The sequence below is a fragment of the Anopheles funestus genome, chromosome 2RL, assembly GCF_943734845.2.
Source record: "Anopheles funestus chromosome 2RL, idAnoFuneDA-416_04, whole genome shotgun sequence".
NCBI classification, from domain to species: domain Eukaryota; kingdom Metazoa; phylum Arthropoda; class Insecta; order Diptera; family Culicidae; genus Anopheles; species Anopheles funestus.
The window spans coordinates 92286595-92353816 of record NC_064598.1 but is presented as its reverse complement, the minus strand read 5'-3'; the positions used below and the strand labels follow the sequence as shown (position 1 = coordinate 92353816).

At 43.0% G+C, this 67222-nt stretch overlaps 11 protein-coding genes across 18 annotated transcripts in view; 7 read left to right on the top strand and 4 right to left on the bottom strand.

Moving 5' to 3' along the window:
• The window catches only part of LOC125766283 (protein drumstick), a 16543-nt gene extending 4175 nt beyond the window's left edge, over positions 1-12368 (bottom strand). The window contains exons 1-3 of one of the 2 annotated variants that reach the window (XM_049432083.1): positions 11505-12368; positions 2998-3490; positions 1065-1085 (exon numbers count right to left, since the gene is read on the bottom strand). In XM_049432083.1, coding sequence (XP_049288040.1) covers positions 1065-1085; positions 2998-3218 — 242 coding nt within the window. In that variant the 5' untranslated portion in view covers positions 3219-3490; positions 11505-12368. Of the gene's footprint in view, positions 1086-2997; positions 3491-11504 lie in introns of both variants that reach the window. The other variant, XM_049432084.1, reaches the window with a different exon arrangement.
• A 19555-nt stretch (positions 12369-31923) lies between these two features.
• On the top strand, positions 31924-36340 carry LOC125766240 (dihydrolipoyllysine-residue acetyltransferase component of pyruvate dehydrogenase complex, mitochondrial). Of its 3 annotated transcripts, none has more exons than XM_049432025.1 (7): positions 31924-31992; positions 32360-32543; positions 33034-33221; positions 33454-33849; positions 33969-34653; positions 34731-34887; positions 34959-36340. In XM_049432025.1, the coding sequence occupies exons 2-6, from the start codon at positions 32413-32415 to the stop codon at positions 34858-34860; spliced, it is 1530 nt and encodes a 509-aa protein (XP_049287982.1). In that variant the 5' UTR covers positions 31924-31992; positions 32360-32412; the 3' UTR covers positions 34861-34887; positions 34959-36340. The 3 variants fall into 3 exon arrangements, with proteins under 3 accessions (XP_049287982.1, XP_049287983.1, XP_049287981.1); XM_049432026.1 differs by lacking the exon at positions 31924-31992 and adding an exon at positions 32002-32260 and having other exon boundaries at positions 34017-34653; XM_049432024.1 differs by lacking the exon at positions 31924-31992 and adding an exon at positions 32002-32260.
• Positions 36341-36510: 170 nt separating this feature from the next.
• Positions 36511-37465, bottom strand: LOC125766276 (uncharacterized). Its single transcript, XM_049432075.1, has 3 exons — positions 37291-37465; positions 36886-37224; positions 36511-36820 (listed from the first exon to the last, which is right to left on the bottom strand). The coding sequence occupies exons 1-3, from the start codon at positions 37360-37362 to the stop codon at positions 36650-36652; spliced, it is 582 nt and encodes a 193-aa protein (XP_049288032.1). The 5' UTR covers positions 37363-37465; the 3' UTR covers positions 36511-36649.
• A 406-nt stretch (positions 37466-37871) lies between these two features.
• Positions 37872-39644, top strand: LOC125766269 (fatty acid hydroxylase domain-containing protein 2-like). Of its 2 annotated transcripts, none has more exons than XM_049432067.1 (3): positions 37872-38586; positions 38648-39278; positions 39347-39644. In XM_049432067.1, the coding sequence occupies exons 2-3, from the start codon at positions 38734-38736 to the stop codon at positions 39486-39488; spliced, it is 687 nt and encodes a 228-aa protein (XP_049288024.1). In that variant the 5' UTR covers positions 37872-38586; positions 38648-38733; the 3' UTR covers positions 39489-39644. The 2 variants fall into 2 exon arrangements, with proteins under 2 accessions (XP_049288024.1, XP_049288023.1); XM_049432066.1 differs by having other exon boundaries at positions 37932-38572; positions 39347-39624.
• Positions 39645-40007: 363 nt separating this feature from the next.
• On the top strand, positions 40008-42707 carry LOC125766247 (FAS-associated factor 2). The gene is made up of 2 exons (XM_049432034.1): positions 40008-41908; positions 41980-42707. Exons 1-2 carry the CDS (start codon positions 40760-40762, stop codon positions 42148-42150), a joined length of 1320 nt encoding a protein of 439 aa, XP_049287991.1. The 5' UTR covers positions 40008-40759; the 3' UTR covers positions 42151-42707.
• An 11-nt stretch (positions 42708-42718) lies between these two features.
• On the bottom strand, positions 42719-43556 carry LOC125766281 (protein C10). Its single transcript, XM_049432081.1, has one exon. It carries the CDS (start codon positions 43408-43410, stop codon positions 43060-43062), a length of 351 nt encoding a protein of 116 aa, XP_049288038.1. The 5' UTR covers positions 43411-43556; the 3' UTR covers positions 42719-43059.
• A 143-nt stretch (positions 43557-43699) lies between these two features.
• Positions 43700-45112, top strand: LOC125766264 (MTRF1L release factor glutamine methyltransferase). Its single transcript, XM_049432061.1, has 2 exons — positions 43700-44444; positions 44513-45112. Exons 1-2 carry the CDS (start codon positions 43887-43889, stop codon positions 44972-44974), a joined length of 1020 nt encoding a protein of 339 aa, XP_049288018.1. The 5' UTR covers positions 43700-43886; the 3' UTR covers positions 44975-45112.
• LOC125766226 (histone-lysine N-methyltransferase eggless) lies at positions 45096-50119 on the bottom strand. Of its 2 annotated transcripts, XM_049431986.1 has the most exons (10): positions 49818-50113; positions 49427-49693; positions 49116-49361; positions 48700-49046; positions 48484-48619; positions 48262-48408; positions 47894-48186; positions 45817-47812; positions 45502-45659; positions 45096-45422 (listed from the first exon to the last, which is right to left on the bottom strand). In XM_049431986.1, the coding sequence occupies exons 1-10, from the start codon at positions 49930-49932 to the stop codon at positions 45216-45218; spliced, it is 3912 nt and encodes a 1303-aa protein (XP_049287943.1). In that variant the 5' UTR covers positions 49933-50113; the 3' UTR covers positions 45096-45215. The 2 variants fall into 2 exon arrangements, with proteins under 2 accessions (XP_049287943.1, XP_049287944.1); XM_049431987.1 differs by lacking the exon at positions 49116-49361 and having other exon boundaries at positions 49818-50119.
• A 1079-nt stretch (positions 50120-51198) lies between these two features.
• LOC125766261 (glucose-6-phosphatase 3) lies at positions 51199-53333 on the top strand. 2 transcript variants are annotated; one of them, XM_049432058.1, is made up of 6 exons: positions 51199-51571; positions 51645-51809; positions 51889-52074; positions 52150-52444; positions 52523-52638; positions 52723-53333. In XM_049432058.1, exons 1-6 carry the CDS (start codon positions 51564-51566, stop codon positions 52952-52954), a joined length of 1002 nt encoding a protein of 333 aa, XP_049288015.1. In that variant the 5' UTR covers positions 51199-51563; the 3' UTR covers positions 52955-53333. The 2 variants fall into 2 exon arrangements, with proteins under 2 accessions (XP_049288015.1, XP_049288014.1); XM_049432057.1 differs by having other exon boundaries at positions 51200-51567.
• A 1234-nt stretch (positions 53334-54567) lies between these two features.
• LOC125766272 (uncharacterized) lies at positions 54568-60475 on the top strand. Of its 2 annotated transcripts, XM_049432071.1 has the most exons (5): positions 54568-55036; positions 55138-55476; positions 58767-59251; positions 59328-59476; positions 59566-60475. In XM_049432071.1, the coding sequence occupies exons 3-5, from the start codon at positions 58790-58792 to the stop codon at positions 59792-59794; spliced, it is 840 nt and encodes a 279-aa protein (XP_049288028.1). In that variant the 5' UTR covers positions 54568-55036; positions 55138-55476; positions 58767-58789; the 3' UTR covers positions 59795-60475. The 2 variants fall into 2 exon arrangements, with proteins under 2 accessions (XP_049288028.1, XP_049288027.1); XM_049432070.1 differs by having other exon boundaries at positions 54568-55476.
• A 5445-nt stretch (positions 60476-65920) lies between these two features.
• LOC125766279 (cuticle protein 1) overlaps positions 65921-67222 on the top strand; it is a 1372-nt gene continuing 70 nt past the window's right edge. Inside the window, exons 1-3 of the mRNA XM_049432079.1 lie at positions 65921-66083; positions 66309-66628; positions 66701-67222. The exon at positions 66701-67222 is cut by the window's right edge and continues 70 nt beyond it. Of these exons, the coding sequence (XP_049288036.1) occupies positions 66069-66083; positions 66309-66628; positions 66701-66863 (498 nt within the window). The 5' untranslated portion in view covers positions 65921-66068 and the 3' untranslated portion in view covers positions 66864-67222. The remainder of the gene's footprint in view (positions 66084-66308; positions 66629-66700) is intronic.

Genomic DNA, 67222 nt, shown 5'->3' with positions numbered 1-67222 from the left:
TTACGTTAAAATTGGATCGTATTCGCTTTCTGTGTCTTCTGATTTCTGTTCACATTGTGTGTTTGTGTTTTGTTTTTCTTTTGCTATCGCTCGTTTCTTCTTTTCACATTGCTTCACATTTAATACCGGCTGATCGGTTTTTTCTTCTTCTTCAATATTTTTGTTTTCCTTCTCATTGACCAGTCACTATTGTTCCTTTGCTGCTACGCTTATTAGTTTGTTGTTTGTTGCTGCAACTGCAATATGCCACACATTTCGTGTAAAGTGTACACAAACTTCGGTCCCAAATTCTCACATGACTATGCCTCGACTATGATTACGCTCCTGGCGTGCTGGCGTTGTGATTGTTTTGCTTTTTTTTGTGTTTAAATAAGTGCGAATAATATTGCAAACAAAACCATTTACATGTTGATGCACACTTTCGCTTGCGCACAGAAGCCGGGGAAAAGCAAACATATGATCATATCTCGAAGCGACGAACACACTCGCACATACAAAAACACGCGCGCGTGATCGAATCATAACACGATCAATCGCTTTTCACTCGTAAATGTTGGGAGATTCAAGGAAAATGATGTTTCCGTTTGATTTGGCGTGCTCTTTTGTGCTCCTTGCCGTACACCGGGTGTTCTGCTTCTTCCGATACAGATTTGTCTGATTGTAATGACACAGTGGGTTGGGCTTCTCAAGCACCAAGTGCTTTTGCGCTGTGTTTTCGCAATGTGTTTTCCGCGCCGCATTTTCACTAAGATGCTGTTAAGTTGTTTGGTTTTTTGCTCTGGTGTTGCATAATGTATGTATACTCCTAGTCCGCCATCACGCTTTATGTGTGTGTTTGTTTTTTTTTTTGTTTGTTTTCTGCTTATTTTGTTGTTCTATCTATACGATATTTATATATTCTCCATCACCCATTTTGTTTTGTTTTACTTTTAGAAGTTTAATGTTGGTTGATTGGTTGCGTTTTACTTGAGTTTTTTTTATATATGTGTATTGTCGTGTAATAAGTATGTGTTTTGCAAGTAAATGAGTGTACATCGAGGAAGTGTTTGTCAAATAGTGCTTACCGCCAAATACATTGACTGCATCTGTGAGAAATAAAAAAATAGAAACAAGAAAAAGAAAAAGAAAAGAAGAAAGAAGAGAAAAAGATATTTTATTACTAAAAGTGTTTACTAATGGAATTAAATCAAATTAAATATATATGCCTACATGTTAAACATTCAGGCATAAAACGGTTCCCAGCATGCGCTCACCCAGTGATGAACAACAATAGAGAAATCACACCAATTATTTTATCTGCCACGAGCGAAATCTGATCGTGTTACAGCACCACCTAAACGTACCTCTGTACGACATGAGATACAACGTCAAAGCAACACAGCGGACAGTGCCACGCCGGTGTGATCAAGCGTTACAAGCGATCAAGAAGCGTGAGAAAAGATCCAACATCTTGGAATGCCCCCAGGTACCCTCAGCGCCTTTCGAATTCTTCCGGACTAAAAGAAAAGGCAAACAAACCAAACTGAAGCTCTTCTAGACTGAGTGAAGTCCTTCGCTAGTGCTTAATTCTTCAAATTAAGTTAAAATTCCACAACCAACAATACATCAGCGAGTAACTTTCCTTTCAACAAAAGAAGCACCCAGGAACAACGGAACTGCGAAATAGAATTGTTTTATGTAAATCAGTCAGCATGTGTTGTGCTTCTAACCTTGTACGGCTGACGAACCTGACATACGATATGTTTGGTCGTAACTTATCAACGGTGCGTTTTATAGCTCTATTTCGTTTGCCGCAGCCCCGTCACGATACCTGTCACCTGGAACCGTTTCCTAGAGCCATCTAGGTTTGGGACATTAGAAGCTAAACGAACGGGGGGAAAAAAACTTCCTTCCAAGCTACAGATAGAACTCTTCCTAATGCCCAACACAACCACTAAGACGATGCTCATGTTTCACCTCGCCTTCGTGGTGTGACGTGATGAATGAATAATAAATGAATGAACCTTTCCGGTCCGAACGTTTGAATGAGCCGTTCGAACAATCGTTCCCGGTACGAGATTATTAACTGTCCGATTGCTTAATCGTATCCAGTCGTCACTTTCTTTCCCCATCTGTCTGGTCTGTAGCTGAATGAAGAGGTCAGAGCAAGCAGTCACCCTGGTTAAATATTAACCTCAAACAAATGGATCCGACAAGTGCCGACAACGCCGAAGGTAATGGTGTAAGGTCATAAAGCTTGGGCACTGATAAGCGGACCGCACTCGTAGATAACCTCGTCCCGAAACGTTTGAAGTTTACCGCGTGCTTAGTTTTGTGTTTTTTTTTCCGCTTCGCCCCGAATATGGCCACACACAGTAAGACACACCCGGAAAAGAGCGTGGTGTCGCTAAATGCGGTCTTTTCGAAAAAAAATCCCCTCCGCCGACAGTGCTCTGCAGTCAACGTAAGCTGCACCGATAACGAATCCGCCAAAGGCGAATGTTCTGCAAACCGTCCTGCAGTGGACGTTTCATCACATCCACGCGCTATTGATGCGATCCTCAACGGTCGGTCGAGAAATGGTTGCGGCTTCGAAAAAAAAAATGATCATGCCCAGAGGATGTGTATGTTTTCCAAATAATCCGTACAACAGTGTCAATATTGACACACCATAAACACACGGCACACAAAAACGGCCCTATTGGGGCGTCGAAGTCGATGAGAACCAGCCCGTAGAGCGTCCGGAATTGAGAAGCGCAAACAGAAACGCTAACAGCTCGGAACGGCATTTGCGATCACAAACGCACACAGTTTTTCGTATTGCTCTTTACCGAATCTTTCCTTCGGTCGCGTGGAACTATGCGTTTGTTTGTTTGAAAAACTTTTTCGGGCAAACATATCAACAAACCGAACATCGATCGGCGATCTTTCATTCAGTTTGATCGATAAGATATTGCTTTTCCGAGATATTCAATAGTTGACTACACTTTTGTCAACTCCCAAACGAAAGGAACTTACCTGTGCGAGCGTAGATTATCCTGCCGCTTGAAGTATTTGCCGCAAACCTCGCAGGAGAACGTCACCTCCGGGCTTTTGTGCGTGCGCTCGTGGATCATCAGGTTGTACGGTTTGGTGAAGCGCCGCTGGCAGTACTTGCAGACGAATTCGCACTTTGGTCGCATCTTGCGACGGAAGTCGGCCCTACGGTCGTCGTTGTCAATACGCATTACCGCAAACATGGTGGCGTTTGATGCTGCGCGTCAAATCTAAATGAATTCTTTACCGGTGCTCGGTGCTCCGGTGCTCCGGTACCCGTGTCCGGTGATGTGTGCTGAGATGCTGCGAATCGTTTTCCCCGTGCTGGGTTGTGTTCACTCTCTCTCTCTCTCTCTCTCTCGCTCCCTCTGCTCTCGCTGCTGACAATTTGTCTGGTACGATGAGATCCACTCCTATCGCTACGTGCCAGTACGGGTGTAAACCGGGCCACAAACTCGGTACGGATGATTAATACCTGAGGGGTGGTAAAGGGAACCGATGAGAATTGAAGCGTTGGAAGCGTTAAAATGAGATAAACTACCGGCGAACGTAAATAGTGGATGGTTGCCCCATTACACGCAGTGGGCAGTCTGCAAAATTAGTATGGGGTTTTTATCTAAATTGCACCACAATTGCCCGGTTAGTGGCCACAATGTGCAGAAATGGGTGCGTAAATATTTGTACTCTTGTTCAGTTTGCCCATGGGTATTGTGTGCTGCCGGTGATGATTGTGTAAACGATCTTCTCACTACACTAGGGTACCGCATTCCAGCACAATTCCAACTCGGAAGCTGGTTGTGTGTGTAGAATACACCAAATGTCTGGTATCGACCGGGTGTCCACAAAACACTCGAGATGAAATATGAACTACCCCGTCAGCAACTTCATTTTTCTTATGAGAGAGTTTGTGGCGCAGATATTTCACCCTTCATTTGCTACGAAGATCATCAATACTTGCTTTGTTAGTCATCGGGAAAAATTGTTTATTTTTTGGAAGATCAAATCTTCCATCCACAATCGATACAATGTTTAGATTTCAATTCTTGGGAATCTTGAAAATAGAAAGAGTTTGATTGTGTTTTATAGAATCAACATCTACCAGTTTGCTCATAAATTACACTTGAATAATTCGTCGTTTTGCTCTTTGAGTGTTCCAATTTTTGTGCACAGAAACCCAACCATTCATCAGCAAAAACCAAAACACTTCCCAGTTTAATCTCCTCAACTAAGCTTCCTACTAGCAGCAGCATTTAGCCCGATCGTGACGCGCTACTCCATTTAATGGACGATATAAAATTCTCCATCTCGACATTGACTCGAGCGAGCACCGTGTGTGTGTGTGCGCGTGTATTTCACTGCCACCGTGGACGACCTACAGCAGCACCAAGCGCCGTACAGCAGCTCATCATTCGTAGCCGCTAACCTTCACACGAACCGTGGCTTTTGGGGCAATAAAACACTTTCAAGCTACAAGCACAAGGAAACGATAAATGCTACTTCACCGCATTTAAACACCGTCCGATGGACACTTATGCAGTTTGGTTGTTTTTATTTTTTATATGCCCAATGCCCGGTATGAATGGGTTTGGGTTCTGTTGCTTTTTTTTTTTTGTTTAGGAGATAGCTATATTGAATAAAGAAACACTTAAACTTCTTTTATGCTGGCTTCTCGAATTTGTCCTTGCCCGTGATCTTTGCCACTGATAAGTGCCCATTTAGCAGCAAACAAACTAACAAAAAAGAAGCTGCTGCCGATCGTGGCAATTACCGCATCACACTACGATCATCACAAAGGCTAAACACAACCCAGCACGGAAGCACTGAAGCGGTTTGGTTTTAGTACGACGATTGCGCTACGAAGTAATGGGACATCTTACTGGCAGTCTGATTGCCAGACGTGTCGCCGGCATTTTTTTAATCGATATTGGCACCGTTTATGATCCATCCACCGTCACTTCGATGCTGCTGATGGTCGCATTTGGTTGGGCAGCATCAAATTAGTGATCGTAAACATTCCGATCGTGCGGATCCCATTCAAACGCCATCGCTTCCCAACCGAAACTACCGCGAGTGTTGATGACCTGACATACGGCCGGAAACTCGTTTCGCTAGCCACCGGTTTTCCTACGCGTACCATCACTAACTACCCGAAACGAGTTAGTAGCTTTCGATTGCCGTGGGTTTTGATAGATCGCGATCACAGGCTAAGGATGTGTCCACCTCCTCAAAATCACCTTTTGCGGTGTGACATCTCCGGTGGGTATAAAAAAAAACCCACCGTTTCGATGGAAGCTGGTCGGAAGCTGTACGGCAAACATTATTTAAATTTGTTTGATAAAAACAGTCCCTCGAATGGGGTTCAATTTTAAAGCTAACAGCGACAGTAAAAAGTGTTTATCTCAAGTTGATCTTTACCATTGTTGAATATAGCAGTCTGGTTATAAATAAATCACTCTTTGAAGTATGAAAATATATTAGATCCTCGCTGTATTGTATTTTTAGTTGCTTCCGTTTCAAACTTACACACCCGACAGAAGACAAAATGCAACTTTACCATGCTGAGAGCATTCGCTCCGGTACTAATTGATTCATCGTGTGGCAGATAAATAATCCTTCTTCCCAGTGGGAGCTTGTCAAAAGTACACCAAGACAAAAAATGCACACTTTTTACTCGATCCGATAGAAACCCCATTGCCATGGAGCATGCAGCGTCGGTATGCTGTGTGTTTGCACTACACCAACAACCGCTTGTCAATGATGTTGGGGCTTGCTTTTGCTCGTTAGCTACCTGTTGGCTACCGTAATGGAGGCGCGTGATACTCCAAATGTGGTCGAGATGCGCTTCCGCGCCATCGTAAATCGGTAGCTCAAACTGCAGATTGCCGATGCAGTTGTGATCGGGCGTAAGGCACGATTCGATTCGATGCAGCGCAGTTATTTGGGCTGATGTATTAATTGAAATTTATTGCCCAAGAAACCGTGGGTGGGAAATTAAGTTGCTTATAATTTATGTCAGATTTCCTTCCGCCCCTGGAGATGTATCGTTGGGAGAGTGGAGCTTTAATGCGAACGCTGCTAAATGGCGTTCGCCATGTTATGTAGTTCATTAGTACGTGCTACCAGTGCTGTTAGGGGGCTTTTTTTCTTGTCCGAAACAGTTCCTTATTTCATGAGAAATCAAGCAAAAACAAATTCTCCCACAAGTCCAGAGTCCGTGGAAAATTGATATTTGCTCAGTTTTTTGTATGATTAACCACAAACGATTCAATAGAAATCAATAATGGTAACATTTCTTTTGAAATTGCCATGAGAAACCCCTTTTTTCGCAATAAAGTACCAAACGAACCATGGCTCTCACATTTGTCAACGCAACTCCCATATAACACGACTGCTGACGTACAAATCTGGCCAACAAAAAAACCGCTTACTTAACGCTTACCGATGATTCATAGTGCCAATGGAGCAGTAGACAAAGAAACTCGTCAAGCTCAAAGACGTCCTGCACCGGTCTGACCTTCCATGACGTAAGGGTGCACGCTGTAGTTGGAGTTGTTTTTTTTCCTTCCCTTATTTATTTATCTGTTCCTTCACCACGCTTAGCAGTAGTACACCCATGGCCGTTGTACCCGGGCTGTGTCATTTTTCAAACCACACTAAACAGGCGCAAAAGGTCTCGGACATCGGACGAGCAGTTCAATCAGCGCTATGATTCAGTGCAGCGTACGGTTGTGTCCTACTAGTTCACAATTTCCTGAGGTTACCGGGCCCAACTCTACTGTCCGTACCGAAACCGAAAACCACGTCCAACAGTACGCGCGGGAAGTAATTTGCCATCGGCCGTGCTTAATAGCCGACCCATTAGTGTGTCGCGCACCGGCAACCATTAAGCCGCGAATTGGTAGCATTTGTTCGTTTCGGACCACGTTGAAATGTAAAATATGTATAAAAAAAAACAAATTGTGGATATACCTGACGCGGAGGTCACTTCTCGCGCTTGTTTTGCAGAGATTCATTGCATTACTTCATCTGTCGGTTCACCAACACCACCGCCACCATGAGTCATTGGTTGCGTAGCGGCTGCTGGGCAGATGTTCGACATGAGTGGTAATAATGCTTCTCGTGTGCGAAAAAAAAGAATGCCAGATTGCGCCGTATGTAGTCTGTGTGCCTTCTTCTCTAGGGCTTATTTCTCCAGACCACCCCGAACAACAATGGGGTCGGTAAGGTCTCAGGGTCTTTGGTGGTACATTGTTTCGGTTTTTCTGCACGATGGGTCAATCTAGGTCTCGACCGGATCTCCTGGTGTGAACAGTTTGGTTGTCTTTTCCAGCACCCAGGACATCTCGAGTTGTGACGATCATGTGGTTTTTTGGGTCAAAATACACAAACAAAACACAAACCCTGGAAGTGATTCCTTTCCGATCGCATCACATAAACAATGTTAGATTTTTTGCCAGGGTTTTATTGCCAAAAACATATGTATATACGTGTGACTTTTTCTTGGTTACGTATGTCACAGTACGCCTAACAATGGGCAAATTCTCGAAATTTTAGAAACAACTAAATTGAGTACAATTCCTACATTGGAAAACATTGTCTATCGCTTCCCAAAGCGACCCCACACACAGACACATACCGGATGAAGTGTCCGGGATAGAGGGCAATTTCTTGGGCAACAACGCAACCGACCACAGGGGAACTTTTAACGGCTTCTCAGCACCGGATTAACTTATTGCAAACGATGGCGATAACAAGGAAGTGTTGCATTACGGAATTATCCACTTCACACGCCATCTATGTCGATGAGGAACAGCAACAAAACAGACACACTCACTATCGCCTACGACGCATCCGTTACCGTCGCGCGCCCTGTGTATAAAGTTCGCGCTGTGACTTAAGACTTTCTGTAAAGCGTCGTGTAAAATTTGCACCGATCTGGGCAAGGCGGGGAAGCGAAAGACAGCGCGGGTAACTTGCATCTTCCCACCGTACCGTCGTCATCATCATAATAAAGTGCATTCGTCTCGTGCGAGTGGTGAGGCGCATACACACGGTCGACGCCTGCGCCTGCAACTAGTGCCTGTGGATGTTGCTGGTGCTCCTGTTGTTTGCCATTACCGAAAGGTACCAGCGCGGTGCCGGAGTGCAACATTCTCCACATTCCAACCGAGGCTGTGCATCGAAAATGCATCGAAACAGTGTTGGACATGGAAATTTGCTGTTAATTTTTAAGCGTAACGTCTGCGCCGACGGATAGAATGTCGTGTCATGCGTTAAAGACATATGCCCCGTGTAGGATGGTTTGAAGAGAGGCCAGGCCGGTGGGTTGGGACGTGTGTATCGGGACGAACCACCGCATCGGGTGGTCTTTCTTTATTTTTTTTCTTCTTGTTGTTTTACTCACGAGATGGCCGGCTCGACGACTACAAGGGACATTGTGATTAATGAGCGGAAAACGAGGCCGGGTTTTCTCTGCTTTTCTTCTCACCTGTGTGGGCCATTTTTCTCTAGCTCATTTCAGCCGGAACGCCGAAGAGGTCGTGGTTGTCGTACGACATTGCGCACTTGTAACGAGGTTGACTGCAAATACGTTACATTGATTCATACGGCAAAGTGGCCGAACTTTGGAATTTGAACTATTTTTTGACCCAAAAAAATCCTTTCTACCAATTTGTTGTCTAGACCGGATGAACAAAACGCACACCTTGATTTGTTTCAGATGCGATCGACCGTGATGATTTATGGAATATTTCGCAGACACTTCATTCACAAGCTAGCACACAAGGTACTTCGCTCGATCGATTACGATAATTCTGAAAGACTCAATTCAGAAGCAGTCAGTGAAGGGAAATGCTTCAAAAGACGCATCTCGAAGTGATGAGCATGACAAAAAAGGATATGAAAAATGACTGCACCCACTTTGCAATGATAGGGCATCTTTCGTCAAGCATCTTGATGTATTATTACGAAAGAGAGTAAACAAAAAACACGGCATTCCATTCCCGTCGAAACATCCTTTCTGCCCATCAAGCATCCTTTTTGTCGCACTCTTCATTCATAAGTGCATCCTTTCGACAGGACAGGACAATCAATGCCGCATTTCTATGGAATCACTACAGCGCCGTTAAAGTGCGATCGTTTCGGACAAGATATTCAATCGATCGAGTGGACTTGAAACCACGAACCGAAAACATCAGCACACAAGCACAGTGTTGGAATTTTTGTATAAGCTATAGGGAGAAAACAAGTCTAGAAAGCACACAAATTCGGGATGGATTGCCGCAAACGCTTCCAATCGATTCGATCTCGGATCAAACCATAATGTTGGGCACACTTGGACCATTTAAGGCATAAGTTCGTGGCGAGTGAAGAAAATATCTACACCGATCGACAAAGGCTGAACATGATAAATGAATCTGGTGACTCAACAAATTATCACAAGTGGCAGGTTGGCGATGGAAAAGGACTTAGAAAAGGATGCTCTTGCAAAGAAGAACTAGAAAAATATGTCTATATTGCCGCAAAATGTGTTGTGGCGTACGATCATTGCTTTTTTTAACCTTTTGAATGAAACCAACATTCGCCACACGAGGTTCAATCTAGTTTGCTTTGTAAATGTGTCAACTAAAAGGTACCGAAAAAAAACCTTCCCACGCGTACCGTGTTCTAGTTTCGGGTCAGTAATAGAAACACATACACGGTGGACGTAAACCGCGCGCATGCGCCCCTAACTAAGGACGCGGGCAATAAATCTTACCGGTGTGGCTATTGGTGAGACCGCGTCACAGCATCATCAGCAGCCTCATCGGTACCAATTTTGGGTTGGCACAGCGACCCGGTACCGTCTATAAATTAGCTTCAGATTTTGGAGCATCGACAACTGTGATGATAAAAAAAAATCATTTCCAAACGAAACACGAATGAAAGATGACTAAAGTCACTCATACAGTTGTGGGGCGATCGGGAGATGGGTGATTTTTCCGACATCCGGGCAAGCGAGTCTGGAACGCACGCACGCCAATTCGTCACCAGTAACGGTGAAAACGGTTCAAACTGGTTCGACCGGATCCCGCGATTCATCAAAGCGGAAGTAATGGTGGTCGTTGTAGCCGACCGTCGGCCAACACGCTTGTCACGTTTGATCTGTGCCGTCTCAGCTGCGAAACTGTCTGACCTCACCAGCGGTAGAAACTCGGCACAAAACAAACGGTTCGCTCGTTCGATTTTCTTATCTGCGCGACGATCGCGTAACTACCGCGATTCGCCATACGAAAGTACTTTCGGGTTCATCAAAAGAGTCCACTGGTGGAGACCCCCTCCGGGTTTGGTGATCACAAGAACAAGATTTAGCGGTGGTCTTTATCGATGGTTACCTTGCTTTTGCAAAACAACCACCAGACAACTGTCCGCCTAATTGAGGGAACATGTCGCGAAACATTGGTTTTTAGGTTACGGCATTTGTAACGCGGGCGTCGATGACTCTGGTGTGACAATCAACGATCTCGAGAGCAAATGTTAGAAAAAATGTAGACGGCTTCCACTGTTTGATAGCGCGTGTTGTGTTGACAATGCCATTTGACGCACGGCAGTCGCCCCCACCTCCAATAAATGACTTCATTACCAGTCAATTATCTACTCTGGCGGAGAATAGCTCACTTGTGTTGGTGAAGCTATTAGAGGTTTTAAAAATCAAATAAAAACAGATAAATAATGTGCACATACCACGGCAAACAAAAGAACAATTACTAACGACCCCGAGCGGCTAATAATACAAACGCCATGATGATCGCCATCGTGCTTTGCTTCCGTGTGCGTTTCGTTCGCTCTTTCTCTTTTCTCCACCGGCTACTGTTTCGCGCCACCGGTGTTACGCGCGGTACGCGGTTTCGAAAAAGGTGAAAAAGTGTTTGGAAAAGTGAGGACAGAGAGAATGCGCTAAGAAGACAACAACAAGCTGCAGCATCCAAATGCCCCGGACAAGCAGCTACTGGTTTTCTCGCTCACGTACCTGCAGAAATGAAACGGACCGCCGTGCGCCATCTCTTTCCCACCGCGCTGCAATTCGGTAGCCATTGCGTAAAACCGGTAGCCAGCCATTTGCCGTTGCGCGATTCGTTCACCCGTTCTGTTTCGAAGGGGGATTAAAGTTGTTTTTCTCACTCTCACCCCAATCACCCCCTATCGAAACGGTAGCAAATGGAGGGTGTTTGCGTTTTTTCTTCTTTTGCTTTGAACCTCACCCTCACCCAATCGATGATCAGTTCAAACGATCGAGCAACTTGTGCAAACAGTGCGTTATCCTTGTAACGATATGAAATGATTTTTAATGTGTTTTAATGTGGATTTATGAACAAGATAAACGTGAACGCATAAGCCGTCGGCAATTTAGCGCTTCTTCTTGCATGCGATTAACTTCGCTTTTCCATAATAAACAAGTAAAAAAAACTAACAATACAGTTTAATATAACAAATAATGTAACATAACTTACCTTAAAAATTATTTTTTTGAAGGCAGAACAAAATTCCTGCTACACTATCAATCAGTTGCGTTTGCTAGCGATTTTCCAACTGAATCAACACGTCTTAAAATCGTTCATTCAAGCGCACACAAACGTCAAATCCTTCTGACATTCAGGTCAGCTTTTTGTGTAACTTTTGCAACACGTTTGTAGTCACAATGCAACCAAACTGCACACTTGATTCTACGCACCAATAACATCCCCTTTAGCAACCAAAAGCGTGGAGCACTCGCTACGGAATCTTTTCCACGTTTTTCGGTCAAAAGCAACCGTTTCACTTTCACTATGGGACTGGTACGGTGGTTTCGGTTCGCACAAAAGCAAATCACAAACACGGCTGACGAACTGAACTAGCGCGACGATTTTAGTCGGTAGGCTCGGGCGTTGCGTTTTGTCTGGTAAACCGTGAACACTGCACAGTAAAAATTTCTCTCTAAAACCTTTGCGGCTCGTTGACGGGAGAGTAGCTCGGCGAAGCGTTCTCGTTCGATCGAGTTCGAATGATCGTTTAACGCGCCCGTGTCGGCGCTGGTATATCGATAGGTCTCGGGACGGGCTGCTTCTGCTGCCGCTGTTGCCGTTGCTGCTGGTGGTGCCGCTATTGCTGCTGTTACTGTTGCTGCTGGTGATGCTGCTGCTGTTGCTGCTGCTGCTGCTGCTGCCGCTTACTGCAACTTCCGTACGTGAGCGGACGGATGGGATTGGTTACTGGAATTGGACGTTGCTAGTAACAGAAGTCAAAACGACTTCTTTCCAAGGCAAAAGTAGCGCCTTCTTCTCGGGGCGCTGGCGAAGAAATATACACACACCGCAACACCGGGGGCTGTTTCGAGCTGTGTGCGAGCGAAACGAACCGAGCCCGACCAGCTCGTACATAAAGCAATAGTTGTTGATCTTCACGCTGAAACGAGAAACACGCAGAAAAACGATCGACGCAGTAGGCGCTGCTGGAGGAACAAGATAGACCGAGCAGGAACGGAAGAGCGAGACAGCGAGAGAGAGAGAGAGAGAGAAAGAGAGCGTAACAGAGCGAGAGGGAGAGCAAGAGAGACAGCAGTGAAGGGAACAGAGCGAAACGGTCGAGATCAACCGCTGTGAGCAAGAGGGCTCCCTTTTTTGTGTATCCCGATTGATGTATATCGGCATCGAGTTGAGTATATTTACAGGCCGGGCAGGGTTCGCTGTACGTCCAGCAGGTCAGAGCGGGAGAGCATTAGGCAGAGCTCTCTGTAACGCACGTTACCGACCGCATCGCACGCCAGCCAATGGTCCTGAAAGCGGTATGAAGAAGGTAGTGGCCGTTACGAACGTGCTAGCCAGCGCGAGAAAGAGAAGCCCACTGCGGGTGGTGTTGGTGAAGGATGCAGGGGAGGGAGCGGCCCACAGATAAGGAGCGGCTGGAAGAGACCGCTGGTGGTGAGTATGAGGTGTGAGAAAGGGGCTACTCGACGATGCTGCCGCGTAGGACGGAAGAAGATTGAAAACCGAAATAAATGGTCTCGGGCAGGGTTCGGGTGTGCGTGCGCTTGAAAGCTTAAGCCCCGGGTGTGAAGGGGACAGCATGCGCTCGAAGATACGTTTAGAAACTAGTAGCCGTTTCATTGATGCTGCCAGCTTCTTCTCACGCCTGTTCCTTCCCGGTTCACGTTTAAGCCAAGCGCAGGAGCCGTTCCAGGCACCTCCACTCATCATCATCACTTCCCGTGGTTTTGGAAAGAAGGGGCATTTAGGGTGTGGGGTGCTGGAGTGGTAGGGCGTTGAAACCGAAGCAGGACAGCAGATATATAAAATGTTTATGTAAAGTAAGTAAGCTCCCCGGTCGGAGCGAGTTTCGAGCAGTTTTACATAGCCAGACGGCTTCGGCTTGCGGGAACCGTAGCGGGATCTGGAGGGCTTTAATGTCTAAGATTAACGCTACTGCGCGCAGCACAATTAATCCATTCGATTTCTTCGTTGAATTCGATTTAGAAAAGAAGCAGACACGCAACTTGTCGAAAGAGAACGACTTCAACCGGAGTAAAGCGGTGATGTATTCGTCAAACAAACAACAACGACAACAACAACAACAAAACATGCAAAAATGGCGAATGATAGAAAAAAGGGGCGTGGTTTCAGCTAGCGAGCGCGTTTGGTTTGGGGAAATAAAAAAAAAGGTAGAAAAAATGTTAAACAATTGTTTACACTTCAATCATTGACCACTAGGTGGATTTTGATGCAGGGTTCGTCACACCACACAGAGTGGCGACAATATGCACTTTGCGCAATATGCACTTAAAGAAATATATTTCAAGAGGAGAAATAAGAGTTTCAGAGAATGTCTTCTGGTAGACTATTTTCTACGGTTGATAAACTAATTTATGGGTTTTCTGTGCAAAAGAAAAACCTACCACTAAGTGCTAACTTTTGAGGGAATTTTGTGTTTCAAACTACTTATGTACACTTTGATTGGCAGCATTATTTTAAAATCATCAAATAAACATAAACACGCACCCTGCGTACCTTTCGGCAGTTTGTAGCATCGTCCCGTTTTCTCTCTTTCGGTTAGTAATAGTGGCCTTTTAATATCTTTCACCCTTTTTTCGCCGACAAAACCGTACGGTTTGAAGCTGTGGCAAGTCAGTCGACTTGCGCACTTAACGTCAAACGATTCCGTCAAGAAGGTTGGTAAACTGGCCGGCAACACAATATAATTCTTTCTCGCTCGCTTCATCTTCGGCTAGCGGCAGCTAAATAATTCTCTTCAGGCAGGCAAGCAGCAGCAACAGGCAACAAAAACGGCTATTTGCCGAGCTGCCTGTCTTTACACCGTATCGCCCAATAGAATGCCGCTGCATAGCCGTTGGAAGCATGCAAACGCGGTTTGCGATTATGTATTTATGTATATTCGCCCTCCGATACATAATGTGTGTGCGTGGCGTGCTTCGGGTAAATAAAGCCCACGCTGTGTTGCACAGGGGGGCTCGAAGTAAATGCTTACTGGTTTTGAGCAATATGGAGAAGATTCTTTACAGCGTATTTTCTCTCTCTCTCTCTCTCCTTCGCTTGTAAGACTTCCACGCTCCACAAGATTAGCGAAGCAGACCACCGAGCATAACTTGTCCGCTACCGTGTGACGCGCGCCCTCGCTTCGTGTGCTGGTGTGCGTTGAAGTCTTTTTCGTGTTTTTTTTTCTCTCACGATCCCGATACCCGTTTGCCGGGGATCAAACGAAACAGCAGAACACGATAAATCTGCTGCTCCCGGCACCCTTCCGCGACCTCCTTTGCCACCCGTTTACCCAAAAAGGGGGTCTGTATTTCCAACAAAAACAGTAGCACCAGTCGCGGACAGTACAGGGTGGTGGTGAGGCATATCGCAGAAACGGCTTTTTATCTCTTCCCTCTATTACGCCCGATGCTGGTTGGTTGACGTTGGTCGGACTTTTATCGTTCACCGGTTCGATTGGTCCGTTCGGCATGTTGGATGGGGTTGCTTTGCGCAAGGGCTGACTCGTGAACAGGGGTGATGCAGTGAGCCACCCTCTCTATCTCACCGTCCGTTGTCCGTTGTCCGTGGTTTGGCCAACCTGGAACTGAGCAATAGGGAACAACAACTTTTATCCTGCTATTCGTGTTTCGTGGAGTCGGAGCTACCGCACGATTAGGTTGTGATGAATTAATTCGCTCACAGCGAGCTTCAGGTTTATGTTTAGCTTCCATGTCTTTTGAGTGAGTTAAGTCGGGGAAATAGCTCTGTTTTAGAGCACAATCAAGATCTACTTAGGCAGATTGACAAAAAATGGTTTAATGTCTACGTTAGAGTTAAAAATTAATTCCTTACAAAAGAGTTGGTTGAATTTTTAATCAATAGTTAGTTTCAAAAATTCACCAGTAAACCTAAATAATTAAGTGGCGTAAACTAAACTAACTTTATCTAACCAACTAACTTTTAAGCATAAACGACATTATTGGCATGACTTGGAAAATAACCGTACTAGAACTCCTCAGCATTATTACAACGTACAGAGAAATTCCAAATTAGAAAATTTCACAATATGTCAAAATTAGGAGCAATTACATGTATACTTTAAAGTTTTTTTTCCGTTTTTGCTTGAATAAACTCACTGAGCTGTCAAATAAAAAAAAAGTCAATGTATATCAGATACCAGATGTATATCAACCTGTATATTAAACTACTAACAATAATCATGAAGCATTGCGAATCTGTAATCGACGACGACTCTGGGAAACTATTGAAGCTTCATGAGAATGAGAATAATTCAATTTACTTCATATCCCACAGTGTTTCGACCTTTCGATCACGCTCGATCCTTAGCTGATTCTTTCTCTACCTCAAATTCCCCCTTGGTTGCTTGTTATCTCGTGTTCTAACCATCGTCTTCAAACTCTCTACCACTTGCACCTATGTGTGGCAATCACATGTTGATTGAATAAGCTCCTCGTGCCACCGTTAACGCCACCCGCCATTTGTGCATCGTTCGCCCTGTTGCACCAACCATTGCGTGACACTAAGTACCGAATGATGAAATTATTATTATCATTCTCCTCCCAGGGTTCGTGTTACCGCCCGACACGGCTGCAGACCCGGTAAAATCGATTAAGCCACCGCATTCGAGCTTCTTTTAATGGTGCTCCCATCGCATACGCGGCTACCATCGTGCTGGCAATCATCGTGCTCATTCCGCTCCTGGTGGGAAATAGAAGTCAATCCGTTTGGTACGCCAGCCAACCAGCCGGCAGGCCTCGGGATCATCAGCGTGGAGCGAAATAATCAAGCCTCCAACCAACCGCTCATGCAACGGGAGCGAACTGGCCACCGTACACTGTCCGTTTCATAATTTCCCGTGCGAGAAAATGTGGTTCTGATGGTCCTGACTGCTGCTGCTGCTGCTGGTGCTCTGTGATCTTTCGATGCTCGAGGTCACCGATGAGCTGCTGCGATGGCAATGATGGCCGTGTATCATCATTATAAACGAATGAATATCGGAACCATTTCCACCCGCTTATGATTGACATCGACGTGACTTACTGCAGCAGTTTGGCGATCCCATGTGCGAACCCATTCGTTCATTCATTGTGGCCGGTTTTTTTGTTTTCGTTCTACACCGTTCTAAACGATTTCATGCTTCAACATTAAGCCACCGCTTGGGATATTCTGCCTGGGAACGGTGGGAAATGGGTTTTGATGGGTTGTCTTTGTGAAGGATGTGTAATGATCGGTGTGCAGTGATTCCATTTTCTCACTGCTGATCGTGAAATTTCATTCAATACACGAAAATAGAGGTAAGGAAAACTAATGATCTTTATTATGGATAATTTTTGGGTTTTCAAATATGTAGTTATAGCTTTAAATGAAAAGTCTTCAAGAAAAAATAAAGTAAAATGCAGTAATTGTTTCTAACAAAGCTGTTTCTTCAGATCATTATCATGAGCAAGATTGGATTTAAGGGCATTTTTAAGCAATTTAACTCAGGCAATTCTCTTCAAAAATATATAACATTAATTCCGAATCTAAAAGCCAAACAAAAATTTAAAATTCCCAAACAACTTTGGGAGAGATGTACCCTCAGAATTTAAATATTAAATAAAAATGAAGTACTCTAGAACTCTTTGAACTTAGATGTTAGATTTTCGTGAATTTCTGGGTTCTGACGCTACGTATTTTCAACGAGATGCGTTTACTCATCCTGTCTGTAAATTTCTCTTTAATGAATCATGGTTAAAGCCCACCAGAGCGTCTAATAAGCAATGATCAAATGATGTCTGAATCATACAAGACCTCAAAAGAAGAATCTATCATTTTATTTTTTACATTTCTGTACTTCTCGCACAAAACAAGATGGGTCATCCCTCCCACATCCCATCGCAGGGTCCGTTTACTGTCTCGGAGGAGGATGTTTCGCACGGTATTCCAAACACCACTTCAGACCCATTATCGACCGACCGAACCACAAGTTGTCGTTCATCGGTTGGGTGTACGCGTCGTAAATCCTTCCAAATCATAAATATCAATCAACATTCAGCACCCGCCCCACACCGTACGCCACCCTGCCACACCGACACACTGACCCCCTTGGGGGAAAATTGTAACCCCAAAGTGACGTTATACGGTCATAACGTTGTTAATGTTTTACGGCCAACGGGTCTGACGAGGCGGAGACACTTTTTTGTTTTGCTTGTGCTTCGAACAACTTTACAGCCAATATGTCACACGCGCTTCTTTATTTCTTCGGGGGTTTCACATCCCAATGGTGAGGCCGAGCCCAGGGAGATGTGTGGCGAGTGTGTCTGTGGCCGAAGGTTTTCTTTTTTTTTTTCATTTTCGCAAAACTAACAAACACCAACATCGACAATTGCCCAGCCAGCTCCAAAATCGTACCGGTCGCAGTTTAGCATCGCCATCGGGACATTAAAATCGACATGCTACATGGTTACGAGAAGAAAATCTTTAATTATCAATTAACGGTCACCGTTCCCTTTCCCTTCGCCAAACCGTTGCTTTTGTTCGCTGGCCGCTCGTTTGCAACCCTTGCCAACGGAATCTTGTTCGGGGGGCTTTGGGGATCGTCCAGCGTTTTTTGCGTTAGGGTACATATGGCTGAAACCCACGGCTAGCTCACGGCCCAACGGATTCCGACAAACGATTCATTTGAATGTCAGACGGCATATAAAAATCGATGTTATTATTAATGGGAATGCGGCACTCGGACGGTACGGGTTCGTCCTGCTAGAAAATGAGTCAGCGACGGTTTAAATGGCGCCTGTTTGTTTAGATGTTACGGAAAGCATACGTTTTTCATCATCATAAACTTTTCATTATTTGCTCATCATTAGCATTTACTTGCATTGTTTTTTTTTGCGCAAACAGCAGGAGTTTAATTTTCTTCCCCAAAAAAAAATCAAAACCATCTAGAATATTTTCCAGACAAACAATCGGCGAATGAAATTGTCACCAGTGATCTCTCCCAGTTCCCTGTCTGCGCAGGCGTTTTAATTACTTTTATTTTCTTTGGTACAGAATTATTAAAAAATGACAAAGCACCACCTTTTTTTGGAATTGGAAGCTATTACATATACACCCACCCACTCGTAGCCATCTTCTTTCTTAATCGGTTCACTGTTATCCGAACGTCAAGAGATCAGTTTTAATTGCAACCCACCTCCCCACCGAAAAATACACAATCATAATCTTGAGTTCTTGCATCCCATTTATTTCCATCAAAAACCCGTACACTAAATCGAATCGCCAGCGGCGAACGGTTTCGGTCCGTTCACCGAAAAGAGCAGCTCAAAAGCTCGGCTTACATTTTAACACGCACACAGCTGCGAGTGACATAAATTATTGCTTTATATGTTAATGCGATCATTACTATTTATAGAAGCATCAAAATATTCACCTTCGTTTGTGTTAATTATGCTGAAGCGAAAACCGACCGCCGTTGCCGGTTGTCGGTGCGCAGTACCAATAAAACTGCAGCAAGGATTACCTGCTGGTTGCCGTTTGTTTGTTTTTTTCTTTCTTGTACAAACGAGATCGCATTCTAACCGATTGTGCATGTTATGCCGCAACGCAGGTGAACTTCAGTGTGGAATCATTCGCAGGGATCAACAGGGTGATTCATGCATCATGATTCTAATGATGTTGCATTCACGCCTAATACTATTGAAAACATCTAACTCACACACACAGACACACAGCTGAATTATTCAATAAAATAAACAGACGATAAATAAATAGTATACACAACAAATGTATACCAAATCGGACAACTTTGGTCACTATTTTTTTTTCGTTAATAAATTGTACAACAATTTTTGGCTGAAATCTGATATACCTTGTGCGTGTGTGTGAAACATGAGAAGAACACTTTAGTGACAATTTTTGGCAATGGAAGAGTTTCACTCAGAGGACTCTTCTCGTTGACCTTACAGCAACCCCCTTTAACTTTGTCTTCGCATTTGCTGCATTCATTCATTCCAATACGGCGGAACGTTCTCGCCCAGTTGGATACGCCGAAACGCTGATCCTGCTGCTGTTGTTTTGTTCCTCACTTGTCGTTCTTCTCCCTACCTTCCCTTCCCTTATCCATGGCAGGTTCCAAACGGTTCGGCGAGAATCATTTACGGGCTGCCAAAGGTACGAAATATTATTTACGAGCGCTTCGTTTGATTTTAATGTATCAATTAGTTTGATATTTTTATTTTTACGATTCACAGTTCCAGTTACCAGCGGCTCAGGACCCCAGGCAAAAAATATAATGGCGTCCACAGTGTGGAATTTTTTCAGCCGCACAAAAGTTTTTGTATGTTTTTTTTTATTTTGTTCTTAGATGCGCTAAGTGTTTTGGAAGATTATTGCGTGTGTGTGTGTGTTTTTTCTTCTTTATTCTTTCTTTTTGGTTTTTGCAACCCTCATGTCCGAATTCATCCAAGATTATTATTTTTTTTTTTGGGGACAGTTCTGTCCACTTCCAGGCAAAAAGGCACCGGATCCTTATTAGCTTTGTTCGCCTAATGATCGATCCATTTGTGGTGAATACACCTTCGCGATCTGTAGCCAAACCATTCCGAAGGGTCGTACGGAACAGCATGCGTGGTGGCAACGCAACAAAAAAAAAAAAGAAAATCAATTTTATCGAACGAATATTTATCAATTTATTGCCATCATAATCTTCCGGTACGGTTGATGAGCGGGACAATATAAAATGTGAACATTTCCAACCGGCTGTGTAAATGATCGCACAAACAAGGGGAAGGATTTGGGAGTTATTAAAGGCTTTTAAAATTAAAAGTATTTAAGTTATGCTTTAATAAAAACAGGTGTTAAGTGGATGTTTTATGTTTAGAAAATTCTGGCATTCAGGAAAATACAAAATGAAGTCATTTGACTTATGACAAAGCGTGCTCAAATTGGAATCATTTAAAGTCTGAAAATAATTTAAAAATTTGTTGATTCAGCATTACAGAATTGTTATGAAACAGTAAATATTCTAGAGAAGTGCGATGGATTCCAAACCTACCTTTACAATTTCCAGTTCTACTTGAAAAGCATCTAGAAATGGTTCCTACTTTGCCACTTGAATAGGAATATCCTGCAATACTGCATCGAAAATGAATATTCCTGGATTCTGTTCAAGTTAAACTAGACTGTTCCCAAGTACGCCTTATAAAATTTTGGAGTTGAATTTTTTTTTTAATTTTTAATCCTTTTTCTTTTAAACCATTATTTGAGTGAAAAGAAACTTATTGCAGTATTAAAATATATTACATTTATATATTTTGGAATATTACTTCAAAAAAAAGTCTAAGGCAGCCAGGAGATTGGCATATTTATAGAAACATCTGAGACATCTGTACAGACATACAGACATCTGAGGGCATGGCCGTCCAAGAAGAAAATGTAGCCATAGGTGCCATCTATCGACCACAGATTAAAGATTGGCGATCCGTTGGATACCGACCGAGTTACAGGAAAAACTTGGTGCAAAAATGAGCCTAAGTATATTTTCAATTTTTTTAATTTTTTGATTTTTTTATTATTTTTTACTCTTTTTTTTATTTAAAGCATTACTTGAGTGTAAAGAAACACATTGCAACCAATTGGCATTAAAATAAATCAATTTCATTTTTTTTGCAAAATTTCCAAAAAAAAAACGTAAGGGGTAAGCCTTATAAAATTTTCAAGTTGAAAATTTTTTAAATTTTTTTTTCTGATTTTTTATTATTTTTTTAATTTAAAGCATTATTTGAGTGAGAAAAAACACATTGCAACAAATTTGAATGAAAATATATCACATTTATAAATTTTGCTAAATTGTTCAAAAATGAGGAAAATTTTACATTTTCTCAAACAGGGTAAGGAACTTGGTTCCTCGAATAACTTTTGGCACAGACATCTGAGGGCATAGCGTCCAACAAGAAAATGTAGCCATTGGTGCCATCTATCGACCACAAGTTAAAGATTGGCGATCCGTTGGATACCGATCGAGTTATAGGCAAAACTTGGTGCAAAAATGAGGAAAATTTTACATTTTCTCAAACAGGGTAAGGAACTTGGTTCCTCGAATAACTTCTGGCACAGACATCTGAGGGCATAGCCGTCCAACAAGAAAATATAGCCATTGGTGCCATCTATCGACCACAGGTTAAAGATTGGTGATCCGTTGGATACCGACCGAGTTACAGGAAAAACTTGGTGCAAAAATGAGCCTAAGTATATTTTCATTTTTTTTTAATTTTTTGATTTTTTTATTATTTTTTACTCTTTTTTTTATTTAAAGCATTACTTGAGTGTAAAGAAACACATTGCAACCAATTGGCATTAAAATAAATCAATTTCATTTTATTTTCAAAATTTCCCAAAAAAAACGTAAGGGGTAAGCCTTATGAAATTTTCAAGTTGAAAATTTTTTAAAAATTTTTTTCTGATTTTTTATTATTTTTTTAATTTAAAGCATTATTTGAGTGAAAAGAAACACATTGCAACAAATTTGCATGAAAATATATCACATTTATAAATTTTGCTAAATTGCTCAAAAATGAGGAAAATTTTACATTTTCTCAAACAGGGTAAGGAACTTGGTTCCTCGAATAACTTTTGGCACAGACATCTGAGGGCATAGCCGTCCAAGAAGAAAATGTAGCCATTGGTGCCATCTATCGACCAAAGGTTAAAGATTGGCGATCCGTTGGATACCGACCGAGTTATAGGCAAAACTTGGTGCAAAAATGAGCCTAAGTATATTTTCATTTTTTTTTTATTTTTTGATTTTTTTATTATTTTTTACTCTTTTTTTTATTTAAAGCATAACTTGAGTGTAAAGAAACACATTGCAACCAATTGGCATTAAAATAAATCAATTTCATTTTTTTTGCTAAATTTCCCAAAAAAAACGTAAGGGGTAAGCCTTATGAAATTTTCAAGTTGAAAATTTTTTAAAAATTTTTTTCTGATTTTTTATTATTTTTTTAATTTAAAGCATTATTTGAGTGAAAAAAACACATTGCAACAAATTTGAATGAAAATATATCACATTTATAAATTTTGCTAAATTGCTCAAAAATGAGGAAAATTTTACATTTTCTCAAACAGGGTAAGGAACTTGGTTCCTCGAATAACTTTTGGCACAGACATCTGAGGGCATGGCCGTCCAAGAAGAAAATGTAGCCATTGGTGCCATCTATCGACCAAAGGTTAAAGATTGGCGATCCGTTGGATACCGACCGAGTTATAGGCAAAACTTGGTGCAAAAATGAGCCTAAGTATATTTTCATTTTTTTGAATTTTTAGATTTTTTTATTATTTTTTACTCTTTTTTTTATTTAAAGCATTACTTGAGTGTAAAGAAACACATTGCAACCAATTGGCATTAAAATAAATCAATTTCATTTTTTTTGCAAAATTTCCCAAAAAAAACGTAAGGGGTAAGCCTTATGAAATTTTCAAGTTGAAAATTTTTTAAAAATTTTTTTCTGATTTTTTATTATTTTTGTAATTTAAAGCATTATTTGAGTGAAAAAAAACACATTGCAACAAATTTGAATGAAAATATATCACATTTATAAATTTTGCTAAATTGCTCAAAAATGAGGAAAATTTTACATTTTCTCAAACAGGGTAAGGAACTTGGTTCCTCGAATAACTTTTGGCACAGACATCTGAGGGCATAGCCGTCCAAGAAGAAAATGTAGCCATTGGTGCCATCTATCGACCACAAGTTAAAGATTGGCGATCCGTTGGATACCGATCGAGTTAAAGGCAAAACTTGGTGCAAAAATGAGGAAAATTTTACATTTTCTCAAACAGGGTATGGAACTTGGTTCCTCGAATAACTTCTGGCACGGACATCTGAGGGCATAGCCGTCCAATAAGAAAATATAGCCATTGGTGCCATCTATCGACCACAGGTTAAAGATTGGCGATCCGTTGGGTACCGACCGAGTTACAGGAAAAACTTGGTGCAAAAATGAGGAAAATTTTACATTTTCTCAAACAGGGTAAGGAACTTGGTTCCTCGAATAACTTCTGGCACAGACATCTGAGGGCATAGCCGTCCAACAAGAAAATATAGCCATTGGTGCCATCTGTCGACCACAGGTTAAAGATTGGCGATCCGTTGGATACCGACCGAGTTATAGGCAAAACTTGGTGCAAAAATGAGCCAAAGTATATTTTCATTTTTTTGAATTTTTAGATTTTTTTATTATTTTTTACTCTTTTTTTTATTTAAAGCATTACTTGAGTGTAAAGAAACACATTGCAACCAATTGGCATTAAATTAAATCAATTTCATTTTTTTTGCAAAATTTCCCAAAAAAAACGTAAGGGGTAAGCCTTATGAAATTTTCAAGTTGAAAATTTTTTAAAAATTTTTTTCTGATTTTTTATTATTTTTTTAATTTAAAGCATTATTTGAGTGAAAAAAAACACATTGCAACAAATTTGAATGAAAATATATCACATTTATAAATTTTGCTAAATTGCTCAAAAATGAGGAAAATTTTACATTTTCTCAAACAGGGTAAGGAACTTGGTTCCTCGAATAACTTTTGGCACAGACATCTGAGGGCATAGCCGTCCAAGAAGAAAATGTAGCCATTGGTGCCATCTATCGACCACAAGTTAAAGATTGGCGATCCGTTGGATACCGACCGAGTTACAGGAAAAACTTGGTGCAAAAATGAGCCTAAGTATATTTTCATTTTTTTTGAATTTTTTGATTTTTTTATTATTTTTTACTCTTTTTTTTATTCAAAGCATAACTTGAGTGTAAAGAAACACATTGCAACCAATTGGCATTAAAATAAATCAATTTCATTTTTTTTGCTAAATTTCCCAAAAAAACGTAAGGGGTAAGCCTTATGAAATTTTCAAGTTGAAAATTTTTTAAAAATTTTTTTCTGATTTTTTATTATTTTTGTAATTTAAAGCATTATTTGAGTGAAAAAAAACACATTGCAACAAATTTGAATGAAAATATATCACATTTATAAATTTTGCTAAATTGTTCAAAAATGAGGAAAATTTTACATTTTCTCAAACAGGGTAAGGAACTTGGTTCCTCGAATAACTTTTGGCACAGACATCTGAGGGCATAGCCGTCCAAGAAGAAAATGTAGCCATTGGTGCCATCTATCGACCACAAGTTAAAGATTGGCGATCCGTTGGATACCGATCGAGTTAAAGGCAAAACTTGGTGCAAAAATGAGGAAAATTTTACATTTTCTCAAACAGGGTAAGGAACTTGGTTCCTCGAATAACTTCTGGCACAGACATCTGAGGGCATAGCCGTCCAGTAAGAAAATATAGCCATTGGTGCCATCTATCGACCACAGGTTAAAGATTGGCGATCCGTTGGATACCGACCGAGTTACAGGAAAAACTTGGTGCAAAAATGAGCCTAAGTATATTTTCATTTTTTTTTAATTTTTTGATTTTTTTATTATTTTTTACTCTTTTTTTTATTCAAAGCATAACTTGAGTGTAAAGAAACACATTGCAACCAATTGGCATTAAAATAAATCAATTTCATTTTTTTTGCTAAATTTCCCAAAAAAACGTAAGGGGTAAGCCTTATGAAATTTTCAAGTTGAAAATTTTTTAAAAATTTTTTTCTGATTTTTTATTATTTTTGTAATTTAAAGCATTATTTGAGTGAAAAAAAACACATTGCAACAAATTTGAATGAAAATATATCACATTTATAAATTTTGCTAAATTGTTCAAAAATGAGGAAAATTTTACATTTTCTCAAACAGGGTAAGGAACTTGGTTCCTCGAATAACTTTTGGCACAGACATCTGAGGGCATAGCCGTCCAAGAAGAAAATGTAGCCATTGGTGCCATCTATCGACCACAAGTTAAAGATTGGCGATCCGTTGGATACCGATCGAGTTAAAGGCAAAACTTGGTGCAAAAATGAGGAAAATTTTACATTTTCTCAAACAGGGTAAGGAACTTGGTTCCTCGAATAACTTCTGGCACAGACATCTGAGGGCATAGCCGTCCAATAAGAAAATATAGCCATTGGTGCCATCTATCGACCACAGGTTAAAGATTGGCGATCCGTTGGATACCGACCGAGTTACAGGAAAAACTTGGTGCAAAAATGAGGAAAATTTTACATTTTCTCAAACAGGGTAAGGAACTTGGTTCCTCGAATAACTTCTGGCACAGACATCTGAGGGCATAGCCGTCCAACAAGAAAATATAGCCATTGGTGCCATCTGTCGACCACAGGTTAAAGATTGGCGATCCGTTGGATACCGACCGAGTTATAGGCAAAACTTGGTGCAAAAATGAGGAAAATTTTACATTTTCTCAAACAGGGTAAGGAACTTGGTTCCTCGAATAACTTCCGACACAGACATCTGCGGGCATGGCCGTCCAAGAAGAAAATGTAGCCATTGGTGCCATCTATCGACCACAGGTTACAGATTGGCGATCCGTTGGATACCGACCGAGTTACAGGAAAAACTTGGTGCAAAAATGAGCCTTAGTATATTTTCATTTTTTTGAATTTTTTGATTTTTTTATTATTTTTAACTCTTTTTTTTATTTAAAGCATTACTTGAGTGAAAAGAAACACATCGCAACCAATTGGCATTAAAATAAATCAATTTCATTTTTTTTGCAAAATTTCCCAAAAAAAACGTAAGGGGTAAGCCTTATGAAATTTTCGAGTTGAAATTTTTTTTAAATTTTTTTCTGATTTTTTATTAATTTTTTAATTTAAAGCATTATTTGAGTGAAAAGGAACACATTGTAACAAATTCGCATGAAAATAAATCATTTTTTAAAAATTTGGTGAATTGCTCAAAAATGAGGAAAATTTGATATTTTCCCAAACAGGGTAAGGAACTTGGTTCCTCGAATAACTTCCGGCACGGACATCTGAGGGCATGGCCGTCCAAGAAGAAAATGTAGCCATTGGTGCCATCTATCGACCACAGGTTAAAGATTGGCGATCCGTTGGATACCGACCGAGTTATAGGCAAAATTTGGTGCAAAAATGAGGAAAATTTTACATTTTCTCAAACAGGGTATGGAACTTGGTTCCTCGAATAACTTCTGGCACAGACATCTGCGGGCATGGCCGTCCAAGAAGAAAATGTAGCCATTGATGCCATCTATCGACCACAGGTTAAAGATCGGCGATCCGTTGGATACCGGCCGAGTTATAGGCAAAACTTGGTGCAAAAATGAGCCTTAGTAAATTTTCATTTTTTTGAATTTTTTGATTTTTTTATTATTTTTCACTCTTTTTTTTATTTAAAGCATTACTTGAGTGAAAAGAAACACATTGCAACCAATTGGCATTAAAATAAATCAATTTCATTTTTTTTGCAAAATTTCCCAAAAAAAAACGTAAGGGGTAAGCCTTATGAAATTTTCGAGTTGAAAATTTTTTGAATTTGTATTTGTTTACCTATTGCCAGCAAAATCGAGCTATCCTGGTAGCCATTACAGAAAATAGCGATTTTTCGCTGAAAATACACGTATAGTGTCTTTCGTATAGTGACGTACAGTGACAAAAATGTTCTGAATCGCGACGATTGCTAACGCGACAATTGCTAAACGTTTAGTGACCGTGATCACAAAAAAACCACTTTCATCAAACATTTCCCTTCTAAACGGTCAGCAGTTTGGGTCTTTCATTTTGCCTAAATCATCCCGATTAGTTTGGCCGTATAATTAAATGGCAACACGAAGAAAAAGAAAAGATAAACGGTTCCCACCATCAGCTTGAGACAAGCGAAATGGCGAAACAGATTTAAATTGCAGGGTATACGGTGGGTTGTTTTTTTTGCTTTCTTTTCGAGCTGAACCATTTGTCTACCAGGAGATTTTGCACTGCACAAGGTGTCCCTGCGTGTCCCGACCCGAATGTGCATAGTGTACGATGAGACAAACACTGGAAACAAAAAAAGGCTTTTAGTTCCACGATCTATTCGCCCATCTCAACCCCGTAAGGCCTGTAGGCAGATTCCTATGGTTCATCAATCAACCCACGATCGACCTCACGTAGGTTCGTAGATCTACAAAAAAACACACACACACACACACAAAAACCAAACTCGATCACATAATCTCAAGAAGCTAGGCAATAAACTAAAGACCACTGCTTCGCACAATTGATCGATGGAACTCGCGAGCAAATAAGCACACAAACACACTTGGCGATAGGGCAATAGCTTGAACGCAATGGCACAGGTTGACGAAGACTGCAGTCCCTAGTCGCGTCACTAGGCCACACGAAAATCACGACCAGCCCCGGAGGGTCCTCCCGGGACTAGAAAGATGATGATTTATGACGCAAGAAAATTAGTCTCCCGTTTGCTTTTTTTGCTGCTTATGGTGTTATTTGTGGTTCTGGTGGTTCCTTTCGTTGTTGTGATGTCTTCCCGCGCCCAATTGTTTTGCTGCCCCAAAATTACCAGTTGCTCTTGGCCGGAGGTGCCCAGCCGGGTGAGAATGACCCGAGTTTCGAATGATCGCCGAACGGTGTCTGCGTGTGTGGTGTGTTGCGGCCGCTGATAGTTTCATTTCGCATTAACGTAAATCGTCCTCACAGTCACATTCATTTACCCCGGCTTTTGGATAGATTTTTTTGTTGTTGTGTTCAACCCTTTTTATGCCCATGAGAAACGTGTTTGTACCCTGTGTTGTTGTTTCGAAAAACAAAAAAAAGTCTGATTAAATACCGTCTTTACTGTTTCGTGTGTCGAGACCGTTACATGGTTGGTTGGTCACGGTCACCTATTAACGGTGCGGTTAAGAAACCGATCGAGCTAGGCGGAGTTGGAATGATTAAAAATTACTCACCTCATAATGACTTTGATCCCACACAATTAGCTCTGCCAATTGGTTGCTATTATAACATAATTGACCTGTTATTAAATATCGCTTAATACGACCATACGCTCGATACGATGATGCAGTGCGTGCCATTAGCTAAAGCGGCAAATTAAACATTGTTCCGTACCATTTCGCTATCCATTGCGTTGTTAATAATCAATGGAGATGAATCATATTGTAGTTCGATTTGAGGTAATATTTGTCCTTTTAGCAGTGGTAAAAATATATGTAAATTAACATATTAAATCATGTACTACAGGGTTTCCGAGTTGAAACGCGAAAGTCGGAGTCATTTCGTGGTGTGTTACAACTTGAAGAAGAATGTGTTCTGGTAGATAAGGAATTCTTATCGTTACAAAGTTATATTATTTAACAGACATTCTAGTTTAACTTGAACGGAATCTAGAAATGCCTCCCACTTTCGAAAATCCAGTCAATTATGAAGCCTTTTGAAGTAGAAATGGAATAATTTGAGCTGCAGAGTAAATTCTTCTTATTTTTCAACTGAAATTCATACTGTTCAAAGCTTTTTCGATTGCCCGAAGCCTATGCAAATGCATGGGATGAGAAAGATTGTTCGCAAACTTCGATTTTAACTCCAAAAGCTCCAAAATCTTGAAGAAAGCGGAATAATTGCACATCTTAATTTTAATAAAATCCCTTAATAAAATTTGGATGGATTTACTCTTAATATAAAACATATTCTATATACCTATTGCTTTGAATGGTTTCTTCACTTTTATATAAATTTTTTGCTAACCATTTCTCAGGACGGTTTATTCTCGTCTGTACCATTTTGTCAGTGTTAATCCCAAGCTTTCCTGCACCCGGAGAACCAGTGACGAATGAAGCCGCATACAAGCACCGTGAGATCGCACATTTTAATTTAACGCTCAGGCGGTACGCACCGGTAAGCCATTTGTTGGAATTTCGTTTCGCGATCTGTACGCAACAGATCAAAAATCAACGCAGCAAGCTCGACGACAGCATGGCCGAAGGAGGAGATGGAAAATCGGCCCTACAAACGGCATTACCTTCACCCACCATTGTCCTCGCCCTTCGGTGGATATGTTGAAAAAAAAAGGAACAGCTTGGGGAATGTGTGTTCCTTGGCAAAACACAAAACAACAAAAAAATCCGTCAGATCCGCGTGAACCAGTACCGCACCTCAAACGTCCAAATTCGGGTCTTCCTACGCCCCGGGGGTAAGAGAAGACAAACAATCAGCTCACTTAGGGCTGGTGCCACCCGTAGGGCCAGACGGGTAGGCGGGAGTCCTCCCTCGGGGGCGATCGCAACTTGCAGTGGCGCAGATTCGAGTCGCGTTTGATTTCTGTCTTCGTTTCGCGAGGAAATAACGCAACGGAAAGGAGTCGGGGACTCGGTAATCGTCGTCGATCCGCTGGTAAGGATGAGGTACAAACAACCCTCCCACGGCTACAACGGCTAAGCGCTAGCAGTAATCGACCGTTTATGCCCACAGATGCCAGCCATGGGTTTGGGGAATTTGGGGGGCCCCGTGTGAGTCAAAAGGCACCGAGGAATTGCAGGCTGGCAGGCGAAATTCTGCGCTCACTTCGGCGACGTTCTGGACGGTTGAAATCGTACCAAAAGTTTGCATAAGCCCCGACGACCAGCTACACCGTGAAGCAAAATGAAGGAGAGAGAGAAAGAAAGAGAATGACTTCAGCTACGACCCATTGCCAGAGCATATGATCCTGGCCTGACAACGCCTCGTGGGCACAGCGTACCAAAAGGGAAAATACCTTGGGGAAGCACGAACGACAACAAAAAAGGGGGAAACAAAAATGTATATAAAAACTGTTCCCGGGAACAGCGTGGGAAATGCACAGTAGTGTCTCTAATGTCTTATGTTTGCCTCCCTTTTGCGAGAGAGCGAACGATCGCGGGCGCGCGCGCGCGCGAAATAAAACAACAGCAACAGCAGCGGACCACGCGGTGAGAGTCGCGAACGTGCATTGGAATTTTTGGGGAAAAGCAGCTGCGATCTTTCGGGTGGGCTAGTCTCGTGTGTGAAACCATGTACCATGATCGCTTAGCTCCAGTTCGTGTGAAGTCCACTTTCGTTGGCGGACATCTTGCCACTCTTGTGTCGCATTTTGCGTGCTTTAGTAAATTGTTTAGAATCTTTAAATTTTGCTATAAATAAAGCTTCAGTTTAGCGTATTTACAGTATTTAGTGTATCATTGGTGCCTTTTTGGACCATCACTCGGTTGCCGTAAATGCCGTAAATGCCAGAGCACCGACAGCTACAATCGATTGTGAGCAAAGACGCACATAATAGCAGTAAATAACGAATTGCTATTATTGATCGAAAGGGAGGGAAAAAAAGCCCATCCCGTCGCTACGACGGCAAGCCACCCTTTGAAACGATCGAGAGGAAACCGATTGATAAATCAAACATCGTGACCGTCGCTGGGCGCGGCACGATCGAGCCCGTTTTGGGACGGATCCATATACCCTGTTGCGAGTTCCGTGCAGGAAAGGGACGCCCTGGTACTGCCACGGTCGCTGCTACCGCCAGCATCATCACCACCACCAACGCCAGCAGACCACCACGATCACAGGACGGCGAAATCTTCGGCTGTGCGCTGTAAATGCTATAATCAAAACGCGAAGAAGCTAAAACGCAAGAGCATTAAATTCCACCACGTTGCGCTCTCTCTCCGGGACACGGGTAAACGCGCGAAGGATGACTGGGATAATAGCAATAACAATAAGTTAGGCCCTTGGGGCCATAGAGGCGGAGTAAATTGGAGTCTCGGCTCCCATGACGGCCACGGCTGCAAAACTCCACCTCACGTGCGCGGGCACGTATTCGATTGGTTTAAGTGCGTTCCGCGTGCGCTGCAGTAATGTGGCCGAATTGGATTCGGGTAATGCTGGGTTCATATTTTCACGTTAATCGGTGCTATTTTTATTCGGGTGGGTTTTTGGTTTTTTGTTGTTGCTTTCATTCGTCGCTTTTCTTATGCGTTATTGATACATAGCCAAAAGTATGGGTTATATTAACAACTTAATCAACAATCTACGCGCAAGAAACTCAACCGAAGTTATGGAATCGGTGGAATTCAAAATGGTGTTTCTTCGAGCAGAGAGACTTGAAATACGATAAATGTGTTTTTATCTTATTTTCAGTACATGTAATTTCTCAAAGCTTATCCACATTTGATGGAAATGATGAGTTGGGTTTCATTTTGTGAGAGAAAACTTGTACCACAACAAAAAATAAAGTTATGTTGGTAAAGTTATTTATTTGTTGATAAAGTTATTTATTCAAAGTTTTATAGCATACAGCTCGGTACTGGTAAATTGATGAAAGATAATGGGCAAAGTAACGTGACAGTACCTTTTTAATCCTTTTTTAGCAGTTCTTTTCGCATTTTGAATGGTGAGAGTTTTTAAATTGCGCCAACATTTCCACCAACTTCAGCAACAGCTCAAAGCGCTATTATTGCAGTTTTGAACTATTATTGCAGTTATAAACCGGGCTTCTTGCAGTTGCACGATGTTTGCCGAAGTTTGACAGCTGGTCGGTCAAACGAAGACAAGCAGTTTTGTACACTTTTGTCGTTTCAGGTAAATTGATAATAATTATTTATCAACGAAATATTTAGTTTAATCGGTGTACCAACACTTCGTCCCTGGTGCCAGCGGTGTACCGCAAAATAACGCGATTCTTCCCCGATCCGTTTGCAGAAGTTGCAGCCTAGCCAAAACGCGTGCGAGCAAGTGAAAAGAGTTCCGTACACTTTTTTCGCCAAGGTCGCCGCGGTCGGTCGAAAAGTGAAGAGTGCAAACGATCTCGTCCTTCCAGCAATTTCCAAAACTTCCCGTTAACCAATCTGTGCGTGCCCGTGGACGATTCATTTTGAAAACGGCAATCAATTGTTTGCTTTTCCTACATTGGCATTCTACAATAATCTATGGTTTCGTTTTTCAACAGTGACTGCCGGACACACACAACCTTTCTGCTAGAAGCGATTGGACACTGCTAAAATGTTACGAACGATCATCGTACGAAACGAGAATCTCCTGCTGCAAGGATCGATCCGAAAAATACTGAAAGGAACTGCCATCCGCTCGCTTAGCAGTGAGTGTGCCAAACGATCAGCCGCCGGACACCGCAGGTAGGTTGTTCCGACATTAGTGCTCGTTATGTAACCGGAACGATATCGGTGAAATAGTCGGTGTTTTGCAAGGTTGAACCCAGGAACCGGTGATAATATTGCTAGGCGCGACTGTTTGTTCCTATGCCTCCAAAGCACAAACGATTGTTTGGAGTGAATTTGCAGTGTGGCCTTGATGTGATATACGATATGTTGTGTAATCTCAGCAACCCACTCGCTCGCCCCCTGAAGAGAAGCGCCTGGCAAGGGAAGGAGAAGCTATGGTTGAGAGAAAGAAGTGTGGTCGGGTGTTGCAAAACGTCATCATATGCATGCGTGTGATGATTCTGTGTACGTAAAATCATTTGCCGGAAGATAATTGTAATTGTATCATTATTAATTCCACCCAGTATGAGACCAAGACCAAGTGAATTTTGAATTACGTCAAAAAAGAAAACAAAGGAAAGTGCATCAATGCTAATTGTGCTATTGTTTTGCCACTGTTTTGTAGAAACTCGCACAACCTATCGAACGGCCGCAACAACCTTAAAGCGGTAACATGGAGAACGAACTTTGTCCGAGGATATTGCAGCGGATTCCCGGCACACTCGAAGGTCCTGCTTCCGGCGCTGTCCCCCACGATGGAGCTCGGCACTATCGTCAGCTGGGAGAAGAAGGAAGGCGACAAGCTGAATGAAGGTTTGTTTATGTTTACGTAGTAGTAAGCGATGCACATACGAGCAAGGCGTGTTGCTTCACTCCCAATGACCTTGCTGACATTGGCAGCATGGTTTCCTTACGCTCGTACGACCTTATCGCATGATCCGTCCGATCCACTTCAAAGCCGTACTACTATCAGCGCAACCAGCGTTCCCGTATTTGTTTAATGTTTAAAAGACGATCTTTCTATGCTTTCCGTGTACTTTTGTAGGTGATTTGCTGGCGGAAATTGAAACCGACAAAGCGACCATGGGCTTCGAAACGCCCGAGGAAGGCTATCTGGCGAAAATTCTTGTACAAGCCGGTCAAAAAGACGTCCCCATTGGCAAGCTCGTCTGTATTATCGTGGAGAATGAGTCGGATGTAGCGGCATTCAAGGATTACAAAGATACGGGTGCTGCTCCGGCGAAACCGGCTGCCGCTCCAGCCGCACCATCGGCACCCGCTGCCGCACCACCAGCACCTACCCCACCGCCAGTGTCTGCCCCACCACCACCGCCACCGGCTGCACCGCAACCCATGACGGCGGTGGAACAGCGAGGACCCCGTGTCTACGCTAGCCCAATGGCCAAAAAGTTGGCCGAGCAGCAACGTTTACGGCTGGAAGGTACGTTCAGTTGGATATTAAGCTACTTTAGAACGATTTCGATAAAAGCTAAATTCATGACTAACGCCGCGCATGCAATTCGATCGTTTTTCCATTTTCGTTTTTTCCCCCCCGAAAAGGTAAAGGTTCCGGGTTGTTTGGTTCACTAACGTCTAAGGATCTTGCAGGTATGCAAGCGGCCGGAGCTGCTCCAACGGCCGGTGCACCAGCAGGGGCACCTTCCATCCCGGCCGGTGCCGCCTACATTGACATCCCGGTGTCAAACATTCGCGGTGTAATTGCAAAGCGCCTGCTCGAATCGAAGACCACCATACCGCACTACTACTTGACGGTGGATGTAAATATGGATCAGGTGACGAAGCTGCGGGCCCGTTTCAACAAGCAGCTGGAAAAGGAAGGTGTGAAACTGTCGATCAATGATTTCATCATCAAAGCGGCGGCCATGGCATGTAAAAAGGTACCGGAAGCCAACTCGGCCTGGATGGATACGGTGATCCGACAGTTCGATGCGGTGGATGTGTCCGTGGCCGTGTCGACGGATCGGGGACTGATAACGCCGATCGTGTTCTCGGCCGACCGGAAGGGAATTTCCGACATCAGCAAGGATGTGAAGAATCTGGCAGCGAAGGCCCGCGAAGGCAAGCTGCAACCGCAGGAGTTCCAGGGCGGTACGTTCAGCGTGTCGAACCTGGGCATGTTCGGGGTGACCCATTTCTGCGCCATCATTAACCCACCACAGTCGTGCATTCTGGCTGTCGGCGGTACCCAGAAGCGTCTCGTACCTGATAAGGATTCGGAAGCTGGGTAAGGGTGGATGATTCTGTGACAACCGGCCCTAATACTGATTGGTATCGATCTCTTGCTATTTCCCCATTGCGCAGCTTCAAGGAAAGTGACTACGTTTCGGTAACGCTTAGCTGTGACCACCGTACGGTCGATGGGGCTGTCGGTGCCCGCTGGTTGCAGTACTTCCGCCAGTTCCTGGAAGATCCCAACTCGATGTTGCTGTAAGGTGTTGTAAAAAAGTCTTCTTCGATGGTAAGCCCCTCGAACGATTTTCGGGCGAGTACGATAATGACATAAGTTCCTTTTTTCCCATTGTTTTGTAGGCCTGCTTGCTGTAAAACGAAACGAAAGTCCAACATAAAGGGGTGCTAGGCAGAGCAAAACATAACGGGGGGATAAAACGGAAAGAGTAGAAATAATAACTAATAGTAGTAGCCGCCGTAAGGGTCAGTATGGAAAAGTATTGATGCTTTAGTTGCATAATTACTGCACTTGTGCGTACAAACGCCATCTCATTCGTCCTCGGGCATCCTTGGTGTCTTACCGATAATGCAACACGCAAAGGAGAACATCGGCCAGCGAATGGTCCGTGCGCTTTGGACTGATTTCCCTCCCTAGCATGGATTATTGTTCCCCCCCACACACTCAGACACTCACACATACATATGTACCAAATAGTTCATAGTTCCATTAACCGAGATTGACGAGCAATACAACGCAAGGGCACTTTTAGCTGTAAATGCTGCCGAAAGTAACCGATTACCTGTTCATAGTTGTAGGCCATAGAGAGATGTTAAACCGTTGTACAACAGAGGAACTGTTACAGTGCTGTTCCACTCATTACTGACCGATTAGTCACGAGGGAGGGAGATAAAAACACACTCGATAGAGGAATCCGTACAATGCAGCACATCACAAACTTAGATCTGCTCAGTTTTGCTGCAGTCCCTGGCATATAAGAACGGAGGGAAGCCAATGAAATGCGAAACAAAATCATCACCATCTTTCCTATGCTACTCTTTCACTTTAATTCGGCAATTAAAATCGGCCAACAAAAGCGACCGACCGTGCTCAAGGCTGGGGCGACTCTTTTCGCACTTTTCGTATCACCATAAAAAAATCCCTCGAGCCCAAAATATCCTTTCCCATTACCGGAGCAAACTAAAAGCATGGATGATCCACGCAGCAAAAGAGAAAACAAACAAAAGACACCACCACCATCAACCTGCCGGAAGGGAACATTTAGACGAAACTGGTCAAATTGATGATTTGCTTGTTGAACAAGATCTTATTATATAGTTTTGTTTTATGCGCTATTATTATTTTTAAAACATCGAGGAATAAATCAAATTTATTTATTGGTTACCGTGGTTCATCAAGGCACTTTATGCGATGCTGCAGCAATTGCACTGATTGTGTTTGTTTGCGTTACACAATTTCTAATTAAAGGGAATAGTTTGGTCAACACACAGACACACACGGAGCGGTCAATTTTCCGTCGTGACAAAGACAATACGATAACCACGCAATGGCCATTACGTCCTTGACACGTATTTGAATCTACAATACTCGTTGTGATCGTTTGAATCGAAGAATCAATCAATTTTAGTTACACATCGTTACTACCAAAAACTCAACGTACCAGCGTGTAAAATGTACTGCAAAATGTCTGATACAGCATCAAATACAATACCATTGGAGCTTACGACTTACGGAACTACCTTTTAATTGAATTGGAACTAGTAATAATTGTTGTCAGCTGCAAAATATGATCAAAATTGTTCAAATCAACGTAGTGTAAGATTCGGATAATGTTAAACTATTACAATGAGTTATTGCGCTTTAACTGAAAAACCGAATACGTAAGCAGGGCCAACATGGTGGATTTGCAATAATTGTTCAATTCTTTACTGGTTTACCTCTACCAATGCGTCATAGAAGGACGTCTTATATTGTGTGATCTTTTGTACAGTTTCAGCAGTTATGTTAAGCTCATCGTTTTACACTATTTCGATTAATCAATCACGTCGAAGTCCATCTCACAGCATCCACGTACGTTCAGCGTATCCAGATTCGTGCCAGGAATGTGGAACAACATCCGAACCCGATATGTGCCCTTGCCCATAGAGATGTATTGCTCTAAATACTTGATCTTAAGCACGGCAGCATCTAGGTTGTATCGACCCTTAAAGAAAAACGAACATTGTTTGTAGTGCGTAATTAAACCACAATAGGATAACGTTAACTTACGGTAAATCTTCCACACCGATCACCGTTGGTCATGGAGCTTGCGAGGAAAAACCATGGGCCACTGTCGTCGGAATGGAAACGATCGCAATGCATCGGTTCAATGTATTCTTTTGGATTATCGAGGCAAATTTTCGACGTTTGCTGTTCGCATTGGTACGTTGTGATGATCAGCTCCCATGCCACTTCATCGGACACTTGTCGCACTTCGTACTCCGCGTGCAGGGTATCACAAACTCCCTCGGCATCACGATCGAATCGTACCGTTTCCAACGATACGGGCATTTCGTCGTAAGGTAGCTTTACATCTTGGCAATTGGAAAACATTGTCATGTTGATACGCTGCATGAGGAAAAGAGAAGAAATTGATTTCCACCGTTCCGCTTCGAATCCGTCTGTAATACTTACCAACCCATGGGCGAATTCAAATGCAGCACACACCAGAAGCACATAGTACAGCGTGTTCCTTTCGGTAGACATTTTTCAAACGATTCTAATCCAACATTGAGGTATAATGCATTGTTCGCTTTCGCTTTATAGCAATCAATCATTTTGCAAGCAATAGCGTTTCCAAACAAGTGCTTTCCTAACATCCGAACGGATATAGTCATTATTATGACTATGCAAAATCGATCGAGCTATCGATCGAGAATCATCATGATCGTTGCCAGTAGTACAGCGCATTGCATATGTGTGTAGAGCTGTAATTTATTCACAAATTACGGGACCCTCGCAGACATAATTGAACTAGGACAGTGTAGCGTATCGTTGATTAATACATTAACAAGTAATTGATTAAAAACGATACGTGTGTGCCATAGTATTATACGTAACTGTAATTCCTCTAATTCTGACCAACCAAAAGAAAAACGCGCATTTAACGTTTATTCCATTATGCAGAAGAAATGCATAATTTAAATAATTTTCCACTTGCATGGTTGCTATAGTATTTTCACTAGGCAGTCCCAGGTGGCATTTCACATGACAGTTAGCAAAACGGGCAGAAATTCACCAATGTTGTTATTGTTTTTTATATAGCTCATAAAACACCGGTTGCTCTAGTCGTAATCGCAAGCCCACAAGAAACAGTAATCCTTTGAATGCGAATGGAACAATCAATGGGTCGCATACTCACCGTAGAAAGTTATATCGTGTTTCGCAAGAAAGTAGAAGCAACTGGCAGAGACTTTGATCCCCGTGGGGATTCATCCGGACCGTGAATTGACCAGTTTTATCTGCTGCTATCTATAGTTTTATCGTCATCGCTACACAGCGGGAACGGAAACCGTTGTAATCCGTGCTGGCAACATAATTTCCCGACGATGTTACGCAAGCGACATCGCGTATATGGAGTGTTGGTAGTGCCAACAGACGACCCCATCGCCCGCAAACTTCTAAATCATGGTCGGGGATCGACATTATAGATAAATCTAACCTCCCGTTATCTTATCGTAAAGCCGCTGGGCGTGCTGTATTTATTTCGGCATCTAGCTCCCCACGTCCTTTTATCCGAGCCCGAAATGCCGAAAGGCTAAAAAATTACCGCTAGCAAATAGCACCGGCCCAGTATGGTATGGACTGCAGCCGACAGTGTTTGCTACCCGCGTGGAAATGGATACGGTGTTCGGTGCTCGTGCTTTAAATGGGTCAGCGGTGGAGCAAAAGTGGAACTCACTGCTAGACGTAATCGGTACGAATAATTCGGTAATAAGCATGACTGGTACAAAGCAAATCATTCGGCTCTAATCTTACCTTTATTGCATAGGTGACGATCCCGATTTTCTCTATACATGGGGGTTAACGGTATACGTGCATTCATTTTTCTGGCTCGTGGGTGGATTGTTTGTGCTGATGGATATCACAAACAGGCCAGCGTTTTTACGTAGATACAAAACGCAACCCGGGAAAAATGAACCCATCGATTGGAACGATCTGCGCCGGGTGATGAAGACGATCTTGTTCAATCAAACTGTCATTGGTATTCCGTTAACGTTTGCTGGCTATCATGGAACAATCCGTGGTACCGTGCCAAACGTACGCACGCTACCCTCCGTGGGTGTGATCTTGCGCGATCTGGTGGTGTGTGTCATCTTTGCTGAGATTGGGTTTTACTACGTGCATCGGTTCCTACACATTAAGCCACTGTACAAGTTGGTTCACAAAAAGCACCACGAGTTTACGGCCCCGTTCGCTTGGACTGCTATGTACTGCCATCCGATCGAGCACATCATCAGTAACATGATTCCGCCAATGATCGGCATACAGCTTATGAAGGCGCACATCTTCACCACTGCCATCTGGTTCCCGTTGGTTATCTTCAACACGATCAGGGATCATTGCGGATACCATTTGCCGTTCTTTCCCAGCTCCGAGTACCATGATTATCACCACGCTAAGTATGAATCATCAACCTCAAACCACCTTTCTATCGCGCAGACATATGAATGTTCGATGTGTTTTACAGATTTACCGAGTGCTTCGGGACGTTCGGGTATCTTGATTGGTTACACGGGACGGATACAAAATTTCGCAAGTCAAAGCAACACCAGCGTCATCGTACGCTTTGGGGTATTAAATCGGCTCGCGAATTGTATCCGGATAGTTAATTGAGCCACGTGTTTGCTATATGTTAGCGGAAAACCCATGCTTCGTACCAAAAAACCATCCACCGTGCTTTCATCTGTCTCTGGTTGTTTCATCTAGTGATAAAAACATGTATTCAATAAATCCGTCTGTAAGCAAATGTTGTTTAAATGTTTCATACATTTCATATGGCAAAAAATAGATGTTTTATATGATAACGTATAGATTGCGGTATTTGAAATTCTATAATGATTTAATGAAGTACTTTCATTTGATAAATTCAAAACATGATTCATGCAACTGAAATTCAAACACAATCAGTAGCTGTAAAAATACAACTAGGAAGCAAACGCGCATGAGTGCTTATCTGCCGGTATTCCTTAATCATTGTTAAATCTTTTTAATTAAAATCAAAAGTTTTATGGAATGAAAAAAGTAATAAAACGAGCACAGATAAATAAAAACGAGATAATCATTTGACAGCAGCTATCGTTCGAATTTTTAAAGTCCGCAACTGTCAAACGTGCGTAATGGTGTAACCTCCCCAGCGATGCACTTCGCCAAATATGTCAAATTGTCTAAATCTAGTGATTTTTAGAAAAAAGGAAAAGAAAACTGATTTCTACTCCATTGTGTAGATTTTCACACCGACTATCTTTGTTTTCGAAGCAAGATTCACTCGGCGTACGATCAGCATTACTATAATAGTTTGTTTTTCCCCGGTTTCGCATCCCTAGCGCTACGCAATCGTAAAGTACGATAAGCGATCCTTGCAGAAAAGGTAGCAACGTATCGTTCACGGTGGATCAAAACTACAAAAAATAGGATTACAAGAAGCTGGACGTCCTTCCGGATTACTCGGACCCGTGGTATTGTCCGCGTCCGTCCGATCAGGACAGCAGCGATATCCTTGCTGCATTACATAAGAAACGATCTGGTACGTCGGACCAGGTCGAGAGAGGCAAGCAGCAACAGCACGAGACCTTTGGCGATAACCCGCAAAGCCGTACGTGAAAGTACTTTTCCACCCGAAAACGCTTCCGCTCCGTGGAATGTTAAGGCTTATGAAAGTAGCGGTAAACATTGCAGCAGCTAATTAAGTGGAAATCGTAGAAGAATTTGTCAGCAGCACGCGAGCGCAAAGCAGTTGCTGGCGTGGTTAATCCTACGCACTTTGTTAGCACAGGTGACATCCGTCAGCGGGGCAGGAAGATTGGTCTGGTGGACGAAACACGGTTGTGGCACGACCACACAAAGCGAGCGCACCGTCAACTGTTCACGCTAGCGCCCCATCATGGATAACGATGGATTATCGAACGAGCAGACGGAAAAGGTCCTACAGTTTCAGGACATTACCGGGCTGGATGATATGAACGTTTGCCGCGACATACTGATACGTCACCAGTGGGACCTGGAGGTCGCCTTTCAGGAGCACCTAAACATACGCGAAGGTCGTCCGTCCGCGTATGCGACGGAATCTCGCGCTCCTGCCGTCATAAACGATCGTTTTCTGCAGCATGTTTTCTCGAGCGCGCGGTTAAGCCCAGCGCGCGAACCGAGCGGTGTCGGGGGCATTATACGATACGTGTTTAACTACATGGTGAACTTTTGGTACAGTGCATTTTCCTCGTTTCTATCCACCGTGATCGGGCTGTTCCGCGATCAGGAAAGCATTCCGGCCGATCCGCTCGGCGACGTGCTGAAGTTCATTCAGACATACAATGAAAAGTACCCGGAACATCCCGTGTTTTACCAGGGCACGTATTCGCAGGCGCTGAGCGATGCGAAGAACGAGCTACGCTTTCTGCTAGTCTATCTGCATTCCGAGTCGACATCCGAGGCGGTCGCCTTTTGTCGCGGTGCAATGTCGGACCCACAGGTGATCGAGTACGTCAACCGGCGGATGCTGTTCTGGGGGTGTGATATGGCATCGCACGAGGGCAAACGGGTTGCGACCGCGATCAGTGTTCGCACACACCCGACCCTGCTCATCATTGGGATGCGCGCCAACAAGATGATCATTATGGGCCGGTTAGAAGGGGACTGCACGTCGGAGGAGCTTATACGCCGGATGGATACCGTCGTAAATGATAACGAGGTGTGGTTGAATCAGGCCCGCCAGGATCGGCTGGAGCGGGATCTTACACAGACGCTGCGCCAGCAGCAGGACGAAGCGTACCAGCGATCGTTACAGGCGGACCAGGAAAAGCAGCGCCGAAAGCAACAGGAGCGAGAGGAGGCGATGCGCATCCAGGCCGCGATCGAAGCGGAACAGCTGGCGGAGCAGCAGCGAAAGGATAACATCGAACGGTTAAAGCTCGATCTGGCGGAACAAGTGCCTTCGGAACCGGAAGCAGGTGCGCCCGACACGATCAGCATAGTTTTCAAACTACCCAGCGGGCTGCGATTAGAGAGACGATTTCGAAATACCAACACAATGCAGGTAAATTCGTGGCTTAATTATTCCCACCCACAACTGACTATCGGGTTCTGGTTTTTGTTTCCATCTTAAAGGATATTTACAACTTTATTTTCTGTCATCCGGATGCTCCCGATTCGTTCGAAATTACGACGAACTTCCCGAAGCGCGTGCTGGAATGTTCGGGTGACGAACCAGGCCAGACGCTGCTGCTATCTGGGCTGAAGAATCGCGAAGTACTGTTCGTCGCCGATCTGGAGGCGTAGTGTGACGACGGTGGGTGGGGTGGTCACACGTGCATCACAAGTACTACTGCATCTGGAATGGTGATTTGCTTAGGAACTGTATTTGCTAATGCACTGCCGCACGCGAACGGCAAACAGACATTCTTGATGGATTTTTACATAGTTTGCTGAAACAAGGTCAACTAGTTCGATGTTCACGCGTAGTCAGTGGCGGTCCAACTAAAGCTGCATCTACAAAAAATATAAATTGTAGTCCCATCGTGAAATTCTTTTCGTCGTTTCATTTCTCCATTTCTCCAGTCGGGGATGGGTCTTGACGATCATGTGTTTCATACAATCAAGGAAACATCTGGAACGACACGAAAAAGGAGTGCAAAAACGTTCCAATACCAAATGGTGATAGTACTTGTGAATATACTTATTTGTTGCTTGCATAAAATCTTAAAACTGTATATTCAGTTGAACTGCAGAAGATGAATAGTCTCTATTAAAACCTTCGTTGGGGACACACTCAACATTTAATATGAAAAAACAAGAGCGGCAAATAAAATTGTTTTATTTCTACTTTACAACGTAAACGCAGCATCTGTTTGTTTTTTTCCCATTTTATTTGCTATATAATGCGTACGAATTACATATAATCACTTATCGTTAAGGAAGCTGTATATTGGTTATAGTTACGACGATTAAAAAGAAAACAGACGACACGACACATTAACATTACTTTTTACTATCAATACTTCATGGCCGATCTCGACATACTGTAAATTAGACCGTGATGTAATTTCTCTCTGATTAACACTGGCAGTTATACATGTTCCATTAGAAGCCGTTTTGTTTTTTGCGGGTACAACTAATCTTCAGTCTTAAATGCACTCTGCTGACATCCACAGCATCAGTTTCGCCCTGCACCGTATCCGCTGGAATCTCCTATATCAAGACATCGTTCGTGCTGTTGATGTTAATCGGAGGTAGATAGATTGATCGTATTTGCGCACGCAATCGAGCGATATCCACGTCCTCGCGTTCAAACTCGCGTATGATCTGCTCGAACTGTACCAGCCCTTCGCGACTCCCGGGGAATCCATAATCCTTTATGACTTCGATCTGAATCTGCATCACCAGTGGGAAAACGTTCTGCATCATCTTGATCATCTCTTTGCCCGAGTTGGCTTTGGCTTCGGCGAGCTTCTTGGAATTTTCCGACTGGTTCACCGTTTTCAGTATATCCACCAGTATCGTTTTACCGGTTTCGGCGTTGAAATTTGATAGATAGGACATACTGGTAATCGGATGTTAGGATTAGGGGATTTGTTATGTGTTTGCCACTGCACAAAACAACCGCAACAAAACAATCAGAGCAGGCGTTGTTTGGTGGAAGCGCAGCTGTCAGTGGATACAAAGGGCCGTGCACCCAGATATATTGCAATGGTAGAAAAGGACGTTTTTAAATTTATACATAAAAATAAACATTCCACCTGCTGCTTCATGCAACTATAAAATAAAAACCAAAATAGAAAATATGTATGTTCAACTACCCCTATACAGCGTAACAATAAATATTTCCTATTCTTTTCATCAACGATCACCCGACATGGCAACACTGGTAGCACGCACATTTGTCAGCTGATTGCAAAACATTGCGCTTTCGGTTGCAGTGGATCGATTGCGCAAAAATGAAACGCAACCAACAACAAGCGCGGTTTTTGTAAGTTACTGTATTAAATTAAAACCAACATTCGGCACAAACTAGAACCATGATGCTATCATCGTCCTCGACCCGGGCTGCTGCCAGGATGGGTGTAAAGTTACTTGGAAGGGTTGTTCCGTGCCGGCTCACGGATCCATTCAATGCGTGCTACAGTGGCAACGCTGGTTCAGCAGTTGCACCGACCCCATTCCCAACGACAGTGCGTGGAACACAGGAAAAATGGACCAAACGGTTCGAGTCGGAAAGCATTCCCGAACCGGAAACTTCTATCGTAAACATAATAGCGCACGTGCTCGAACTGTCCGCACCCTCCGAGGTAGGAAATCACCAAAACTCGTCGCTCAACGAGACACAGATGGCCAAAATCGAGGAACTTTGCGAGTGTCGGTTAGCACGCATGCCAATACAGTATATTATCCGCGAGTGGGATTTTCGTGACCTAACGCTGAAGATGATACCGCCCGTATTTATACCGCGCCCGGAAACAGAGGAACTGGTAGAGCTAATATTGCAGCAGATGGATAATGAGCAGGAAACGCTTTTTCTCGAGATTGGATGTGGTACGGGTGCGATAAGTCTTTCGCTTCTGAAGCATGCTCCGAAGGTGAGTTGCCTGGTAGTGCTTGATATTTGGCCACTTTTTAAACTAAACTTACAATGCACACCTTTCAGTCCTCTGCGATCGCCATCGATCAGAGCCGAATAGCGTGTGAGCTGACGCGAGAGAACGCCGTATCGGTCGGGTTGATGGAACGGTTGCGAATATTTAAACACAAAATAGTGGACGATTTGCCGCAGGAGCTTAACGCGCAAAAGTTTGATATGATCGTCAGCAACCCGCCTTACGTTCCCTCGATGCTTATTCCTTCGCTCGATCCAGAAGTAAAAATTTACGAGGATCTGCGCGCACTTGATGGTGGTAACGATGGTTTGACTGTGATAAAAGCCATTCTACGGATAGCGGGCCGATACCTTCGCCAGGATGGTGTACTGTGGCTGGAGGTGGATAGCACACATCCACCCGTAATTGAGGAGTTTCTGACAAAACATGGCGATCTGATGGGGCTACGATTCATGGCATCGTATAAGGATGTGTTTCAGAAAGATCGGTTCGTTGAGATTGTTAAGCTATAAGCGAGCGCATTTGTTATCCTAGAAAGATCATCCCGGTGCGGATTGAAAATGTTAGCTGTTAGGGCAATTGCTAAGATAATAATTTTACTAGTTAATACCCATAAACAACAAACTACTCATAATACGGTAACAAGACAAGATGCCTGTATATTTCGATCTCTCTCTCTCTCTCTTTCTCTGGCAACGAATTTGTAACTACTTCTACTATCATTCGTTATGTTTTACATACAGACGATTAAGTTTACAGCAACCGACCCTTGCAAACCTTTTCACCACAGGTACAGTTTAGAACCTTGCCGTTGACAGAGCCCACATCGTAGTTATAGTTCCACGTTAGTTCCGTGCCGGCTTTAATATTTTTAGAGGCAAAGAATGCAACCCAAGGAAACCGTAAATCATGCGTATCGACGAACACGTTCTGCACGAAGAGATTGGGAGCACACGAATGCTTTTGGGGGGGTGTGTAGGAAGAAAAAGTCACAATTAAATTATTGTTTCATAGTAGAAGGGAAAGTAAATTTACTCACGTTAAAGTATCGTCCAAGATTACCCTGTTTTTTCGCATCCATGATGAAGATATCTTGATTGTCGCCGTACAATTTACGGAACGCCGATTCCGAGTTTGGTCCAGATTTGTCTGCAGGTTTCATTTCAGGATTAGGTATGAGATTTACGCACTCTTGTTCTAAAAAAAAAACAACAGACAACAAACCGTTACATGATGAATCGTTAGAGTCCAAACAAAAAACGATATAGAAAGTATGTAGAAAATTATCAAAAAACAATATAAAGCAATAATATAATACAGCTACATTCGCAAAACCTTACATCCCTCAACTTACCATCGTTCACACCAATGATGGGCGCTTTGGCGGATCGTTCCGTCGTGCTTGCCTTTTTTGATTGTGCCCTTGTCTTAACGGCCATTGCACTGGGCACCGTCTTGGAGGTGTACTCCTCATCGGAGTCTTGGGCGGATTCAAACTTTTCCTTTTCCAACTCAATCTCCGATTCATCCGACGGTGGATTTTCCTCGCCAGCGGATTGGTAAGCCTCCGATTCGTAGTTTTCTTTTGTCTTGATTGCGGTTTCAATGTAGTCGAGATCGGCAAAGTACTCATCGCCCGTTTTGTTCTCGTCAGTTTCACATAGAAACGTGCTGTAATCATCGGTTAGCAGCTCGCCAGCGTAGATGCAGATGAAGCTACCCTTGGGCACATCGTTAATGCACCGGATGCCCCAACCCTTGTTGTTAGTGTTGAAAACTTCCAGCTTCATCTGCAGTGGATGCTGCACCACGCGGTTCAAACATTTGTCCTTTTTGCATTTGCACTGTTCGTTACACTCGTAGATCCCGGTATGGATTTGATCCATCAGCCGCTTGTACACGTACCCAACGTTGTTGATGTCTACGTACGGAGTGGTGTACCGGACACCCTGTATCGTCAGCTGCCAGCACTGACATTTGCTCTTGTCCAAACAATCGTCCTCGCAGTCGCAACCGCACAGGAACTCCTTGTCGAGGGTGAGAGTTACGCCCGGGGTAGTTTTGCGCTCGGTTGAGTATTCGCAAGGGGGCGGCTGCATATTGTCGTAGTTGTTCACGCAGTGCACCGGCATTACCTCCACCCCGAAGGAGAGATCCTTGCATTCGAACAAGAAATTCTCAGCTTTGAACGTTGCCAGTGCTCGTACATCCGTTTCGAAATCGAAATGTTCCACGTTGAGGCTGCAATTCGTTAAACGCAGATAGCGATGCACCTCCTGCATATCGCGTAAACGACGCCCGCATGGTGCACGGTACATGATTACGGAGGCTTTCTTTGTACCTCGCATATAGCAGATATGACGTTCCCATCCCGTTACCAACGGTCTGGCCAGCAAGTTGTACGTGTGTATGTTACCGGGCATTTTGTACAGACAGTTGGGATTGCACCTGTGCGTAACGAACCGCTGTGGACCACGATACTTATCCGTGTTGAAGGTTAACGTTTTCCCATGGCTTCGGTCCTTGTCCATATCAATGTAGATGGGTTTTTGGTTCAGGGAAATGACGCGGGCATTATTGTTGTTGTTGCTGTTGCCGCTGCTGCTATCGTTATTATTGGTTGTTTTGTTGTTATTGAGACGCTGCATCGTGCTCTTTCTAGCGGTCGGACGATTTTGCGTGTCCTGCGGTTCATTTTTCATGCTGTGCGAAGGAACTTTTTCCTCCGGCTGCTCATTCTCATCGTCCTCTATTGTAATGTACTCGATGGAAGGTTCGTTTCGTCGCTGGAACTTTGAAAATTTATTGTTTGGCATACCCTTCGAATACAGTGGACCAAGCCGCTTCGAACCGCGATAAATCCACTCGTATTTGTCAAGCTCCTGAAAGTACAGCCGGAACAAGCTACTGTCCGTTTCCAGCACCTTGCCCTGGTACCACTTTTGGTTGATTTCCACTGACATCCGCTGACCACGATGTGCCTGCACCATCGGCCGCATCGAGCCGCACGTTAGCATGTAGTTTCGTATGAACTCTTTCGAGTGCGGATGCACATCGTCCCAGATGTTGTTCGACTGTTCGCACACGACTCGTACATCCGACAGTGGTGCGTACAGTGTATGGCCAGAGTCGAAGATGATGAGGTATCGGAATTTATTGTATGCGCTTATTGATTCAAGTACGGTGCCTGCGTAGAACGAGCGACTCGCTTCATCACCGACACCGGAACTAACCTTGGCAATTATGCGTGTGCCTAGCCTTAGTTTCACTTGCGGCGCTACCGTATAAGCGAGATGTTTCGCCGTAAGAACTGACTGCTGCATCTGGCCCGTAGTGAACCGCACCGTGTACTGTGAAATGGAAAAACAAAACCAAAACGATTAGCAAACATTTCCCGTCAAGTGTTTTTTGGTGTGCTTTTGCGTACTTACAACATGATTTTCACACAGTTCCAGAACCTTACACTTAACCCAGCTGGTCAGTATCGAGGTGCATACGCCGTAATACGTTTCGTTAACTTTCACCGGTTCCCTGACAAGCGGTTCGTTCGCATTCAGCATACGCAGCAATCGCAAATAAGCGATTCGCTCACTCATTGCATCGTCTTCTATGATGAGTTCCTCTTGATCGATCTTGGTCGTTCGAACGCTATAGATATTTTCATGTATCGATTGCAGTTCTGTCTTCAGTGTTTTGAGTTGTTCATCGATGCGTTTCGATTTTTCTGTGGATGGTATTAAAAGGAACAAAATAATGCAACTGTGTGTCCACCCTTGTATGACTAAATATCTTATTTCACCTTCATTTTCCCGAGCTTCACGAAGCATGTCCGCATTATACAGTGACAAATGTGTTTCGCCGAACTTTTGCCACAACGATTCAACAATATCGTTCAGATTCGTGTTGATCAAAGATTGAGCATCTTCTGGTAGCGCGGGTTCGACCACTGGGAACAAAAAAGGGGTGTGTGTGTGTGTGAAAAGGGACGCTTAGGAACGCATTTTGCTATACCCTGCCTTACCATTTGGTTCAGATTCTGCTGTCTCGTCACTTTCTTCATCGCTGCTATCCAACACCGTGTGTATCTCTTCGATCTTGTCTTGCAGGAGTTCTTTTTTGTACAGAGATTCTTCTTTCACTAGCGAGGTGCACAGGGACTAAATATAGAGACATGAAGGGAAAAAAACATTATTAAAACATTTCCTTTCAACCATTACAACGATGCCCAACACTTTACCTCGTAGTGTATAACAGAAAATTCGAAGCAATCGGAACATATGAGTTTCGCCTGTTTGTTCGGTGGGATTTTATAGAGATTTTGCGCAAATACTGGAGCATCGATGAACGTGAAATCCTTCTTTGCACACGATGTATTACTACACTTCTGAATACGCCGCTTTCTGTTTACCAGATCTTGTTCGCTATCGTTTTCATTAGACAACTGTGGTTTTTCTGTTTCATCGCTCGGATGGTTAGCACTGTCAATCGTAGGTTCGGTTTTGTCAATATCTAACATGGCTTTTGGTTGAACGTCTTTCATTTCCTCCATCTTTTGCTCCGGCGGTGGATCGATTTGCTGACAATCTGAAAAAAAAAACAACAACCAACATGTTAGACGTAAAATTCAAGCAACAGGCTTGTCTTTGTTGTTACTTTTGACTTCGGCGTCCTGTGTGATTTCCATCATTTTAGTATCGTCCATTTCCATCTTGGCAGTTGGCGGTTTTGGTACGTTCGTCTCTGCAGCTGATGCCGCGATAGCTGATAAGCTTTCGGCAGATTTTTCCTTGCAACTGTCAGTTGGTACTTCCTTCTCATCATCAACGCTTATAATATTGGATTCTACCACGTTTGGCTCTACTACTTTTTGCTCCGGCGGTGGATCAATTTTCTGACAATCTGAAAAATAAGCAACCTACGTGTCAGACGCAAAATTCGAGCTTCAGGTACCATTTTGCTGTTACTTTTGTCTTCGGCGTCCTGTGTGATTTCCATCATTTTGGTATCCTCATTTTCCATGCTTTCTGACGGTGGTTTTGGTACGTTCATCTCTGAAGCTGATGCTTTGATAGCTGACAAGCTTTCGGCAGATTTTTCTTCACAACTTTCAGTAGGTTCCTTCTCATCATCATCTAGGCATATGACATCGTATTCTTTTGCAGATTCATCGTTAGTAGCGTTGTTAACTGGACTTTTCGGAGCATTAGAAGCATTTTCCACATCGTTCGGTACTGTAATGTTCAATTAAACTAAGTATTGGTGCGCCAATTGGGAGTTTTTCATTTCGTTCGACATGTTAGGTTATATTGGAGCTATGGCGGTAGAAAAAAGTTGCTGTCAGCAAAATTCTGTTACCTTCATTCTCTGTTTTCTTCTCGTTAAGAGACGAACTAGGCGCTTCCGGCTCTGCAACAGTATCCATCTCCTCGTCCGATTCGATCGAAATTACGCTCGTAGAATCTTTTTCCATGTTTCGTATCTTACCGGTAAATACTTTAAGCAATTGGAATCACATTTATAAAATAGACTGGACTTGTAGTATGTTAGATTTAGCAACAATAGTTCTGTGCCACCGTATCGCCGCAAGAGCGTGTATATATATAGCTTGTTGTTCCAAGTAAAATCCTGTAAAATAAATCTTCACTCATACATCGACACACCGTTTTGACAGCTGCATGTTTTGACGTCGACATACGATTGCCGATTTATTTATGTCGACTTTTATTTTCATTTGTTTTTAAAATATTGGAAATATTGTATTCATCAATTATAATCAATATGTCCTCTATTAACACGTTGTGTGCCATGTCTATCATTTTTGATAGACAGTGAAGTTTCCTGGGGGGCCATGTCTATCATTTTTGATAGACAGTAGTCGTCATTTTCAAACTGTTATTTTTCCGCGGTGGCTGCACTTTTCTACTTACAACCTTCGGCAAATATGTAGATTAGACTTTAATGAACCTAATTATATAGTTGGTTTTCGCAAATCTTCAGTCCATCAATTTGTAAAAGTATATTTTTGGGATGCCTTTTTTCGAAAAATCTTAACGTTTTGTTCATATTGCTATCTCTTATGTCGCGCCGTTCGATCGTCTGCAGTGCGAGTGAGACAAATATATGCTTGCACAACAGACGATGGAACGGCGCTTCACAAGAGATAGCAATATGAACAAAACGTCAGATTTTTCGAAAAAAGGCATCCCAAAAATATACTTTTATAAATTGGTGGACTGAAGATTTGCGAAAACCAACTATATAATTAGGTTCATTAAAGTCTAATCTACATATTTGCCGAAGGTTTTTTGTAAAAATGTGGTATCTCCGCGGAGAAATAACAGTTTGAAATTTACATTTCCTGGGGGGCCATGTCTATCAAAAATGATAGACAGTCAATTTGTAAACAAAAACGCCGTGGCCTGCTAGGAAACATCACCAAAATAAGCGTGGCACACAACGTGTTAAATGCGTCCCCCTTAGTAATATTGAAAAACACATTTCAATCTGATTCGGCCTCTGAACTCTGAACAGACCCAAAAGCAAGCATCGAACCTAATTTTAAATTTGAAATCAAATATGGCGCACTTTTAAAATTTTATGACAAAAATTCTCCATTATCCTCAGCACATGCTTTATTTATTGTGCTTCTACTACAGCTTCATGTTAATCATATTGTTGTTGCTCAGAATCGGTATGCGATATGTTTATATTTTCTGGAAGAAAAAAAAAAGACTTCGTTAGCAAGTGCGCATGGCAGCGGTTATAGATTTTTCTATGTCAAAACGGTTTCCTTTCGTGATTCTTTTACCTGCAATACCTAACTTTCTCATTTGTTGTCTTCCGGAATCACTACTTTTTCCCCAGCCAAAGAAGGTTTTTAACATCCCGGGTATCTAGATAGCAAAAAACCGCATCTCCTTTTGATGCTACTGTTCGTTGTTCCAACAATTTACCTTCCTATCAAAGTTGCCCGTTCCAACATTTGCTGCTTGTTAATGGTTGCGATAAAACATTGACATTCGAACGGAGCTATTTCGCTAGTTATGAAAGGTTACGGCTATTTGTTAAAGCAAGAAATTTACCAAATAATTTACGTGCAGGATGTGTAAGTAAGAATCGCTAGTTATCCACTTTCCGCCAAAAGCCGGTACTATAACACATGGATGGGTTCTGTTTTTGAAGCTTTTCACAACACGAAGAATTTTTAGCTGCTGTTACGAAGGTGTTCGATCCGAAGGTGCTCTTTCTGACCGTCATTCCAATCGTAGCCGGTCTCAGCACGACGTTATATTCTAAACTATTGCTCAGTGTGCTTCTGACGGAGTATGCCAACACGATCGTCAAATGGTATTATTCTACACTCGCTGTTCCTTAGGATTGGGTTGGAGACTTGAGAATGTTGATAATTCTTTCCTTTTCTTTGCAGGATACTCGCCGAAGATCGCCCATTCTGGTGGTTAAACGAGACCAAAGAGTTTTCCTCACTGAACCGTCCAAAAATTTATCAAAATGAGTTAACCTGTGAGCCAAGCCCGGGTAATCCGTCCGGTCATCTGATGACCTCCACGACCTATCTCTTTGTGATATTCTCGGTGCTAGAGGAATATTTTGGGTAGGTAGTTGACGCGATTGTAATACCAACGATTTGTTGTCACCCCATCACTGCATCACGATCACTACTTTGCAGGAATTACGGCAGGTTTTCCAGAATATCGCTACGCATTGCATACTACAGCACACTGTTTTTCATTTCGATTTCACGGATGTATTTCGGTTGCCACTTTTTGCATCAGTGCATCTTCGGAATCATTCTGGGAATTGTAATGAGCAAAGTGTGCCTATCGCATCGTCTAGAGAAATACATTGCGAAACAGTCATGCAAGCGTAGGATTGCATTCGTCATTTTCTTATGCTTGATAGTATTGTCCTTGTACTGGACACAGAAACTGTTGGGAATCGATCCGCAATGGGCAGTGAAGATGGTGAGTGTTTAAAATTTCTTTCCATTTCCCTTCGGTGCCATTTAAACCTTCATGTTATTTTGACTCTTTTCAAAACAGGCCTTCAAATGGTGCGAAGATCCGTTCTACTTGAAGCCAACCACCACACTAGTGTTTAGCGCTCTACGCCTTACAGGGTCTCTATTTGCATTAGCCGTAGTAGGACCTATTCTAAAGTAAGCTTTGTAAAAGAACACCTAGTTATAAGGAAATTCATACAATTAATCTTTCCATCGTCAATCCCGCTTTTCTGTCTCTAGAGCTAAACCACTCAACATGAAACTCAGCATTCCGATGGTGTTGGCAATGATGGCGCTCGAATGGATAGCATTAGACCATGTGCCGCGTAACTATGGGGTGGTAGTTTACTTTTCATCTAGCTTCCTGCTTTACTTCCTTTTCACCTACGCCTATTTACGCTGGGTACCTGCTCTAGCTGGACAAGAGATCCGCGTATCTCGCAGTGATAGAAACAAGTCTAAATCTAACTAAGTAAAGTAGCATAAGCTGCAAATCGAAACAAGAAGAAACTAGCTAGAGATTTACTTTTTTTCGAACAGCATTGATCACCTGTACCAGCGCAATAGAAAAAAGCTTTTCTAAAGTGTTACCCATTTTCTTCATTCATCACATATCAACCAATAGGAAAAGTATCAATAGGGAACAAATGTTCACAGGCTTGGGAGTTAAACAAATGGCACGTACAAATAGCCAACTACTATTACATCTACAAATGCCTCGCACAACACTTACATGCATGATATGACGGTTGAAATCGTTCTCTTACTATACTGTATTCTCTAAAGATGCATACCTAATTGTTTACCATGGTATTTTCCATAAAATATTCAAGTAATCGCTTGTTACAAAATGGTCGTAAATTTTATCAACTTGCGAAAAAATATATCACATTAAAATACTTGTTTAAGTCGGTTATATTTTTGTGTTCCATAAATGTTTCGAAGCCGAAAACAACAAATATGATACGATCTTACCTTTCGGGAATAGTTCAATTCGCTCAAAACCACTTCCGCGTTGTATTCGTACATTCTTGTTTCGTTCATATTATGTGTGCACCGATACGCACGGAAACCTTGAACATGACATGATTGCAACAAGTTTAAGCCGTACCAAAAAGTTGTCCAGAAAGGTATACCTTTCGTTGGTCTTAGGATTAAACTGTTCATTTATCTTTGGCCAGTTTGAATCGTACCATTCTTAAAGTTACCTCATTCGATTGGTGTACAACGTCTGTTAGAATAACTCGCCCGTGTAACAGAACATGGTAACTGCTCAATGGTGTAGGACCGCATGGCCCTTTTTTTGAAATTATGTATTACCGTCCGTTCGTTGGTCGGATCAGGTGCTTGCTTACGAGGCTACCATCTGGTAGCGTGATTTCCAGTGTGGGTACGATCACTTCCGACAGTTATGCTAGAGGTTCAATTCAGGGGGTTCCACACCACACTTTGCAAACCGTTGAACTGGTTCTACATTTGCCATGTTTGAAGACCAAAGAGTCAGGCTAAACAGGTAGGTACACTCGCTGGGCACATACTCCAGAACCGGTCCGAAGGCGAAGTTAGCTGAGCCAACTGAGCTAACGATCGGTATGGGCGCGTGTAATCTGACCACTACTGCACAATGCACTGACCGCTCGCGATGGTTACCATGCAGCCATAAATAAAATCAATGCCAATGTCTTTCCCATTCGATGCATATCGTGACGTACCGCGAAGGTGTTGGTCCGCTTTTTTTAAGCTCGTAAAACAAAGAATTAAAATTGGAGCGACTTAAGCGAGATGAGAAGACGGAAAACTTTGTTCGAAAGCAACACTGTGGGTGGAAGGTGTAACTATGGCATTTTTAAATTAATTTACCGTTTTCACCTCTAGCTGCTCGGCTACGTTGGTTGCACCACGCCCGGGGGCGAGGCCATCAGGAAATCGGAAGAGAGCCATAAATATATCGGTGACAACGCGACATCGACTTTGCTGAAGTCAGGTCAAGCTTGCAGAAGTTTCTAATAAAGTGCATGTGCGGTTAATTATACGCTATAAGGATCAATCTAATCAACACGGCCAATTTCCCCTTTTTAATCCGTATGGCGCTTATATGGATTCTTTTTTTTGCTGTTGCTACTTTTATGAGCTGAACAAGCGAACTCCGACGGCAAGTGTGCTTGCAATGCGTTCTATACTGTTCAGCAATCGGATGCTGATAGGTATTGGGTAAGCTTTTTTGTTTTTGTCTTGCCAAATGCAGTTCACTTTTGCTTCCCTCACAGTGGCGTGCGGATTATCTTTCGATTAGGCTTCCAGTGTGCCAGTTATCCAGTAGTTATATAGTTTTATATCTCAATTATAGATAGACCACCTCGAATTATCTGACGGTTTGTTTATGGTCGATAATAAAACTACTCGTACCTATGTCACCTCGTATCGATTGTGAAATCGAATCGAGGTTTTGTTGCAAACTGAAAAGCGTTGATTGGTTATGGTTCGTTGATCGATTATTTTGTTTGTAAGTGGATAGTTTTATAGGATTTATTGATCTTTAGCACGTTAGGGTAAGGTACGTAAAAAACGCTAAAATTATCTTTAAACTTCAAATTTGCGCCGATTTAACAATTAGCCAAATGTGACAGCTCAGTAAACGATTAAATCAATCCACAGTCGTCGTGGTGCGAGATCGAATAAAGCGAATTATCTGATAGTGGCTGCCATTCCTGCACCTGATCGATAGAACCCCACACATAGGTACACTTGCTGACAGAGTAGATCGTGTCGCGTGATTAAAAGCCCACGCAGTAGGCTTTGTGATATTTTCAACACACAGTCTGACAACCGTTTGGCAGAATAACATATTCCCAGTGCGAGCAGGAATATCGTCCAGGACGATCGGGTTGACTAAGGTTCAGGTTAAGATCAACTTAGCACACAATTTAACGCAACCAGTGCTTTATTCAATTTCACGCTTTGGAGCATCGAACGATACGTACACACCGTGGAGAGGTAAGAATACTTGGGCATTTGCCATTTCAACAAATTAGTACGGCTCGGTGTGTCCGCAGGCACACTAACACCGTGCCCGCATTCTTTTTCGCCTCCCCTTCCCTGGCATCTCCTCCGCCGGTTCCGTGTCGGTTCAGAAGGTTGACCACAGCGTTTCCCAAACATTACAACTTATTTATAACACTCATTATGTCACTTAGCGGAATGAAATATTTTAGCGTCATGAATGATTGCGCTAATCGGTAAATATTTATGATTCTTTGCCCAAACGGCGGGCAAGGCGCGTGCAACCTGCACCAGAGGCTTTTCCGGACCGCTCTGAACCATTGAGGGCGAGTGAGATAGAGAGAGAGAAAGAGAGAGATCATTTAAATACGTCGCATGGTTTTTAAACCAAGAATGGGGACACCCGTTGGTGGTATTTCGCGCTGACGTTGTTGAGTGTGGAAGGCGCGACAGGGTAGCGCCTTCGTTTAAATTGTACCAATAATAACGGCGCTTTTTTCTACCTTTTAAGGTACAGCAAGGGTTAGGACCGGTAGGGCCCACCGTGATTTAATGTGCGCGGTATGCAAATCCTGACTGCCGTGCATTATCATATTAGTAGTTGTATAATGTGAAAGCCTAATTGATATTTGAGCGTCAGCAGCAGTGGTGCCGTAGTTTCGTTTGCGTATCTCTGATCTGCTGACGGAATATTACGCGATGGCGTAAGCAGGAAGAACAATAATTGTAAATTTTAAAAGTTGGGAAAGCGTGGTAATTAGTGTTGGGTCAAGAGCGAGAGAGGTACCTCAATTTTGGGAAATTTTGCAAAATTTTTTAAATTGATTTATTTTAATTCAAATTTGTTGCAATGTGTTTCTTTTCACTCAAATAATGCTTTAAATTAGAAAAATAATAAAAAATCAGAAAAAAAATTTAAAAAAAATTTCAACCCGAAAATTTCATAAGGCTTACCCCTTTTTTTGGGAAATTTTGCAAAAAAAATGAAATTGATTTATTTTAATGCCAATTGGTTGCAATGTGTTTCTTTTCACTGAAGTAATGCTTTAAATAAAAAAAGAGTAAAAAATAATAAAAATAATAAAAAAATCAAAAAAATCAAAAAAATGAAAATTGACTAAGGCTCATTTTTGCACCAAGTTTTGCCTATAACTCGGTCGGTATCCAACAGATTGCCAATCTTTAACCAGTGGTCGATAGATGACATCACTGGCTACATTTTCTTCTTGGACAGCCATGCTCTCAGAGGTCCGTGTCGGAAGTTATTCGAGGAACCAAGTTCTTTACCCTGTTTGAGAAAATGTAAAATTTTCCTCATTTTTGCACCAAGTTTTGCCTATAACTCGGTCGGTATCCAACGGATCGCCAATCTTTAACCTGTGGTCGATAGATGGCATCACTGGCTACATTTTCTTCTTGGACAGCCATGCTCTCAGGGGTCCGTGCCGGAAGTTATTCGAGGAACCAACTTCCTTACCCTGTTTGAGAAAATGTAAAATTTTCCTCATTTTTGCACCAAGTTTTGCCTATAACTGGGTCGGTATCCAACGGATCGCCAATCTTTAACCTGTGGTCGATAGATGGCACCAATGGCTACATTTTCTTCTTGGACAGCCATGCTCTCAGGTGTCCGTGCCGGAAGTTATTCGAGGAACCAAGTTCCTTACCCTGTTTGATAAAATATAAAATTTTACTCTTTTTTGAGCAATATAGCAAAATTTTAAAAAATGATTTATTTTAATGCGAATTTGTTGCAATGTGTTTCTTTTCTCTCAAATAATGCTTTAAACACAAAAAAAAATCAAAAATCGAAAAAAAAAATTTTAAAAATTTTCAACTCGAAAATTTCATAAGGCTTACCCCTTGCCATTTTTTTGGGAAATTTTGAAAAAAAAATTAAATTGATTTATTTGAATGCCAATTGGTTGAAATAAGTTTCTTTTAACTCAAATCATGCTTTAAATAAGAAAAAGGATGATAAATTATGAAAAATTAAAAAAAATCTAAAAATTTGAAAATTTCGTATTGCTATAGCTAGTGGGTCAAGAGCGAAAGAGGTATTTCAATCGCTCCGGTCATCTTATTGTGCGCGCTCCCGCACACCCCACGGGAAAAAGAGGTAGCTGTATCGCAGGAATCGCTCCTGCGTGAAGCGCTTCTTGTGGTGCGAAACTTCGCTCCTGGGAGCGCATCGCACAATCGCTACGTGTGGAGCGCTCCGTGAGGAGCTACCTTAAGCGCACCACACACTTTAGAGAGCGAGAGCGGTGCGCTCCGCTCTTGCAAAAGAGCTACTTGACCCAACACTAGTGGTAATGCTTGTCTTGCTTGAGATGGAATGTCCACCTGTCACTGGATTTCAATTTAATATACAACAACTTTACGGAAGTTATGGTTCCATCGGGAATTGAGACCAGATTGGGAAATACTATCGCACCAATTATGGAAGGAATTCTATTCTTACTTTTATTTCAATCAAATCTCGATGTTGAAAGACTGTGAAGCAAAGCGCAATGATAATTGGTTGCAGTTTTGTCATGTTTATGATCTTGATTCTGTACAATCGGTTCGATCACATAAATTTCACCCCACATTTCACTCTATCCGAAGAAATGTTGCATGCTTAAAGGTGACAATAATCGTTATCCATTAACAATTCCATTAAACTTGCCCCAGCAAGGAGTCGTATTAAATGGTACCCCGCTGATTCTTCGACCGGAGCACAATTAGAAATCATTTATCATTGCATCATATAGCTCCGCACAGAAACATGATTTCTGCATCAGGATATGATGTCCCACAAACGCCACACGTGCCCCTCCCTCCCCGGCAGTGACGTAAGGGCTGGAGTATGCAAGCTCAAGTTATGACGCAGGAGGTAAGGGCTTTGGACCACAACCTTTGTAGCGAAAAAGTCTCGTTCGCAATATCTCACTCCACTCTGCGGGGGTGTCCAGTGTCTAGGATTGCACTTTTGCCCGGTCGCGGGAGTGCTTAAATGTCACAGAAATCTAAATAAAGCTTGAACGAATAGCCCCGCTGGTGAATAGATCTGATAAAGCTTGAAGGGAATAAATTGCGGTTGCGCCAATTCGTGAAATAATTAAAATGTCACAAAGTCAGCCAATTTTCGTTTGCAGTGGGTCATTAACCGGAGTAAATGCTGCACATTGATCTATTGTTGTAGCGATGAAGGTTTTTGTTGGGCACGGACAAGGGCAGCTAATAAGGAGCAATGATGCAATCAATTTGAAACAGATATCCGCAACGTTCTATTTCCACAGTTTCAGTTCTTCGACTTGGCAGTATGGACAAAGACGCACTGATGTTAAGCAACGAGTCGGGATTTCAAACTGATTGGAAAACCCTCTACCATCGGGATGCATTACTTTGGGCGTCGCACGAATTTGAAACCGATTCCATAATGAAGTCCTTGGTGGAGCTGGTATTTTGCCTTACGAAACAGTTTAATCTATCGCCTGCGGTAGAGTTTACCACAATTGATACGCTAGAACTGCTGCTGATACGCACCTTTCAGAGCTGGATGAAATCATCTTCGGCTGGTTCGGATTCGGTGGAGCGTAAAAAAGGTCCTTTTTTGCGACAACTCCCCATGTACGTGGTGGCTGTGGTTGACATCGTTGCCAAGTACATACACATTGGCATGAAATTGGATCTTGTAGCTCTTAAACGAGCGGCTAAAGTGAGCGATTCCTTTACAAACATGCTTGCTGTGGAGTTTGAAGTCATTAAAATTTTGGACAGTGAGGTATGTATTAATGAACGGTAGCGAGTTCGCTAGAATACTGGAATACGGTTATTTTTTCTGTGTCACATAATTTCAGCTTCGATCGTCACTGCTGCTGGGAGCCTTTGAACGTTTTTCAAAGCAATATCTAACGCCACTGAATATAGCGAGTAATGAACACATTTGGAACATTGGACTCAGGTTATTACGTTTGGTTACAGCCGAACGAACACTTATTTACAATAGGTATTATGAATTAAATTGAGATACGATCTCAATTATTGAGAACTAAATAAACACTGATATATGGATAATATTTCTTCTTATAAAATCAGCTTAAAGACATCGATGAAGGACAAAGAATGCTTTCGACGCTTTAAAGCCAACAAACTGATTCTTGCCGGTGCGATCATCATCACCGTACTCTACGTTATACCGGCAACGCGCCATAGTAAGGCGATCCTCAACCAAGTCATCGAACCGCTCGCTGACGATTGCTGCGTACAGGCAACGAATCTGATTTATCTCCGGGATGCAGTATTGCGTGTCATTGGCGGCCACTGAGCAAAACCATCGGCAACTCTTTAAAAGGTGGTGTCGTTGGCCGCCGTTCGTGCATACTTTATTTGCATTCGATGTAAATTAAACCAGAGCAGACCATGTTAATATTCATTACATATTCCTAGCGTGCTTTTTTATATTTGGCTTTCGTTCGATCTGGATCATAGACTGTCGCTGATTGGAGATTGGTTGAGGCGAATGCTGCCAAAGAGCTTTGGTTGGAGGGATGGAAAGATGAAACGGATCTGTAATGTCAGAAACGATTGAATCGTCAACGGGGAGAGCGTGGAATGTATTTTTTTCCATCCTCAAGATCGTTTCACATCAGAATCTTTGTTTTTTTTTATTTTGATGCCAATACACTTGCTGGTGTGCATTTCCGCGTTTTTGACACCTGTCGAAGGGGTGGCAGAATTGAAATGATGTGGTAATTACGGTACTGGGTAATGATATGTCCGGGAGGCAAAAGCTGTAATGTCTGTTAACTTTTAAGGCTAAAATTTTCTTATGCAAATACAAATGCTTCCAAGAAAATGATCCGATACGTAGCAAAGCAGGAAGAAGCGTGTTTGAATAGAAAAAAATACGTGTTATTTATTTACACACCTTTGACCACAGAGCCGTTGTTCTGAACAACTTGTCCAAACAGCGATTTCTTCCAAGAACCACCCCTGAACTGGGTTTGCATGGGGTAGCCATTTAACGTAACACGTCCCCCATCAAGCACGGGGTATAGCACGATCAGTTTGGAATTCTATTTGTAAAATTTGTTTTCTCGATCACCCGGTCAAGCCACCGAGGGCAGTTGGGCCGTGTTCTGCGCGCAATCAATCATCTATCGAATTCATTCGCGTCAAAGACAATTGCAGTAATTTTCCCTGACTTGAGCTCTCAACGTTGGGTTTGGCCTAGAGTCTGGGTTGACGTTGTGTGAGGTCCGTTTCTCGAATGGGTCTGGCCATTGTACACACACCGACACCGGGAAGTTCCGTTGGCCGTGGCTTACTTTCGGTTTCACTTCACACCGCCTGGTTGACAGGCGGAGTCAGCTGAATATCCCGTGGGGCATTCCGTCAGTTCCGCGGGATCGTTGGAGCCTTTCAGGAAGCAAGGGTGTGTGTGTATATAAGCGTCTCCGGTGAGGTAATCGCGACACCCCCGTTTCAGCTTGGGTATAAAACAATCTGTGACCGCACGTAGGCATGTAACACATCACATTCCGCAAGCTCGCGCCTCACGATGGATGGACGAAAGTGAGCGGTCGATGAAGTTATTACATGGCCGGGAATGGTTCGGATGGTGGTAAAGGTGGGCGGGTGGACGTGGGTGGCTTGCAACCAGAAATGGTAGAACCCGGGGAAAGGAAATATCATTGAACGATTATTGTCGCTCACGATTGAAGCATTAGCCCCTTGGTGTTGGTGTTTAACAATTCCCGCCAATTTTCTCCCCCAACGGGTATAATGATTATTAATAGGTGTGCGGATAATGTAACGGATATTGGTAACGTTCTAATTCTAAATTTTGCGTGATTATTCCATCCCACCCTAATGGTTCAGAATGTTGTTCATAAACCTACTCGCGGTGAAACAGCAAATTATATGCTGGATACAAATTTGCCCTAAAATGTGTTAATATCCTATTTTTAAATATTCTCCACGTTTTTAAGACACTTTTCCCCATTGAGATATAATATTGAATTCATCTATTTACGTTGCCAACATGCATGGTAGAAAGATTGGTTTTATTTATTTTTTGCAAACTTCCTTAAATGGTTGCATCAGTGCTATTTGCCCACCGGCATGTTCTTACCAACCATTGATCGGTGGTCCATTATTAAAAGACGTTGGGTCACTGGAAGGTCACATTAATACGTTCCCTTTTTTCCATCGTTCAACTGTGCTGAGAATGAGCCACACTGGCCTCATGGTGCAGCTATAGTTCGTTCAATTTTCCTCCCTATCGGTGTGGAACGATCGGGCTAGCAGTAAGGCACACCGCCCTACCCGATGGCGCAACGGTAGGAACCGCAGGCTGGTGCAAAACGTCCACAACATGCACTTGCACACAGCTACCGTTCACGCGGGAAATTGCTTCACATTCTTACGAACTTCGACAGCTTTTTTTGCTGTTGTTTCGCCTCCATGATCGTGCCCGGGAGTTTCCTGGTGATCGATCACCGATTGCGAAGACACTCTGCTTATTGGATTGAGAAAATCTGACACTATACGCATGGCTGAACGAAGACACGAGCGCCCGAAGAGTGGATATGTACGATTTAAACGAAAGCACTCATTGATGTCGATCGGTCGCTACTGACGCTTTCAGCCAGTTGAGCCCCGCTTCTTTGTCCACCGGATGACAATGATGCTTGAGAGCGATTCACCGACCACTTCACCTCCAAAAGTGTTCGTTAATCGACCTGGTAGTACACCGACCGGCAACTGCATTAACGCAGGTCGCACATTAGCGAATATGGCGCCGAGCGCCTCTACTAAGTGTACACTTTGTAATCTGCCGTGTCCGATCCGATCACAGCTTCCTACTTTGCTGCATCGTTCCGTCCATACCGTGGCACAAGGATTGTCAATTCAATTTGCAGCACAACGAACCAGCTTCTTTCGGCTGAGGTGGGGACAGTACAGTGGCACAGAGGCATATGTGGTTTTGTTTTTTGCTTGCTTTTGATCGCAAGCAATGGCTGTAATATTTCCAAGGTCCGATGGTCCCATAGATCGATTGGTGCCGGGACTGGCAGGGGCCACAGTTTTATCAGTAGGCGCAGATCATGCTGACCCCGTCACAAATACCAAACCAACAGAATGGACGATGGCGGGCAGGAACCGGCCTGCCTGGTTGGCCTGGTAGGTGTTGCTTCTGCAGAAAAGGAAGCAACCGGTAGTAGGCGAACTTTTCCACGCGATACATTGACGACCCCTCACCGTACAGGAAGCAGCAATCGTACGATCGATCGTCACCTTATGCTGTTTGCCGCGTACAACGGTTCGTTTCTCTGCAGGGCGTAACACAGCCGCGAAGTTCAGGGACACCGCTGAGGAATTCACTTTCGGGTCGGTCGATGGCGGCGTACATTTTGTCAGGAAGTGTGCGACCGATCGAACGCAATTCACCAGTCAATTTTTTGGAGCGTTCAAAGGTGCGGCAAACATAATTGTATGCATGGTTGTTAGCCAGCGGATGGGTTCGTTGCGGTTACCAGCGTTGAAATCCTTTCGAAAAAAGGTGTTTTTTTGGTTACCTTTTGTATGATTGGTTTTTTTACTTCTTCTTTACCGGTGTACCGGTTCATTTAGCAAACGGTTTGTTCCACTGCTTGTGGAATCAGTAAAATAGTAGGTGCGAAGTAGAATGTTTCTACCCTTTTTTTCATTTTTTTGAAGCTTTTATCCGATGCCGAAACTAATAAGATTCTTGATCAATTTTTTTTCCAAATATTTCAGCATCAATTAACAACTTAATCAAGTAGTTAGATTGATGGTTTTACTTGTAAAAAGATTGAAATTAATGTTATAGATAACAGTTTATTTTTGTGTTGTTAACACTACGCTCCGAGTTTGTTTTTGTGCCAGTTTCACCTTAGGCAAAATTGCATGCTAGTTTTCAACACCTTTTGGCTGTAGGAAATTGAAACCATTTGTGAATGGATGTTCGTTGCCCAATGCGTGCAAAACATTTCAGTGCCATAAATGAGAAAATTAAACCAATTCCACCAAAGGAAACCGAAAGCGAATGCAGTGGGTAAGGAACTGAGCGGATTGACTCATCATGTAATTGATTTCGCACCGAAGAAGCTTTCATTTATCCCTTTTTTGCAGGTGGTTCGTTAATTAGTGCGCCAAGTCATTAGCGATGGTCAGCGTGCGTGGGCGTTGGCGTTCATCATTAGTTTTATTTTAATGAACGTCAGCAGCAACGTGGAGTGAACCTTCAATTTCAAACCAATAGGACCCCAGAGATGGTTATAAGTGTAAACGCACAAACACACACACACTCACACGTGTGGTGTGTCAATGCACACGATTGTGCATCGCTAGAATACGTTCGGTGCACACGCGATCACAACCGCCGAAGCGTTCCACCACTAGGAAATGACGCCCGTGGGAAAGAATGCAACCTCGGCTTGCTACTGCCTCCCTTTGTACGCTACCATCCTAGGTTCTGCAGGACATCAGGGTTTCGGGTCGAGCACGGAAAGATGCCGTACGTACCTAGAAGGAGCCTGCACACGCTCCTGCATCCATTCTCTTCGCTGTCTGCAATAGAAGTGTGATCACCGTTGCGACTGTTTGCTGATCGTTTGCGCGTTCACGCAAATAGTGAAACAAAAAAAAAAAAGAACGCTCAAACGCCAATGTGCAAGATCTGGTTTGCATCGGGGCAAACGGTTGTGTGTGCCCAGTGCGCCGGGCCTTTCCCTTCCGTTTCCATTTCGGTCTTCGCTGGCGCTCACTTTCGCTAGTTTGACGCGAAGGCGAACTGGACCGTGGCCGTTGCCACGGGAAAAGGGTTGGATGGGCAGGCATGCGGATGGAACCGACAGCACAGTAAGACAGAAACTAAAGAGAGAGAAACAACAAAAAATACACATATTATAAAGAAAACTGTAGCACGTACAAAGTGACCGAGGTAGACGCAGAATCATACTTTTCCGGACCAGCAATCAAGGGCAACTTGTTGTTATTTACACGGTCGCGATGTGGTGGACCACGAGTACAATAGTAGAAGGTGTAAAGTGCCTTCGGGTAGCTACAGTACGGGACAAGATGAAAGATATAGCTCACATTAAAGCAGATATGAATTGGTGGCATTTTTAACATTATCTTTTCATTAGAAATTTATCATTTCTGTAACCAAATAGCAGTAAGTAGTAAAACAAATTTAGGTTAATTTTCATTTTAGAAAAAATATACAACCACATCCTAAAATTAAACCACTAAAGAATAATACATTTTAATGAAAAGAATGTAAAGAAAAAAAATATGCTAAGAATTTTACAATAAATAAATTTTTGTGTGATATGAAATATTCAAAGCACTGTTAGCCTTTTAATGCAAAGATTGATTTGAGTGAATTAAAAAAAAATAACAAGCAAACGAATATTTTACTTATGTTCTTCATAAATTTAAAAGACAATCAAACACACAATTTATTAAAAAACATTTAACTACTTTTTTTAAATTCTTAACGAATTTGACCAAGACTGAAATACAAAAATTCAATTACGAAAAAAAACAACAGTTTAAAAACGTCGTCGCGCTTTGTTTTCTGCTGTTATGCTTACTGTCTTGTCATGTCTGCTAGGAATGTGTTTAATTTATACCTGTATTTAAGTTTTTTTTTTACCATCATTAACCGTGCTGTGTGTGTGTGTGTGTGGTTTTTATGTTCTCATTTTGATATTCTGTTCCGCTTCCTCTCCGTAGTACGCATGAACGCAACTTAATCGGTCGGCAAACCTTTGTTGGCCGGCGCGGTGTCACATTTGGCGCGTCGGTACGTACCCACGCGAACACTACGCAGGGTCAGAGGTTGTGACGACTGGGAGGCTGTTGTTGGGTGGGTGCGCGCATATACACCCAATTTCCGTACTGGCGCATAAAACCGGCTAACCGTGCTAATTGTACGATCCGAAACTGACATCCACAAACTGGCGTTACTGGGCCGACCATCTATAGCTCACGTAAGCGGGGGGGGGTTTCTATTTTTTGCTTGCTAGTACTAACTGTACTCTCTAAGTCAGCTCGAACGACTACGAACCATGGCCGATCGGTGCAAAAGGGAGAACGTTCGCTCGTGCGTTCGTCCGCTCGTTTCGTTGCGGGAAGTTGGGATTGGTATTCGATCGATTTCGGTAGAGAAAGAAATCGGTGGCGCTCGTGGGCACCCTTCCCTTTAATTGCACGGTTTGGTTGGCTGGCAAGGGCCAGTTCGGTGAATAGCTAAAGGAGGGTAGGGGATCAGTCAAGAGGCATGGCGGGGGTGTACACCCCCAGAAGTGAGTGGGGATGGTTAGAACGCGTTTCGGCCCGAGGATCGACACGAGACCGAGGTTCGCACGAACCGATCGCTGGGTGTGGTGTTTTTACTATAAAAGACTGGTATTGTCCTTTCGGTGTTCAGTATTCGGTACTCGGTTTGGAAGTTTTGTGTTAAGCGAACAACAGCCCGTGTTTCGGTAACATAAAAGTCCAACGTTGCTGTGTGCATCAGAAGATTTCACGCTAGATCAAACATCAGCCCAAACTGCCCTTACAAAATGTTCTCCAAAGTGGTAAGCAAGTCGGCGAAGGAAGAGGAAGTCCCACTTGGGATTGGGACTGGGACTGTGTTTCTTGTACATGTATGTGTGTGTGTTCTTGGCAAGGAAATGGCGGAAGTGGGATAGTGCAAGGATCATCAAACAGTGCCAGTGGTTGTGCGGTGGATGAGCGAAAAGTGAACTGCTTCCGTGTTTGCTAATGTTTGCTTCCTTGTGTTGTGTGCTTTCGCTTTGTAGATCGCTGTTTTGGCCTTTGCCGCCGTGGTTGCCGCTAAGCCCCAACATCAGCAAGCCGCCCAGTATCCGGCCGGAGTCGATCCGTCCCGCTGCCCGTCGTATCCGAACTGCGACAACGCGGCCCTGCACAGCCCCAACCCCTACAACAACCATGCCGCCAACCACTGGAACCCGAACTGGAACGCTCAGCCAAGCTGGAACCCGGCCCCAGCTCCGGCTCCGGCCTCCTACTACCATGGTGCTCCTCACTCGTACCAGGCTCTGACCGGTCCCAGCCACAACTACCTCGGAGCTCCCGCCCCAACGGCCGGAGGAGACCGGTAGGTTTAGGGGTTACTTGGGCAAACATTGGAGCAGAGGTTCTGATGATTTTTGCTTGATTTTTCCCACAGTTACCCTGCCGGAGTCAACCCACAATCGTGCCCGAACTATCCGTACTGTGATAACACCGTCCAGGCTGGCGTTCCCCAGGCTGCTCCTCTGCCAGGATACACCAGCCGCCAGTACCCGGCCGGAGTGTCCCCACACACCTGCCCGAACTTCCCATACTGCTAAGATCCTCGCCATCTGTTTCCTTCTCTCACCTCTCTGATCTACAACCAGTTCCAGTTCTGTAAAACAAACAACAAAAAACACTCTTCTTCCGTATCTCTACCATTACATTCCACAAACTTTCATCCTGTCCCTACATCTTCCCAACGTTTGCCATGGTTGTGCAAATAACCAGTACTGGTTTGTTTTCGTTAGTGTTTTGTGCATGAAATACTGCCGCATTAGTAGAGATGTTATGTGTTCCTTAAAGCGATTGGTTAACAGCATGAACGATAAGAGCGCAACAAATTCTAAAGATCGGAGAACTTGTAAAAAAAGCCATGTAAGAAGAAAAAAAATAGCTACAGCAATATCTTCATCGA

What these genes read in the sequence shown, in the direction of transcription:
- LOC125766240 (XM_049432025.1), top strand. Translation starts at nt 32,413, where the DNA reads ATGTTACGAACGATCATCGTACGAAACGAGAATCTCCTGCTGCAAGGA. An exon ending in TCAGCCGCCGGACACCGCAG is followed by an intron (nt 32,544 to 33,033) that starts GTAGGTTGTTCC and finishes ACTGTTTTGTAG; the next exon opens with AAACTCGCACAACCTATCGA. An exon ending in GATAAGGATTCGGAAGCTGG is followed by an intron (nt 34,654 to 34,730) that starts GTAAGGGTGGAT and finishes CCCATTGCGCAG; the next exon opens with CTTCAAGGAAAGTGACTACG.
- LOC125766276 (XM_049432075.1), bottom strand. Translation starts at nt 37,362, where the DNA reads ATGTCTACCGAAAGGAACACGCTGTACTATGTGCTTCTGGTGTGTGCT. An exon ending in TTGAATTCGCCCATGGGTTG is followed by an intron (nt 37,225 to 37,290) that starts GTAAGTATTACA and finishes TTCCTCATGCAG; the next exon opens with CGTATCAACATGACAATGTT. An exon ending in ATCGGTGTGGAAGATTTACC is followed by an intron (nt 36,821 to 36,885) that starts GTAAGTTAACGT and finishes TTTTTCTTTAAG; the next exon opens with GGTCGATACAACCTAGATGC.
- LOC125766269 (XM_049432066.1), top strand. Translation starts at nt 38,494, where the DNA reads ATGGATACGGTGTTCGGTGCTCGTGCTTTAAATGGGTCAGCGGTGGAG. An exon ending in CTCACTGCTAGACGTAATCG is followed by an intron (nt 38,573 to 38,647) that starts GTACGAATAATT and finishes TTTATTGCATAG; the next exon opens with GTGACGATCCCGATTTTCTC. An exon ending in CATGATTATCACCACGCTAA is followed by an intron (nt 39,279 to 39,346) that starts GTATGAATCATC and finishes TGTGTTTTACAG; the next exon opens with ATTTACCGAGTGCTTCGGGA.
- LOC125766247 (XM_049432034.1), top strand. Translation starts at nt 40,760, where the DNA reads ATGGATAACGATGGATTATCGAACGAGCAGACGGAAAAGGTCCTACAG. An exon ending in GAAATACCAACACAATGCAG is followed by an intron (nt 41,909 to 41,979) that starts GTAAATTCGTGG and finishes TCCATCTTAAAG; the next exon opens with GATATTTACAACTTTATTTT.
- LOC125766281 (XM_049432081.1), bottom strand. Translation starts at nt 43,410, where the DNA reads ATGTCCTATCTATCAAATTTCAACGCCGAAACCGGTAAAACGATACTG.
- LOC125766264 (XM_049432061.1), top strand. Translation starts at nt 43,887, where the DNA reads ATGATGCTATCATCGTCCTCGACCCGGGCTGCTGCCAGGATGGGTGTA. An exon ending in TTCTGAAGCATGCTCCGAAG is followed by an intron (nt 44,445 to 44,512) that starts GTGAGTTGCCTG and finishes CACACCTTTCAG; the next exon opens with TCCTCTGCGATCGCCATCGA.
- LOC125766226 (XM_049431986.1), bottom strand. Translation starts at nt 49,932, where the DNA reads ATGGAAAAAGATTCTACGAGCGTAATTTCGATCGAATCGGACGAGGAG. An exon ending in GAAGAAAACAGAGAATGAAG is followed by an intron (nt 49,694 to 49,817) that starts GTAACAGAATTT and finishes TGAACATTACAG; the next exon opens with TACCGAACGATGTGGAAAAT. An exon ending in AACTGTGTGAAAATCATGTT is followed by an intron (nt 47,813 to 47,893) that starts GTAAGTACGCAA and finishes TCCATTTCACAG; the next exon opens with TACACGGTGCGGTTCACTAC.
- LOC125766261 (XM_049432057.1), top strand. Translation starts at nt 51,506, where the DNA reads ATGAAAGGTTACGGCTATTTGTTAAAGCAAGAAATTTACCAAATAATT. An exon ending in ATAATTTACGTGCAGGATGT is followed by an intron (nt 51,568 to 51,644) that starts GTAAGTAAGAAT and finishes CTGTTTTTGAAG; the next exon opens with CTTTTCACAACACGAAGAAT. An exon ending in GTAGTAGGACCTATTCTAAA is followed by an intron (nt 52,639 to 52,722) that starts GTAAGCTTTGTA and finishes TTCTGTCTCTAG; the next exon opens with AGCTAAACCACTCAACATGA.
- LOC125766272 (XM_049432071.1), top strand. Translation starts at nt 58,790, where the DNA reads ATGGACAAAGACGCACTGATGTTAAGCAACGAGTCGGGATTTCAAACT. An exon ending in TTAAAATTTTGGACAGTGAG is followed by an intron (nt 59,252 to 59,327) that starts GTATGTATTAAT and finishes ACATAATTTCAG; the next exon opens with CTTCGATCGTCACTGCTGCT. An exon ending in CGAACACTTATTTACAATAG is followed by an intron (nt 59,477 to 59,565) that starts GTATTATGAATT and finishes TTATAAAATCAG; the next exon opens with CTTAAAGACATCGATGAAGG.